Below are 70,236 nucleotides of genomic sequence, written 5' to 3'. Positions count from 1 at the left end.
CCTGGGCACTGACGGAGGGAGCGGGGCAAAGGGGCCACAGGAGCCTGCCCCTTTGCCCCCACCAACCGCGCCCCCCTCCGGAGCTCCCACTCAGGGGAAATGAGATGCCCATCCAGGCACAGGCAGACCTGGCCTAACATGACCAAATAGGCTGCCTTACAGGCTGGGCTGGAGGACCCTTCTCAGAAAACAGCCAAAGAGGCTGTGAGGGTGAAAAGAAGAGCAAGGGTTGGGCCGGGGCCATTACACTGAGACTGGGTGAGGAGAATTTGTGAGGAGGGTCTGGGGGAGAATCTAAATCAGCAACGCTCAAAGGTTCTCTCTTTTTTTTTTCCAAAGGCTCTCTTTAAATTCCTCCTGGGAATACACTCCTGTGGTAGGGGGGAGGAATATATATACTAATATATATTCCTTCTCTTCATCCACTTTCTGATCACAACTCAAGATCTAATGGGATTCATAGACCCACAGGCCCATCAGGAGGGAGCCACATGGCAAAGTCTGGTGGACCCTTTGGACCCTCCTCCCAGGAGGGGAGCAGCCAGGCCCTCAGATGCCCCTCCCAGCTTGTAGGGTGGAGGGGCTCCCTGGCTCCCTCCGTGGCCCTCCCTCCCTACATGGCCTGAAGGAGACCCTCAAAATAAGAGGACTGGACTTTTTCTCCCCTCAACCTCATAGCACCCTATTCAGCAGGGCTCTGGGGTGGGAGGTGGGGGAAAGACCCTTCACCTTCTTCAAGACGACAAAGTCATTCTCTGCCGCAGTGCGCTTGTTGATCTCCTCTTCATATCTATGAGAAAAGAGGCACTTTCTGGCCCATCTTCCCCAGGAGGTCACCATGGCCTCAGAGCACTTCCCGTAAGTACCGCAGACTCAGGGCTTCTTGTCCTGCCCTTTAGCTCAAGGCCTGTGCCCTTGCAGTGCACCGCCTCCCAGGCTCAGGTGAGACCTGGTTTTTCTACAGGCTTCACTGAGCACTATGTGCGCTCAGAGGGTAGGGCCTGGAACCGGCTCTATGTTCAGCAAGTATGGTGGCCCTGTGGGCTCTTGGTAAGCACTTCTTGAATTCACGAAAACCCAGAATAGCACGACAAATGTGCCGGGTCTTATTCTGTGAATGACACGTATTAACTCATTCAGGCCTCGCTACAGTGAATAAAGACTACCACTGTCTCCATTTTACAGATGAGAGGACTGAGGCACAGAGAAGCTAAGGAGTCAGTCCAAGCTCACAGAGCTGAAAGTGGTGGAATAGACCTTGCCCAAGGCACTCGGATCCCAGAGACCATACTCTTAACTTAAAAGTAACCTGCCTCTCCTTCAGAAGCCTATTGACAAGGGAAATACACCCCATATTTGGAGGGGAATTTGGAGATGATGTAGTCCAGGGAGGATGGAGGGTGTTGTCTGATTCTATGTGGTTTGTGAATGAACTTCAGAGTGTCTTGGAACATCCCCACCAAACTTACATGGATACACCCTTTCATTAAATTCTTAAGAGTTTCTGCCCCAAATAAACCATGAGCCATTATTTTAAAGACTGGGATCTTGAAAGTCAGAGAAGGTGGGGGTAAATCCCCCCCAGCGTGTAGCCAGCTGGAACAGAGCTGGCCCCTCCCACCCTCCAACCCACACTGCCCCACCCCCTGCCCCAGGAACTGAGCAGCACACACCTCTTCTTGAAGTCCTCCACCATCCCCTCCATGCTCCTCAGCTCCTCATGCAGCTTGTCCTTCTCAACATGCAGACCATCCAGAAAGGCCCTGAGGCTGCTGATGTAGTTCTCGAAAAAAGGCTCCAGGTTGCGGTTGTTAGTGTTAGTGCCAGATCCCTGCTCCTGCAGGAGGCTCCACTTGGTCTCCAGGACCTTGTTCTGCTGCTCTAGGAACCGCACCTGCCATCCAATAGGAAAAGGACATCAGGGAGCAGTCTGCAGCCAACTCCAGTCTTGGTTGACTTTCCTAGAAACAAAGTTCCCAGGAATCTCCCAGTCCCTCCCGTTGGGTTGCATTTTGCCTGCTACAATAGTTCAGTACTAACCCCACGTGGATAGCAGCATCAGTGACCTACAACGGAGGCAGAGGCCTGCTGTGCAGATAAGGAAACTGAGTCCCAGAGTAACCAAGGTGACACTACAAGCTAGTAACAAACCAAAACTGAGGTTTCTTGATACCCAGACTGGATGATCTTCCCACTGTATCATTCATTCATCCATTCATTCCTCAATCAGTTAGTACTCAATAAATAGCAGGAGATTTGAAAGCCTACAGCAGGTGTAGTCTCCAGGAAGAGGTTTACAGTACATCTGGGTGCCCTGTATTAAGGTGAGAAATAGAGAAAACCACAGAGAAATGGCTCTTGGGCTGCCCTAGTCCTAGGAACAAGGGCCCAGGTGCACCGAGATGGGCCCTTGCTGCCGAGCCTGGTTAAATGTAGGACTCAGTTGCATTTAAATTGAACCACTAGCTGAAGATGTCTCAAACTTTCATTTGCTGCAAAACGTTTCTGTACACAAGCTCAAAGCCAACTGTATAAACAATGGAATAAATATCAATCAATTGACCATTCAACAAACATCTGCAAAGCACCAGGCATGTGCCATGCCTTATGCCAGCCACTCAGGACCCCAGGACCTGAGAATCCCCCTTCAAAGGTGATAAGAGATCTTGCTGAGAAGGTCTTGGATAGTTCTCCACCTTTTGTGGAGAGCAGTATTTTCACATCACTTTCTACCTCTGTGAATAATTTATCTGGACACCCAGGTGTCTGCCAGGAACTAGTGGGTCACTAGGCTTTGAAGAACTTCCCCTCTGCAAAGTCTGATATTCCAGTGTTAAGATCAACTTCATCTTCAGCTTTGCCCAAGCCTCTTACGTATGATGAGAGGACCCCCAACGAGTCCCTACAAACCCTTTCTTTAAGACCTGATACTATCCCATGGTCACAAAGAGATCGAAACACCTTATACTCAGCAGTACTGCTGAAACACTCAGTTAGCAGCTGATCAAGCCTGGATACTCTCTAGTCACCACAACTGTTGTCATAGTGTCCCCACTATGACATGGAGTAGTCAGAGCACAGAAAGCCCAGTAAAACCTTGCTCAACCTCGCCTACACACAGACACGCATACACCAAGGTCAGTGGCCTAACGTTCACAGCTCTTCACGCCAAAATCTTCCCAAGAGAATCACCCAGGAGGAGGTACCCCTTACCCTTTCCCCCTCCCACCCCCAAAAAACACTCTGCATCCCTCTCCTTAGGCTGAGAGTAGATTAATTCATCACTCAGGTAAATATCCAGCCTTGGCAGAGGTGGTCTCTCTTTCAAAGAGGAGCAATTCACAGTCTTCCTGAGATGGAGGAGGAGTGCAGAAGGCATCAGTGAGGGACATCCATGATGGCAGCAGCCTCGGCAGTGCCAGAGGCACCGCGCAGAGCTGTGGTGACGGGGCTTGCAGGAACGGTAGTGGCTCCATCCAGTGAGGGACCCGAGATCTTTTCATTATCTACCACTCCCTTAGCAGGCCCGCCCCTGAGGGATGGAGGTAGAGGATGAACCTGCAAGTCCTTCCTTGGTGGCAAAAGGAAAAGAGGAAGAGGGGGCCAAGCTCATTAGGACAAACTTTCTCACTGTCCAGCTGTCCCGAGCTGGGCTCACCTTGTCAATGAAGGAGGCAAACTTGTTGTTGAGGGTCTTGATCTGCTCCCGCTCCTGAGCCTTTACTTGCCCAATCTGGGGGTCAATCTCCACATTGAGGGGCTGCAGGAGGCTCTGGTTGACAGTCACTTCCTGGATTCCCCCAGGGAAGCCACCTGGGCCAAAGCCACCAGGGCCACCAAAGCCACGGGGTCCTCCAAAACCACCAGGACCTCCAAAGCCACCAGCCCCTCCTCCAAAGCCACCAACTCCCCCTCCAAAGCCCCCGCCCATCCCTCTTCCACCACCTCCAAAACCACAGCCTCCTGAATATCCCCCACTGGTGCTCCTAAACCCTCCAGCCCGGATGCTGCCTCCAGCCAGGCTGATGGAGATCTTCTTGTTCCCCCCCAGGTTGTAGAGACTCTGGCTGCCGAAGCCTCCTCCCATCAGGGCACAGGCGGCAGACCCAGCGCCACCCCCGCCTGAGCGGGAGGCCAAGGAGGACTTGGAGGAGGTGACCCGGCTCTGGCCCGACACCACGGCTGAGCGCCCGCTGAAGCCCTGCCGGCGGCTCCCGCTGGAAGCCCTGCAGGACTGCTGGCTGTAGCCGGCCTGACGACTCATGGTGGACGGCAAGGTATTCCAAAAGGAGAGCGGACCGGGAGGTTGGCGGAAACGCGGAGACCTTCTGAAGCTCTGGGCCAGAGGTGGCGCTTATATAGGGCTGGGAGCTTGGCTGGCTGGCGGTGCCAACCAACTAATTGAGGTATTATCAGCTTTGGTTTGCCTGGCAGAAAGAGGTCAAGTCCGAAACTCAAAACACACCTTGGTAATCACTCCAAATTTCCAAATTGCTTTGTTTCCCGAGGGTTACTCATCTGAAGGAAGCTTAAGTTGGGAGAGGGGCCATCCTGCAGGGCTGGACACAGCCCTAATCCCCGAGAGACTTACCCTCCCATCCCAGGAGTGACAAGTCAGCATTTCCGTACCTCCCCTGTGTCCCCATGGCCACCCTGCCAGCCCATCAAGCCTCAGAAGTTTACAGGATGGGTTCAGAGCCTCAGTGAGGACCTAGGGGAAGAAGGGAGAAGAAGGGGGAGGGCTGGGAAGGAGAAGGAGCATGAGGAGATGGAAAATGGAAGAGTGAGAGAAGGTATAGCATCCCTCTGGGGCTCTTGCCATCCAGGCAGGAAAAGGTACACATCCGAATCACACAGCAGGATGTGTTCTTGACCGTGTGGGCCTTGGATGGAGAGCTGGTTGGGGAGCGGGGAAAATAGGGTGCAGGGTGCTCAGGCCAAGAAACAGAGGGATATACAGTGGACTGAAAGGAAGCACAGACCACAGCCAGGGCTTCCCCGGTGGCTCAGCGGTAAAGAATCTGCCTGCAGTGCAGGAAACGCAGGAGACAGGGGGTTGATCCCTGGGTCTGGAAGCTCCCCTAGAGGAGGCATGGCAATGCACTCTGGTATTCATACCTGGAGAATCCCATGGACAAAGGAGTCTGTTGGCTATGGTCCATAGGGTCGCAAAGAGTCGGACATGACTGAAGCGCCTAAGAACACATGCACACACAGACCATAGCCGAGGACTTTGAGGAAGGCAACAGACAGGGAGGGGGGCCTGTGGGGAAAGGAAAGCTGGAGGAAGACTAATCCAGGAAGGAAGAGTGTGCAGACTACCTGGTCCAGGTCAGAGAGACCACCAACCTTTCCTATTCCAAGCTCACATTAGAGAAATGAATCCAGGATTTCTCATTTCTCCTCTCGGCTCCCCTAAGATACACCATCTACACCACCTAGGAAGCTTGAGTGGCTCCCTGGATGGCTATAAACTACATCCACCCGCAGCTGAGCAGGGTCCATTTAACTTGACTCAGACCGTAGGAAAGTGAAGGCTCTTTCCATCATCAGTTTTCTAAAACATATTTTTATTTATCATCACGATGTATACAATAGAGCTGATTACTTCCAATCACATCATGATCTTGTAGATTTTTTCCCCAATATTCTTTGCATTACTCTTTATTCCATATTAGAAACAAAAGTTTCAGATATCTTTTGACTCAGTATTCCAAGTTCTTGGGACATAGCATCAGTACTTCCCACTATCCTGTTGGGTTCTTGCCTCTTATCTCTGACTCTTTTTCCAGGGCACATTGTTGACTAAAATCCATGAATTCTACAGAAAAATCATTTAATCTGCTAATTTCCCTTTTCTTGTCACCATCAAGATTCTAAAAAAAAGAAGAATGATTGCAATTTGTAAGGCTGTTGAGAGGATGGTTATGAGAAAAGCAAACTGTCATATCACTTATCATGTGTGGTATGAATGTTTAATCAGTTACAACATTTATCTCCCATTGCCCTTCAGCAGCAAAGACCAGTCTTAATTACTCCAAGGCTGAAAGCCGACCTCCAGGTACTCCGGAAAATGTCTTTACTTAAAGAGAAAGAGAAAGGAGACTTCTCTTTCCTCTTCTAATTTGGCCTCCTTTGTCCCCAGATACCTGCCCCTCCAGGAATCCCCCCTCATTTATCTGACCCAGCCCCTTTGTTTACCCCTCACCTCTGGCTGCTCAGCATATGTGCTCTCAACCAAGAGTGCGGGATAATTGCTCCCCTACAAGCTCACTGGGAATCGAGCCAGTTTAAACCAGTGACCCATGAAACCTTAGTTCCAGGAACTCTGCTCCTGTTTCTTCAAGCACACAAAGACCCTCAAGTCAAGTGGCCTCGGACAGGGTGGCAAGTGGAGGTTCTGTATGATCGAGGTCTGCTTGGATTACAGAAATCAGTGCCTCAGACTACCGGACTTTCTACATACATGCATGCATGGACACACACACACACAGGACCAAAACACAACATGTACTGTGCATTAACAGTAACCACACATACATGTGTACACACTCACAAAATCTCTCACATACACGCAGACACACGCTCTCAACACGGTTCCCTGCCCAGCAGTCTCTTCCCTATGAAGCCCTTGATGTCACAAATAGGCATTCCCTGCTTTGTCTTCTAAACCTCATTGCCTGCCTCATTCCCTCATGGCCCTGATTATTGCCCAAAGCATCTCACTAATCTGAGAAACCAAGATACAGCAACTGGGTCCAAACAAAGGCACAGGCTGGGAGTTAGGCAGCCCGGGTCCTACCCTGACTCAGCTGCCACCCACATCTTCTCTCTGCTGCTCAGCCTCCTCTTCCAAACAAGGATGGTGGCACACTTGATCAAGGGATCCGTGCAGACCCACTGAAGCCCAGGGTTCAGAGGAGGACAGGGGCAGGAGGAAGGGGCAGCAGGGGACAGTGCCCCAGTGTCGTGGCCACCGCCATCTCAGCCCGCTGACATCCATGAAGGATAGTCCACCTGGTGAGAGTGGGGAGAGTGGCCTGGTGACTGGGTTGGGAGACCGGGCCTTTACAACACAGCACATAAGCCGCTGTCATTGCCGACCCGTGAAGTCGATCCTGACTCCAAAATCCAAATAGTGTTTTGGATTCAAGTGTGGCTGATGCCCGCATCCAAAGAGACCCTGAGAATGAATGAGGAAATGTCCCGCACTGTCTTCCTGTCTCACCTGCGTGGTTTTCAGTGCTATCACAGAGAAATTCTTCAGAACGATTAGCTGATTTCCACCCCTTGGCAGCTGCCAATGCCAGGGCCCAGTTTGAATATGCTGAGAAGTCAGTTTGCATTTCAAACGTCGAGAACAAAGTCCAAAGAGCTTGAAGTGGAAGTCTGGGACTCTAATGAGGGCCCAGCCCAAATCTCTTACTCCTGACAAATCCCACTCTAATCCCCCACACCCACAGACTATAAAAGCCCAGCCGCTCTCCTCTGACACCTCTTAGGGAGAGAAATGGTGTGCTACTGGCAGGGAGGTGCCACCGCTGAAAGCAGTAGGTGGGGCTTTCTAGGAGGTGAGGGCACAGGGGTCCCAGGGGAGGCACGGGGCCCTGCACCACCTCCTCTCCGTGGTCATGGCTGTGCCTCCCAGGACGGCGCCCTGACCAAGGCTGCCTCTGCTCCGGGGAAGCTGGGTCCTCTCTGGGAGAACTAGGGAGGAGGAGGAGGGATTGCTCCTGCCCACAGGCAGCCCCGGCTTCTCTGGGGACCAGTGCACTCAGATGCAAGTGCTCAGGGCTAAGGACAGGCTTGGCAACACAGGGCACAGCAGCTGGGCCAAGGACAGCAGGTGGGAAAGAGCCAAAGAGGGAGAAGGAGATGGGGCTGCACCAAGATGGGGGACCCTGGGCTGGGAGGCCTGGCAGGAAGGGCAGGGTGGATGGTTCCTGGGTAGAGTTGGCCCTAAAGTCTGCACTCGGAGGGCACGCTGCTCCACAAGGAACTGTTCCTCGACACTGAGCTTTGAGCCAAGTCTCCCCAGGGAGGGGCCAGCCCTGTGGCATCTGGAGCTCAGGAAAAAAAGTCTAAAGCCCAGCAGATGTAGTCTTGAACTTAGCTCCATCCTGAAGGAGAGGGCCAAGAGGGACAGGATGGCTTCCTCACGGTGCCCAGACTCTCCCACCCAGGAATCTGTCAGAGCGATGCCATGGGGGGCCCCTCTGGCCAGAAGCAGGAGGCCTGAGCCCCAGGCTCCAGACCCCTCTGGGCCTCCAGTTAGCCAGTCATGAAATAGAGCTGATACACCTCTGCTCTCCTGATTGAGCAGAGAGGATGGGAGGTGAGTTAAGTACAGTAAAGGGCTTTATAAACTCAAGAGCAGGAGTCCTGTGTTGACTCAGGGCATTCTAATAGTAGAAAAGCAAGTCATGAGGGTGCTGGCCGGATGGCAGACTCCATAATTAACACTCTACAGACTTCTCCCCACTTGACCCTCATTGCAATCCTATAGGGAAGATTTGTAGCTCCATTTTACAGATGAGGAAAACTGGGGCCTGGAAATTAAGTAACTTGTCCAAGACCACAAGTGCAAAGCCAAGCCTCCGACTCAGTTCTGTCCCTTCTGTCTGGAGGCCATGCCTGTGGCCCCACAGGGTGTTCTGTGTCTGTTCCTGCCCAGAGCTCAGCGCATGGAGCAAGCCCTGACTCTGAACAGTTGATGGGATTTGATCACATTCTGGAAATGGCAGGTAAAAACAGAGCATGGAATGAGGAGAAGAGTCACAAAGACCACCACACACTGGTCCAGGGATGGTCCCCAGAAGGGCGCTTTGCGTTATTCCCCCCACAGAGGTGACAGTTTGTGCTGAGCTAGCCCCCTCCTTCTTGGTCAGGCCCATGGACCAGATTTTGCAAACTGGTGGACCCCACCCTGGAGCCATGGACCACTGAGACACTAAGCAGCTCAGAGCTGCTACCGTTGCCTCCCTCATCCTCTGCCTGAGCCCCTAGTGTGAGTCCGCCCCCCTCACCCATGCCCAGCCACCACTTCCTGAGCACCTCTCTGGCCGGGCACCGTCCTGACCTCCTCTCACCCACTCTCCCTCGGTCCTAGGGATCATGAAGAGTCCTCAGACTTAAAGCCCCCTCCCCCTTCCCTTTACACCCTGATGTATCATTTAGGAGCAGCCCAGCCCCACCACAAAGGCTCATATGACCAGCCTGGCCCCTCGGCCTCTTCTGTCCTAAACCACCTGGGACGCCTGTAGCCCCTACCACATCCATAAGTCACATGAGAGCATCTTCCCTCCCTTAAACCAGTGTGAAAGCCCTTGGAGGGCAGGCCTCGTACCTGGGGCAGTCCTCTGTCCCCCAGCACCCAGCCAGCTTCGTACAACTCAGGAAGTTCTTGGTTCCCTGTAAAAGCCAAGCCACAGCCTTATAGGCATGCATGCCAACACTTAACAGTACCTGACATTTGTGGAGTGTCTTCAACTTTTTAAAACCCTTTCACTTATCTGACTCGACAGACAAATGGGCAAAAGCACCACCTAGAGATACACACCCTCCTGTGACTCATAGACAAAGCACTTTCATACAACTTGTGACCCCAAATGGAAATGACAAAAGCATTAAGCATGAACTGAGTTTGAAGACCGATGCAGTCAGGAGGTAGATTCTGTCCCAACCTACCCACTGATTCTGCTTTCTGCTAAAAGGCATGAAGATTAGAACAGGAAGTGAAGGTCAGGCACAGTGTTCGGAGGACCCAGAAAGAGTGTCCAGACTCTGTCTCCTTAAGACTTCATTCTCTCCAAGGAATCCAACATGGACCACTATCCATTCAGTCATCCCTCCAAACATCCATTCATTCTCTCAGCAATCACTGTTAAATGCCTACATATGGCTGGTCCCAGGCTACCCAATAAGGAACACAATGATATGCAAGACAGGGTCCAAGATCTGGAAAAGCTTCCAGTTGTACTGAAGGAAGGGATCAGTCATGTAAACAACTCCTTATTAGTACTTTGGGGATCAGCATTTTTGACAGCAGATCAAAAAAGTGTTATGAGTAGACAATGAATAAAGGCTATGGAAGATGTCAGAGAGAAGGTCATTTTGAGTAGGGTGTTGAGGGATGAGGAGGAGTGGGCCTAGTGGGTGGACAATAGGAGAAATATACCCCCACGTAGAGAGGAAAACATTTCAAATGCTGTTGAGGGGAGAGAGTCAGTGAGAGATCCCACATGCTTGCAGAACAGGAGACATGGAGGAGGGGGACAGGTGATAACAAAGAGCTGGATGTGTAGGCTGAAACTGATGGTAATGATCTCTGTTCTGTGCTGCAAATTTGGGACTTCAATCTGTGAACAGTGGCTGTCAGTGCTGACTGCAAATCAGACCATTAGATAGCTTTTTTTCCTTCTTTTTTTTTTTTTTTTTTTTAATTGAAGGGTAATCGCGTTACAGTATTATGTTGGTTTCTGCCAAACATCACCATGAACCAGCCATAGGTATACCTATGTACCCTCCTTCTTGACCTCCCTCCCCACCCCACCCCTCTAGGTTGTTACAGAGCCCCAGTTTGAGTTCCCTGAGTCATACAGCAAATTCCTGTTGGCTATCTATTTTAGGTATAGTAATGTATGTTTCCATGTTACTCCGTCCAAACATCCCACCCTCTCCTTCCTCCCCCAACCACCGTGTCCGTAAGTCTGCTCTCGATGTCTGTGTCTCCATTGTTGCCATGCAACTGGGCAACCTGAAAGAAATGGACAGCTTTTTAAAATCCAGATCCTCAAACTCTAGTCCTGACTTCCAGAGTCAGAATCTTAGGGAACGTGGCCCAGAAACTTGTATTTTCGTAAAGCTCCAGTTTGCTTTGATTTTGACGGACTAATTTTTACAACAAAAGGAACTTTATCAAAGGAGGAAACTTCCATGTTTTCATGAAGGCCTGGGTAACAATAAGAGAATCACCTGTTCTGTCCTCAAACCAGACACAGAGTTTCATCCAGTCCAAGAGGCTGGACCAGTCACTCAGCCTTTAGATACAGCTGCAAATGCTGATGACTAAAGGCAGCCAGAGCTGTTAAAAGGAGGCAGGGAGCTTGAAAACACGTTGCTGAGAACAAGAAAATGCAAACCAGAGCCCCGGGCAAAATATACACGATACATACATCTGATGGATCTCAAAAACATCCTGATGCAATGAGGAAGTCAGACACAAAAAGAATATCTGCTATATGATTCCGTTTGTATGAAATTTTAAAAGAGACAAAACCAACCTATTGTGACAGAAAGCAAGCCCAGCCTGGGCCTGAGGGCTGGCGGGTGAAGGACTGCAAAGGGGCAGGAGAACATTTTGGAAGATGACCCAGATTTTGACTGTGGCGGTAGTTATCCTGGTATATACATTTATCAAAATTGATTGAAATGAATTGCTCAGATCAGATCAGATCATATCAGTCGCTCAGTCGTGTCCGACTCTTTGCGACCTCATGAATCGCAGCACGCCAGGCCTCCCTGTCCATCACCAACTCCCGGAGTTCACCCAGACTCAACGTCCCTCGAGTCAGTGATGCCATCCAGCCATCTCATCCTCTGTTGTCCCCTTCTCTTCTTGCCCCCAATCCCTCCCAGCATCAGAGTCTTTTCCAATGAGTCAACTCTTCACATGAGGTGGCCAAAGTACTGGAGTTTCAGCTTTAGCATCATTCCTTCCAAAGAAATCCCAGGGCTGATCTCCTTCAGAATGGACTGGTTGGATCTCCTTGCAGTCCAAGGGACTCTCAAGAGTCTTCTCCAACACCACAGTTCAAAAGCATCAATTCTTCGGTGCTCAGCCTTCTTCACAGTCCAACTATCACATCCATACATGACCACAGGATAAACCATAGCCTTGACTAGATGAACATTTGTTGGCAAAGTAATGTCTCTGCTTTTGAATATGCTATCTAGGTTGGTCATAACTTTCCTTCCAAGGAGTAAGCGTCTTTTAATTTCATGGCTGCAGTCACCATCTGCAGTGATTTTGGAGCCCTGAAAAATAAAGTTAGCCACTGTTTCCACTGTTTCCCCATCTATTTCCCATGAAGTGATGGGACCAGATGCCATGATCTTCATTTTCTGAATGTTGAGTTTTAAGCCAACTTTTTCACTCTCCTCTTTCACTTTCATCAAGAGGCTTTTTAGTTCCTCTTCACTTTCTGCCATAAGGATGGTGTCATCTGCATATCTGAGGTGACTGATATTTCTCCCGGCAATCTTGATTCCAGCTTGTGTTTCTTCCAGTCCAGCGTTTCTCATGATGTACTCTGCATATAAGTTAAATAAGCAGGGTGACAATATATAGCGTTGACATACTCCTTTTCCTATTTGGAACCAGTCTGTTGTTCCATGTCCAGTTCTAACTGTTGCTTCCTGACCTGCATACAAATTTCTCAAGAGGCAGATCAGGTTGTTCTGGTATTCCCATCTCTTTCAGAATTTTCCACAGTTTATTGTGATCCACACAGTCAAAAGCTTTGGCATAGTCAATAAAGCAGAAATAGATGTTTTTCTGGAACTCTCTTGCTTTTTCCATGATCCAGCGGATGTTGGCAATTTGATTTCTGGTTCCTCTGCCCTTTCTAAAACCAGCTTGAACATCAGGAAGTTCATGGTTCACATATTGCTGAAGCCTGGCTTGGAGAATTTTAAGCATTACTTTACTAGCGTGTGAGATGAGTGCAATTGTACGGTAGTTTGAGCATTCTTTGGCATTGCCTTTCTTTGGGATTAGAATGAAAACTGACCTTTTCCAGTCCTGTGGCCACTGCTGAGTTTTCCAAATTTGCTGGCATATTGAGTGCAGCACTTTCACAGCATCATCTCTACTGTATGTAAATTGTACCTCAAAGAAGTTGATTTTAAAAGGGAAATAGGAAGAGACAACAGGAAGGACAGAATACTCATGTTAAAGATAACATGAGCTCTGGGCTCTTCTTTGGAATAGGTATTCCAAGGCACTTCACTGTATTGATTTGTCCCTGTATATACCAGGCCATGGTTCCTTAAGGCAACAGCCATGTTATGCTTCTCCATAGCAGGGCAACTTCATGGTACATTGGTACTCAATGAAATTTAACTAAATGGATAAATAACTCACCCAGGAAGAATATGTAACATGAACAGTAGATCAAAGAAGGCACCCAAGAAAACATCAGTACTTAAATACTTTTCATTTTATTTTTAACTATAAAATATTTCAATCATACAGAAAACAATATAGCAAACACCTATGTGTTCACCATCAAGGTTAACCAGATGGACATCTCTCTTTTAAAGTGTTCTATAATCCTCAGTTTGATGACCATGTGGAGGAAAAAAGCGTACACAAAAGTCAACTGCAGATCTGAATGTGAATGAGATTTACAACAGTAAACCTTTTAGAAAACACCAGAGAATATCATCATGACCTTAGAGTAAAGAGAAGAGTATAGGACATGAAAAGCACCCCACAAAAGAAAAATATGATGAACTTATGAAATAAAGTACTATTTTATCAAAAAGCTCCACTAAAGAGTGAAAAGGTAACCTACAGAGTAGGAAACAGTATCCATACATGAGCAAAGGGCTAATATTCAGAACATATAAAGAACCCCTATAAATCAACAAGAGAGACAGACAGACAGCCTACTCAATAGAAAAATGGGCAGAAGACAGTTACAGAAGATGGTATCCAAATGGCAATAAATATATAAAAGAAGCCCAGCATCATTAACCACTATGGGACATACAAATTAAAATCACCAAGACATACAATAATGCCTCCTTCCAAACAGCTAAAATACAAAAGAAAAGTGAAAGTGAAAGTCGCTCAGCCGTGTCTGACTCTTTGCCACCCGTGGACTATACAGTCCATAGAATTCTCCAGGCCAGAATACTGGAGTGGGTAGCCTTTCCCTTCTTCAGGGCATCTTCCCAACCCAGGGAAAGACCCAGGCTTCCCACGTTGCAGGCGGATTCTTTACCAGCTGAGCCGCAAGGGAAGCCCAAAATACAAAAAAAAACTACCAAATGTTCGCAAAAATATGGAGCAACTGGAACTCTCCTATACTACTAGAATGGCTACCTAGGGAAATTATTTGGAGTATCTATCATAACTTAGCACATCAGTGCCCTATGAACTTGGCAATCTCACCAGTAGGTATTCACAAAGCCATCGAGAGCACACATGTATTCACCAAAAGACATGGACTGGAGTATTCATTGACGTGTTGTTTATAACAGCTGAAAATATGAATCCAATGCCCCATCACAACAGAGAACACAAATAAACTGGGGATAGCATACTGATGAGAATGAATGACTTGCAACTGCACGACTGGTTTGGGATGATTCTTCATATATTGTGTTAAGTAGAAGAGTCCAGCCACAAACCATATGCTTCTGCTTATATAAAGTACAAACACATTAAAACCTAACCTATGGGAATTTCCTGGTGATCTTGTGGTTAAGAATCTGCCTGCCAATGCAGCAGAGATGGGTTCAATCCCTGGTCTGGGAAGATTCCACATTACACAGGGCAACTAAGCCCATGAGCCACAACTGCTGAAGCCCATGACCTTAGAACGTGTGCTCTGCAACAAGAGAAGCCACTGCAGTGAGAAGCCTGTGCGCCAGAACTAGAGAGTAGTCCCTGCTCACCACAACCAGAGAAAGCCCACACACAGCAACAAAGATCCATCACAGCCAAAAATAAATAATACATTTTTAAAAAACTAACCTTTGCTGTTAGAAATGAGTTTTTTCCTGGGGTGGGGTGGGATGGGAAGTGGTTGGAAGGGAGCTGGGTATGCGGGCTTCTAGGGTCATGGGAATGGATGTTCTGTGCTGGTTACATGAGTGGGTTCAATGTGTGAAAAGTCATTAGGCTGAACACTTGAGGTCTGTCCTCTTTTCTGTATGTATGTTACAGTCCAATAAGAAGTTTTTTTTAATGTTGCAGAACTCCAGCATTTAATGAGTAGACTGAGGAAGAGAAAGCCACAGCAGAGATTGAGAAGGCAGGGCAAAAGAGGTCGCAAGAAAATAAGGGTAAAAAGGGTGAACAGAGTCAGAGCTTCAGAGGGTTTAGGGAAATGACTAAAAATAGGCCACCGTGTGGACTATGAGCTTGTCCCTGGAGACTTTAGTGGGGGCACAGTCAGTTTGGTGGGCAAAGGGAGATCCTGAAGGTAGAGGGCAAGGTGAATGAGATGTGCTTAGAAGACTCTTATCTTGCACGTCCCCAGGGTCTCCCTCCAACTCTGAAAGAAGGTCCTCCAAAGCCACTCTCGTGTCCCCCACTCCAGCTCCCTCCAAAGGCACCCAAACACCTCTGTGCCAAGCCCCCAGCCTGGACAGCACATCCAGCCACACTGAGTAAGACCTTCTAGCACCCTCTCCCACCAAGGCTATACTGGCTTCTGCTGCCAGAGGCACCCTTCTCATGACACAGGCTGTAAAGACTGACTGGGATGGTAGAGACGTCAGCTCTGGCCAGACGCTGCAATAGCAGAGAGACAACTGGAGCCCTTGGTGGCCTGGGATGGCCTGCTGGACCGCTGGCTTGTTGTTTTCAGAAAGTCTTGGAGGAAAGGGCCTTCTGACACAGGGAGGGGGTGGGCATTTTTACAAGTTCCAGTGAATTGGTTCATTAATTGGATAATTTCCTGTGCTTGATTTTTCTAGCCAAAATGGGTCAGTGCCTCAGATCTTGAACATATCTTAGCTGAAATCCTGGAGTCACAAATGCCACAATGAGTCCTACATACATGCTACAACTAAGACTCAACACAGCCAAAAATATAAATAGATAAATATTTTTAGGTAAATTACAAGGAATGAAAAGGAGGGATGGAAATCTGTACCTGTGAGCCAGTGATAATGCATAAACATTATTTAGGACTGATTCAAACAAGCTCTTTGAATGAAAACATTGATGAAGCATTATCGGAAATGTGAACTGAAGCTGAATAGGTGATCATATTACAAAAGAGTTAATGTTCATCCCACAAAGGGTCATAGTGTTATTCAGTCAGTTCAGTCACCCAGCCATGTCCGACTCTTTGCAACCCCATGGACTGCAGCATGCCAGGCTTCCCTGTCCATCACCAACTCCCAGAGCTTGCTCAGACTCAATGTCCATTGAGTCAGTGATGCCATTCAACCATCTCATAATATTACTATGGTTACATTATGTAAAGGGTCTTTATCTTTGAAAGAAACTTACAAAAAATTTTATGAATAAAATGATATGACATCAGGATTTGCTTCACCATAATCAGGAGGGGTAAGAGCAGTGGGTAGAACAAAGATAAAACAAGATAATGAGTTGACTGTTGACCTGGGTGAAGGGTCCAGAAGCGCTGATTATACTACTCTCATTTTCATAAGAGGAATTTTGAAATTTGTTTGAAATTTCCCATAAGAAAAAGATTTTTAAATAGCTACTTCACATAAGACTAAATATAACACTTTTCTTCTCTATAATACACAAGCAATCTTTGCTTTAAGTAGCAGTTTCCCTTCCAAGTACACCCAAATGAGGACATTATTGCGTATAACTCAAATTTGTAATTTGCCTGAACCTGGCCACTGTAATAAGAAGTTGGGTGGTAAGATCAAAATCCAAAAATAATTTGGCAGTTTGGGGCTCGAGCCAAATCTAACAAGAAAGATTTAACAGAGATTAATGTAAATCAAAACCTTAGATGTATTAAAACAAAACAAGCTGTATGGTTCAGCCTGGGGAGATTCACAATAGCTTTTATAAAGTGGCGCCAGCTCAGGATGACTCAGCAGCAGGAAAGGGCTGCTAGACTCACCTGCAAGGTTGGAGGATGCACAAAAATTAGTCCCCATGTTCACGCTTTTCGTGAGCTAGTTAATCCTTATCTAGTGGGTTGGGCTGTATTCCCTATATCCAGAGTGTGACATGCAGCCTGGGAGGGAGCATGCCAAAGCATAGGAGGAAATGGAAGTGTTCAGCTTGGAGAAGGAATATGATAAAGAGACAACCATCCCCAAACATGTGGAGATTCTCACGCACAGGGAGACTTGCTCCCCATGGTCACAGAGGAGAAACCTTGAACCAATGGGTAGAATTTACGAGGTAGGACAAAGCTTAGCATCTTCTGTGAGAGAGAGAAGGACCCCACCCAGGAGGGTGGATCACCAGTTAGAGAACTGGTTTTGGAGAGGACTCCAGTATCTAAATGGGGCTCCTCTTTATGGCCTCTGAAGTCATTTCTAGCCTTAAGAGTCTGATTCTTCAGAAATCAATGAACAGCAGTAACTCTAAAAATAATGATGGTAATATCATACATTTATTGAGTACTTACCTTGTTCTGGGAGCTGTGCCAACTCTAGCATGCATTCAATTATTTAGTCAGTTCATCAATCAACAAGTGCTATGAAGTGCACATTTTCTATCCAGTATTAAGCAACATATGAACAGTATATGACATAGTCCCTCTCTTTAAAGAGTTTGTAATCTAGTTGCTAATCAAAATTTCCATATCTGTAGTACAATAGCTGTATGAATATCGCTCATTCTATAAAGTGCTTTTCATGTATTCCTTGAAACATCCCTGAGAGACAGATTTTATTTTTATTACCACATTGTTGCTGTTGTTGTTCAGTCGCTCAGTCGTATCCAATTCTTCGCAGCCCCATGGACTGCAGCACACCAGGCTTCCCTGTCCACCACCATCTCCCAGAGCCTGTTCATGTCCATGGAGTTAGTGATGCCATCCAACCGTCTCATCCTCTGTCGTCCCCTTCTCCTCCTGCCTTCTGTCTTTCCCAGCATCAGAATCTTTTCTAATGAGTTATCACTTTACATCAGGTGGCCAAAGTATTGGAGCTTCAGCTTTAGCACCAGTCCTTCTAATGAATATTCAGGATTGATTTCCTTTAGGATTGACTGGTTTGATCTCCTTGCAGTCCAAGGGACTCTCAAGAGTCTTCTCCAGCATCACAGTTCAAAAGCATCGATTCTTCAGCACTCAGCCTTCTTTATGGTCCAACTCTCATATCCATACGTGACTACTGGAAAAACCATAGCTTTGACTATATGGACTTTTGTCAGCAACTTGGTGTCTCTGCTTTTTAATATGCACTCGACATAAAAACTAATAGCTAATATTTTTAATTGCTCTCTTCTTCTGGTGTGCCTGTTTCTAGTGTTGCTTAGTGTGATCCTAGCCTCAAACAAGAGAAGATTAGCTTTTTATTTTTAAAACCCTCTCATCCCAATAATAAAGGAATTCAATTAAAAATTATAATCTAAGTTTTAAAAAAGGATTCTAATCACCCCATGATAAATATTCCCTAGCAGATGAAACAAAAAATAAAATGTGCTAAATTATCTAACTTTTATTATCCATAAGAACTGTGAGAGAGAGTCTTTTGGGTGTTTTTGTTTTTGTCTTAAAATAAACATAACAAAATGGACAAAGTCTGGGACTATTTTAAAGTTGAGCTTTGGAACAGACTTTATTTGATTTTAAGCAGAAAATCTGTGAGCAGATCCGAGCTAAAGGAGGGGCTGGGAGAAGTCAAGTTTATAAGGGAGCAATGGTGAGCATCAGCCTCCCAAAACAGAAGAGTCCCCTAGGCAGCTGGACCAGATTTCAGCATCAAGGACAGAGCAGGGCTCTGAATAAAAGTAGGCCTCTGCAGAGCCTGGCAGGCTACAGTCCGTGGGGTCACAAAAGAGTCAGACATGACTTAGAGACTAAATAACAACTGTCATCAAAAGGATTCCCAAGTGGTGCAGTAGTAAAGAGTCTGCCTGCCAGTGCAGGAGACGCTAGAGATGTGTGTTTGCCTGGCAGGTATAGTCCATGGGATCGCAAACAGTTGGACACGACTCAACATGCATGCATGCACGCTGCCATCAAAAATCAGAGACACCCCACTGCCCAAACTTATTGTGAAGAAGTAAAACTCCATATGTGTTATTAATAAAGCACGGAAGTTATAAGTAGGGATTCTGGGGTCCAACAACACTTGTTCAAACCCTGGCTCTACCACCTGCTAACTGTGACCTTTACCACAGTGTGAACTTTACCTCTCTGTGTCGCCTTTTCCTCAGTGTAAAATGTGGATAAACACACCTACTTCATGGGACCATTATGAAGACTAAATGAGTTAGCCCCCAAATTCCCCTCCTATCCAGGCTGCCACATAACATTGAGCAGAGTTCCGTGTGCTATACAGTAGTTCCTTGTTGGCTATCAATTTGAGATATAGCAGTGTATATGTGTCCATTCCAAACTCCTGAATGGATACATGTATATATATGCACCCACATATACATATGTATATATATGCATATCTGAGTCCCTTCACTGTTCACCTGGAACTATCACAGCATTGTTTGTTAATTGGCTGTATCCTGATACAAAATTTTAAAGTTAAAAAAAAAGACAATGAGTTACACATGGAATTCTCAAAACAATGTCTGGGCAGGTAAAAATTACTAAATAAAATTTTACTTCATTTACTGTTTTTCCAGAAACTTGAAATCTCAGGATATGAGGGGAAAAGGAGGTCCAAGTGTTGTAGCCAAAGTCTTGCCAGGAGGAGGGATGGCTGCCATTGAACCACAGGGAATGAGGATATAGCAGCTGCTTTTGACCACATTCTCCCACCACTCTGGCCCAAAGACCCAAGAGGGAGGTAAGGAAAGGCTGCCCCGGAGGTGGCCAGGCTGGGCACTGAAGTTAACCAGTTGGCTATTACTGAGCCATTTGGAATTCTTGGCCATGACTGAACCCTGAAGCCAGTACGTAAGATGTGCCAGTCCGGGGGTGTGGCCTGCCGTGAGATGGATCCAGAAAGAGTGACGCACATCATGGCAGTTGGACATATTACAAAGTCTGACACAGTTGACTTAACCCCAAAGACTCCCTCAGCACCCCATTCTCTCTCTCACTCACTCCACACACAACTGCTAATATAACTTCCTGCAGGCCACATTTCCTGTGTGCTGCCCTCTAATTTAGCAAACATCATGGGTCCCTTTTATTGTATCAAGCTCATAGAGCTAAATGCATCATTATGTATTGCATTTTAATGGAGATGAGAAACCAGAGAGGTGAGGGGAGGCAGGGCAGAGTTCATGGGCAAGGGAACTAAAGGAACTAATCGGATGGGGGTGGCCTCAGGGACAAACTCCTAGCTTGACAATGTCTATCTGGGCTTTAGCTTCCTGGCAGATGAGATCATAGTGTCATCAATCTTGGGAGAAAAAAAAAAACTATTGCAGAGAGGTGTGGCTAAGGGTAGGGAGAGTTTCTGCATCATCTATCAAGTCCCAGTCTCAATATTTGATGCATGACTGCTGGTCACTGCTGGTGATGGTCTCCATAGTCCTGGGTTCCGGTCATCAGCTACAGGGCAACACTTGGAAATCCTTCTGAGAAAGTGTCATCCAGTCTCAGTCTCTGAGAAAGGACCGCCATTTTCCCTTTGCTTGTCCCATCTCCTCCTTATATAACCCCACCACCCTGCTCACCTTCTTCACAACCATGAAGTCATTCTTAGTCTCAGCACTTGTTAAACTCATCTGCATATCTACAAGGAAGGAGAAAGTTCATGCCCAAAGGACAGCTGAGTCAAAGTATGTGTGCATGTGCCCAGGGAAAGGTGTTTATCCCTGGAGACGGGCAATAATTATGGAAAGCTGAAACAAACTATTAGAAATACCTTAAGTCCTAGATTTTATTTGTACTTCCATCACAAAGGATTATTGTTGGCTGGCTAAGACCCTGCATCTTAATTATCAGTTTCTCAAGCAAAAAAGTGAATGAAATAAATTAAAGGACATTTAAATATGAACTGTGCTGGCCTTGACTGTGAGAAACCACATCTTTAATAAGGCAGAATGCTTGACTTGAAACAACCAAATGACTAGTGTTAATGGTGGGAGGGGTTATGGAGCTCTAGTGCACACATTTGCTAATTGCTCTCCCTAGCAGCCTGGAAACAGAGAAAACAGCTAGGCATTTATCTCTGTCAGCTAGCCAGAGATTATTTCAGTGACCTTGGGCATCAGAGTGGGGTTCTCAGAAACTCAGCCAGTGGGAGAAAGAATGTCCAGAATGTACAAGAAAGGTAGGAGGAAGGATAGAGAAACTGATTCAATTAGCACATCAATCTCTGCTGTCAATTGTATAGCAGCAAGCCAATGAAACCCACTCCCCTCTGAATCCCTACAGAACTTTCTAACGAATTCTTTGGTATATGTCCCTGGTCCTTCACCCCTTCAAGGATCTCAGAGTCTTCTCCACCCTTCCTGGAGGACCAATTCTTACTAGAAGATAAGCATCCTCCCCATCCATATCCCAGGCAAACCCAATGCCCCATCCCACATCAGATTCCTGGGAAGCAAACTCTGAGATGGATTTGTGGGCAGAAAACATATGGGGAGTGCCCTTAGGATTAATGTTGTGAGGGAGGGAATGAAGCAGGATTGGCGTAGGGAGCTATCTACTACAGACCCCTAATCCCTTCAAAGCTGATTCCTGCTTATCTTTCTCTTAGCCTCACCCCACTCCTCATCTACCACTGCAGGCATGATTTTGGAGGTGGCCCTTCCACCAACTTGGTCCCAGTTTCCTGCAATCCTGTTAGCCTCCTCTGACCTCCCTCTCCTGGAACTAGGTTCTATCTTCCTGACCTCACCCCAGCTATTCTCAGCATCCCCACAGATAACTAATTATGGCTGAATGATGAATGTTTCTGGGATTCTGGACTCCTGAGTGGTTCAAGGGCTGTTGGAGTCCTTGCCTCAGACAAGCAGATTAATAAGAAAAACAAAATATGTACCCAAAGAGAAAATGGATTAAACAAAAGAAGAAAAAATTCACAGAAAGTGAAAGTTAAAGAATAAGCAGATTTATAATGTTCAACTTCATTACTAATCAAAGAGATGAAAATAAAACCTGAAAAAAACAGTGGAAAATTCAAAAATATCACAAAGTGATCATAAGACTGGAGAAACAAGAAATCGTATATTACTTATAAAAGTATCAATTGGCACAATGTTTCTAGACAGAAGTCTGACAATATAAATCAAAATTTTAAAGTGGCCTAGCAATTCCACATCTAGGAAGGTATCTTAAAGAATGAACGGATGAGTGCTCAGAGATATGTGTTCATTGCAGCAATGTTTATTACACTGGAAAATAATAGAAATAACATATGCATCAAAGTGCTATGCTACAAGCATATAACGGAATATTGCTCAGTCATTAAGAATGATGTCAGCCTTGGTTACAGGAAGCAGGGCGTGGCTTCCGGAGGTCAGTAATGGGAGCCAAGTCCAGAGTGGTGGATGGGGCATAGAGTTCCGGGGTACGCTGCGCCAACCCAGACTCGGCTGGGCCCCAGACTGGTGAAAGGGCATGGAATGGATATAGCGGAAGTGACGGAAGTCTTGGAGGAAGAGAGTCTCGCAGTATCCACTTCTTCCACCGCTGAAGCTGAATTTGATGCTGTGGTTGGCTCTAGGGAGGACATGATCATGGATGCTGAATTCCAAGTACTGAAGAGAAATTGCATGGACAGATACTACCAGGAATTTAAAAACACGGAAGAGAATAAACTCACCTACCCGGCAATTTTTAACAAAAACCTTTCTTTCATAGAAAAGTATATTGAAAATCAGCTCCTGGAGCGGATACCCGGATACAACATGGCAATTTTCACCAGAACGTTAAAGCACCATAATGATGAAATGGTTCATGACGTATTCAACATGCTCACATGCACAGACTTTCCGGCATTTAAAGAGATGTTTCTAGAGTATAGAACAGAAAAAGAAGGCCGACGACTGGATTTATGCAGTGGTTTGGTGGTGACTTCCTTGTGCAAATCAGCTTCCCAGAACAACACGAAGCACCACCTCCTCCGTCCAGGCAGTGGAAGCCTTCTGATACCATGAGCCAAATCGTCTGGAAGAGGCTTCTGTTCGCAATGACAAGAGAGTACATCTTGGAGAGACTAGCTCTGTTCTGCAGCATTTTGTTAATTTTAGATATTAATGGGTCAAAAAGATAATTACCTGACTCTCCCAGGACTTCTGCTTTTTCTGAAACACTTTTCCATTCAATAATCCCTGCTAAAGGGAATAACTTCTCATTGTGCTTTTGAGAGTCTGGCTGCTCTGGAGCAAGGCTGTGTCAAGCATTCCACCTGGAAGGCCCCTACCCCAGCATATATATTCCTGTGTCAACAAAGTGGAATAATACCATGTCCCAACACCAAACACCACAGGCAGGCTTTGCCTGAACCTTTGAGGTACTCATAGCTCCTTCACTTGGGTAAACCTTTCATGCAGTGGCCCCCTGTGTGGGATCTTTTATGATTTGGGCAGTACTTACGTAGGGTGTTAGAATATCTGCACCTGTCTTTAGAGTTCTGAAACTCTATTTTCTGCCTGCCATCATGGGGAAATTAGAACTAGTTTTGGTTGTGGAAATAGACTGGAAAAGATTTCCTTTATCCAAAAGCTGCATGTGAGAATCAACTTCCTAGTCTTGGGTTTGCAGTTCTTCTATCACTGTCTTCTAGTTCTGATATAGACTCCGTGTTTTAAGAGAAACCTCTTTTTTTCTAGAATAGTTTTTGGAGAAAAATTGTAGATGAATATTCTAATTCATCTATTAGATTTGATCTTAGAATTTCTGTGATTAACCAGTTCAAATCTAAGTATTAAGTGCTTGTCATTTTTAGGTGTTAGTGCTATGATGGTGTTAGTGGTGTTACCAGTATGATGTTGTTCCCTGGTGTTACTACTTTCCCTGATGCCAATGACTAAAAGACATCCTTTTCTATAGTATATTAAGTGTATTTGTGCAAGTTCACTTAAAATCCTTCTGTATAAATCAGTTGGTTAGTTTCAGGTTGGGTTGGGAATGGTGGCGGTTGTGGTAGTAAGTCACTTCAGTCATGCCTAACTCTTTGCAACCCTGTGGACTGTAGCCCGCCAGGCTCCTCTGTCCATGGGGTTCTTCAGGCAGGAATACTGGAATGGGTTGCCCTGCCCTCCTCCAGGGGATCTTCCCAACCCAGGGATCGAACCTGCATCTCTTATGTCTCCTGCATTGGCAGGCAAATTCTTTACCACTATCACCACCTGGGAAGTCCTGCGTTGAGCATAGGTTTGGTAAAAATGTGATTCTTCAAGATCTGCACTCCCAAGCCTATTCTTCTTCCTATCAAAATCAAGTTCCACTGGTCTAACCCAGCCACAGAAAGAAGGGAGCTTTGATTTTTGATCTTCCATCTAGGTTTGGTTTAGGAAAATGTTTGGTAGAATATTACAGACCAGAAAACATGTATATCACACCTCTAGATAGAAAAAAAAAATAGTAGTTTAAACTCTATTTAAAAACTCTGTCTTCCTCCCAGGCCAGCTCCAGGCTTCCTCTCCCAGTCTTTCACTACCTCCCTCAAGAGCCCCCTCTGCCAACTCTTCTCGAAAGAGTTCACAAGAGGATCCTAGGTCCTCCCTGTAACTTTCAGCTCCATCCTGCCTTGCAGTGTGATCTATCCCATCTTCCTGGGAAGAAGGAAGTCTGTTCTTATTCATTTCAATTCATTCTTTCAACTGACCACCAAACTTTTACTCAGTGCCCCACACCCTGTGCAGGGCCCTGAGACAGCACACCACACCAAGATTTCCACACATGGAGCAGATGGATAAAGAGACTACAGAGACTCATGGAACTCTGTTCAGTGTTATGCAGCAGCCTGGATGGGATGGGAGTTTGGGGGGTGGGGTGGAATGGATACACATATATGTATGGCTGAGTCCCTTTGCCGCTCACCTGAAACTACCACAGTGTTTTGTTAACTGGCTATAACCCAATACAAAATTAAAAGTTTAAAAAGAGAGACTGCAGTGGCTACCCTCAACCCTGCTGCTCCAGTGTAGTGAAAAGCTGGTTTAATCCAGGACTCTTTTCAGTAAACTAAGCAACACATGGAGCAGAGCATCTGGGGTGTTTTCCTAAGATTAGTGAAGTTTCTTGAAATGTCTCTAAAGGGCCAGTAAGGGCAGTAATCCAGAATGGCCTGCCCTGCTCCCAAAATCCCCAGAGCTGTGCCAGGGATAAATGGGAAAGAGAGCTACCTCCTGCCTGTAGACCTTAAAAAGATGGGCATAGATTTACTGAACTCTCAAGTGTAGGAACTTTGAAATATCTCCTTCTCCAGAGCTGCTATACTTGGGGTGAACACAGGAGATCACATCAGGCTGTAGAACATGAATCTTGAGCAATCTCCTGGTAATCTTGGACCATCAGACAAATGTACCATTGCCTTATTAGTCCAGCTCTGATCTCACTTCTGGGTGGTAATGCATGACTTACAGTGACTTACAAACCAGAGTTTTATCACACTCAAAGACCTGCAGAAGGGATTGGTTTGGCAGGTGGGGAAAGGAATGAGACTCTAATTGCCATCTCCACGGACTCTCTCAGTCTCTCTGGTTTCCATCAGTGGCTCTCTTATTACCCTGATCCTTCCTGGGTTTGCAATTCAGCTTTCTGAGAATGACTGGGAAATGTTGGTGGAAGGGTAAACACTCACCTTTCCCACTCATAATTTTACATCTATCTGGTGTGAGCCTCACTAGTGTAGCACTCCTGCCTCTTACCTGAAAGAAAGTGAAAGTGTTAGTGTCTCAGTTATGTCTGACTCTTTGCAACCCCATGGATGAGGTTCTTTTGTTCATAGAATTCTCCAGGCAAGAATACTGGAGTGGGTTGCCATTCCCTTCACCAGGGGATCTTCCTGACCCCGAGATCAAACCTGGGTCTCCCACGTTGCAGGCTGATTCTTTACCATCTGAACCACCAGGGAAACCCTTGCCTCTTACCTGGAAGGAACCAAATCCCACTGGAATCTATTACATCAATGAACTGCAAAACACTCCTTTACCAAGACTGGGTCTCAGAGGCCCAGTGGGGACAAAAGGGTGGGTGGGAAGGCCTCCTTGGGAGTGGGCAGTCCCCACTGAAGCAACATACTCTTGACCAGTCCTATCACAAGAACACAACCAAATGGATAGAGGAGAAGCCAAGACTATGCAGTGTCCTTTACACCCACTACTAACCTAAGAAATCACCATCCATACCTGATTTCCATCTATTCTTGGACCTTGGTTTATTCTGTGACTCCTTGAAAGCCAAATACCAGAATATGAAATACAGTGCAATTTATTGGGAAAAGAAAGTACAACAACCATCAGCAGAGAATCCACAGCTCAGGGAATTAAGGTGCCAGAGGTGAGTCAGGATATGATGTCCAGATGTGGGGCGGGAACCCTGAGAACCAACGGTCCAGAGATCTTAACCATTTACCCTCTAGCAGCAGCCCCACTGTACTGCCCTCCTCAGGCAGGGGCTGAAACATTCCAGCCTCAGACCATCAACTCCCAAGAGAGATGGCCCAGGGAGGGAACAGGCCAGGCTGGGAAGACCCACACTTGTCTGGGCTGAGGTGTTGCTGTCCAAAGTCAGGGGCCTTTACAAAAGTGCATCTAGGGCGTCATCATCCCAGACTAGCAGCTGGACCTCCCAGGCCTAGGAGAGGTCTTGGGGATGGAGGAGCCAGGAAGTTCAACCACTTCTCCCAGGAGCTTGAGGAAAAGCAAGGTTGGGGCTGGCATTTGTCCATGCCAAGCAGAGAGGGGAGTACTGTCCCAAGCTGAGGGGAAACCAGTGGGCATGGAGATTGCCCCGCCCCCAACAATGGATCACTTGCAAAGCTGGTTTGAGCTGGTGGTCTGAGTGAAGCAGAGGGTGGTGCCGCCCCCACCGCCAGACCTGTAGCCAGTGCTTCCTGAGCTCTGGACGCAGCTCTGGTTCACAGAGCCGCTGCTCCCATTGCTGCAGGCCGGGGAGCCCCCACCGCTGCCTCTGCCCCCACCACTGCCGCCGCTGACTCCTCTGTAGCTGCCACCGCCGCCTCTGTAGCCACTGCCACTGCCACCAGTGACCCCTCCAAATCCCCCACGGCCTCCACCAGGGCTGGTGCCTGTGCTGGTGACGTTGCTGACCACCGCTAAGGAAAACAAGCACTGGACTCAGGCTCAGGCCCTGGGCCTGTACCACCCTGCTTGGCTGTGTGACTCAGAGAAAGTTACTCAACTTCTCTGAGGCCTCAGTGGGTAAACAGCAGGAGTGAGCCCTGGCCCTCTGGTTCCCTTCCCCAGGAATAAGAGCCAGAAGTATCCATAGGAATTTCTGGTTCTCCAGCCTAAGGAATTCCCTGGGACCACAGGGGCTTCAGCTCTGGCCTGCCAGGTGGTCAAGTTCCGCTAGGAGCAGAGTAGTGTGGCCATTGCCTGAGACCCTGGACACTTGGGTGGCCTGGCCGCCTCGCATGGGTCAGGCTCTCCCACCCAAATGTCAGTCAGGATGTTTCTAGTTGCCCTTTCTGCATCCCAGGGAGAAAGTTTTGAAAGGCTACTTACAAATGCACACAGCACTCTGACACTCTCCAGACATTTCTAAAAAGCAAGAGGAGATGAGGATTATTTCTGCAATGAGTCCTTAGATGAAGAGCTCAGGGTTCATAACCCTGGGAGCCATGTCCTCCCTTTTGCCCTTGTAGGGGCCAGCTCCCAAAAGAAGAAAGGCTATTCTGAGTCTGTTTCCAGACACAGATCTCCCCAGGAAAAGGGGCTGCTGCAGGGAAGTAAGGCTTCCAGCAGCTCCACCAATCACCATCTCTCCATCTTCCCATCATCTTTCACTAATTTCCCAAATTATCTTCCAGACACACTACTCATCACTCAACACCCCCTTGATTAGCCCATCCTCATCTCTCCTCTGCTGCTGAGACCATCTTCCCACCTTAGCTATGCCCTTCCCCTCCTTCACCCAGGCCTGGCTTTCTTATTCCTACAGCTCTTCTTCCGGGAAGCCTTCCCCAGTGAGCCCTCCTGGGGTGGTGGTGGCAGTAATGGTTATTCAAGAAGGATAATATGTGAGAGGGGCTGACACTCAACACATGATGGAAATGTCCTGCCCACTCTCCCCATATTCCCGTGCCTCATTCTTGTTCACGGAACAGGCAGGACCACATGTTTGAGCAAACACGGAACGTGTCCACACGCCTTGCCACTGTGGCCCCCACTGGTGTCGCTGTCTCCTTGCTCATCCCACACTTCCCAATGCATGCAGCACCATCTGCACTCTCACTCCTTTTCTTAGAGACGTAAGAAATCCTTAAGTTTTCTTCTCACGTGTGAGTTCTGCTTCCTCCATCAGATTGGGAGCTGCCTGAAGACAGAGGCTCTGAACACAGGATTCATGGAGCAGCTAGTCATTAGAAGGATCTTTCAATTCTTGACACCCCTTTGGCATTTGACATCCACTCACTGAGCCCTTATCTGCTACTTGATATTGTGTTATTTTTCCAGAGTATGTATGTATCAGCCACCTTCCCATATAGACTCAGCCTCAGGGATGCAGGTGTTCTAGGACTGTCTATACTGAGCTGTCCGGCATGGTAACCACTCCCCACCTGAAGCTATTTTATTTAAATTAAATTAAATATAAAACTCAGCTGCACGCGCCAGGTTTCATGTGCTCAAGTGGCCAAGGGCTACTATATTAAATAGCACAGATATAGGCCATTGTCATCATCTGAGAAAGGTCCAGTGGACAGCACTATAACTTTTATATAAGCCCAAAGGACTTTCCCTTCCACCTGCATATAGTGAGGCTCAACAGAGGTGTTTAGTCGCTCAGTCGTGTCTGACTCTTTGCGACCCCATGGACTGCAGCACACCAGGCTTCCCTGTCCTTTGCTATCTCCTGGAGTTTACTCAAACTCATGTCCATTGAGTCAGTGATTCTATCCAACTATCTCATCCCCTGTCGCCCAACAGAGATATGTAATGCAATATTGATGTCTAAGGTAAATCAAAGTGTGAGATAAGTTTGATTGTCTGTATATACATATATATATATAGAGAGAGAGAGAGAGTGGGGCCTGAATCCTCAACTCTGTCATTCAGGAGATTCCTTACCTATTGTCCTCTCCCTATAACCTTGTTCCCTTTCTCCACTATCAAAGGTCACTCTGAACTCACTTCTGGAGGATAATGACCCCACAGCCCCTCACCTGCACTCCTCACTCTCCAGCAGCTTGTGGTTGGTAGCGATCTCCACATCCAAGGCCAGTTTGATATTCATCAACTCCTGGTAGTCACACACCAGCCGGGCTAGGTCATCCTTGGCCTGCTGAAGGGCGTCCTGCTGTTCTTGGATCTTGGCATTGGCATCCTTGAGGGCCAGCTCCCCACGCTGCTCAGCATCAGCAATAGCGTTCTGCAGGTTGGCATTCTAGGAAAGAGGGAGTTAAGAGACTGTTTAGCCTAGTGACCAGAAAGCAAACAGCTGATCTTTCCAACATCTCTTACCCATCCAAGAAATTCCTCCCTTTCCCTTCCTCCCCGTCTTAGAAGTTCAGTGGCGCATACTCAGAAAACAGAAGTCAGTTTCACAGTTGGTTCAGTCTTCTTCGGCCCTTTTAAATTAACTCATGTCTCATCAAGAAAAGGAACACCGATTTGCTGGTTAAGGTGGAGGTAGTCTCGTGAGTGGTTCTTTTTTTTTAAGATTGTTATAATCACTTCATTCTAGTGATACAAATTAGTCTTCAAGGTTACATGAAGTGCGTGATAAATAGCTCATTGAGGGCAGATCCTACTGAGAGCTGAGTGTTTAAGACCACCCTTACAGTTGGAAGATTTGCTGCTGGGCAAACCAGAATGGACAACCATCTCTCCTTAGGGAGCCTTCTGAGAAGCCCAACCTCAGGGAGGAGAATCGAGGAGAACAGAGTGTCCCAGAGACCAGGCTGTCCCACAGGCAACCACAAAAGAACTGAGAAGGCCTGTGGCAGAAGCCCAGCTGTTGCTTCTCCTCCTCCCCAGGGCCCAGAAGACCTCCAGGACTTTCCACTCAGCCCAGACCCACCTGCTTCTTGACATTCTCAATCTCAGCGTGCAGCCTCGGGATCATCCGGTTGAGCTCCATGATCTCGTTCTTGGTGTTCTTCAGGTCATCCCCATGCCTTCCAGCCTTGTTCTCCAGCTCTCCAAGCTGACAGAAGAGAAACCCATCATCACAACTTTGCAAACTGTTGGAGCGCTTTTGATGGAGGTCAGCGGACCTCCAGCTAGAGTGTGGGAACAGAGAGCTCCCACCTTGGTCTGGTACAGGGCCTCGGCCTCGGCCTTGCTCTTCTGGGCGATGTCCTCATACTGGGCCTTGACCTCATTGATGACGCTGTCCAGGTCCAGGCAGCGGTTGTTGTCCATGGACAGGACCACGACATGTCATTAAGGTGATTCTGCATCTGGGTCAGTTCCTGTGGGAAACATGGAGCTCACTTTCACCTCTCCTGGCCTCAAGAGATGCTGAGAATAAAGAAGTCCACGAGTCTTCTACCCCCACAACAAGGGGGCCAGGAGTGGGAGAGTTAGAAATACCAGCTTCCATTTCAGGCCCAGCTACAGCCAAAAGGATATCAGACAATAAAACAAAAGAAAAAAGGAACAACACCTATATAATAAGATTGTCAGCCTGAAAGTATCAGTCAGTGAACCCTACTGGGTGGGTTTCCAGGGGACTGCAGTAAGGAGGGGTCCTCTGGGAGAGCTCACTGTGGTACTGGATTAGGAACCAGAGGGTTAGAGGCAACTACAGAGGGTAAGTAGGGGACAGAGAGGGACCCTGGTCCTGTGAGCCAGGTCCAGGCCACCATGAGGAGTTAAGCTGGCATTTCCTGGGTGCAGTAGAGCTGAGGTCTGAGCCCTCCTGCTGGTTTCGTGAGTGTCCTGCCATGTGCGTGCATGCGCCCAGTTGCTCAGTTGCATCCGACTCTTTGTGACTGCATGGACTGTAGCCCTCCAGGCTCCTCTGTCCATGGGATTCTCCAGGCAAGAATACCAGAGTGGGTTGCCATGCCCTTCTCCAGGGCATCTTCCCTACCCAGGTATCAAACCCGCATCTCCTGCATTGCAGGCAGATTCTTTAACACTGAGCCACCTAGGAAGCCCCATCCTGCCACGTGACTGTCCCCTGATGTCACACTTGGGAAGCATGCTTGGAAAGATGCGAGAAGGCTCTGGGGCTTGGATGACCAAGGAATCACCGTCTCATAGAGGGTCCTCAGAGAGTTGAGTTCATCTGTCAGGCGTCCACCTTGGCTTGAAGCTCCACCTTGTTCATGAAGGCTGCATCCATGTCCTGAAAAAAAGGAAGGGAGGAGGGCAGTCAGAAACCCAGAAGAAGGTGACCGTCTGCTCCCCTCCACCCACAGCGCTGTTCTGAGTCTTCATTGTTCTTCTTTGCCCCGCCCCCATTCCTCTTTCTAATTATGACTTCTCTTTTTTGAAAAAAAGGAAAAGTGTTTTTCTTCCTTTTAATTGCCTTGGCCAATCAAATCCCAATGCTTTGACAAAACATACACCCCATCAGCCAGGTACGGAGTAAGGGTAGCAAAATCACATTTATCCAATATGTGACTTTGGTTAGGTAGGACCAAAAACTCAGCCTCTTGAAGAGAAAGGAAGGCATTCTTCTCACAACTTCATCCTTATGATGACTGGCTGACACAAGCTATCAGTATTTGCTGATTGTTTTTATTAATAACATCCAGGGTACACTTGTAGGCTGAAAACCTTGATTCAATGCTATAGATAAAGCCTGCATTATTATTTCACATCACCAATCAGCTCATCGGTCACATTATAAGATGTCGTCTCCACCAGCAACATACTCAGAGCAGCTTCCTTCATCAAACTCCTCATTCCCCAAAAATGCAAGAAAAGATGTAAACAGCCCACAGAGCATAGGGTCACAGGGCCCCAGAGAAGTTGGCTCTGCTCTCCCTCCTGGGGGGTCCACACCCAGAAAGGGAGCCAAGGTCCCCATTGTCCCAGATTCCTCACCTTCTTGAGCCCCACAAACTCATTCTCTGCAGCAGTAGGCTTGTTGATCTCATCTTCATACCTGGGACAGAAAGAGCCACATGTTTGGACATTCATATTTCAGAAGTTGGAAAAAACAAAAAAAGAGGCTCCTAAGAACTCAGGCAGAATCTCCTCACCAAGGGACGGGACCAGCTTCAAGGGTGTGCAACCCGTGCAGTTATACAGAGCCCTGGGTTCAGAAGGTCCTTATGTTTGGTTTAAAGCTCTGTTGACCCAGTCTTTAAATTCTTAATAATTTTTTGACAAGGGCCCTGAGTTTTCATTTCACACTGAACCCCCAAACTGATGTAGCCAGTCCTGCCTAGAGGCCTTTTGGAGCTCAGGCCACTGCCTCGACCACCTCCTTCTAGGTCTGAGTGACATGCCAAGGAGTGCCAGGCAGGGGAGGGGAAGGCTTCGAGGAGCCCAGCTCTAGAGACATCACGAAGCACGTGGGCAGATAAGCCCAGAGAGGTATTTGCTCAGGCTGGCTGTTTCAACCTCTGTTTTCTCTGTTTCTCTTTTCATTAATCTGAGCAGGTGCCCACAAGCTTGTGCATATGGAGTGGAATGGGGCCTCCCCAGAACAGGCTTTCCCCTTCTTGCAGGTCCTGACCCCTAGGGATGTCTGGACCCCCCTTCCCATCTTGAGAGGTCCTGTTTACCTCTTGCAGACCTCAGAGGATGTCAGCCATAATTGCAGACACGCAAGAGAGAGCTGACTGAAGCTGCAGAAAGAGAAGCTGACTGGGCTGGACACATTGGAAGAGCACTTTACAGCAGTCTGCCTGGAACCTGGGACCTGCCCCACCCACCAGTTCAGAATCTAGGACCAGAGCAGGGGAATTTGCATTTTTGATGGGTTTCCAGGGTGCTGCCTTGGTACAGTAAAGTGTGGAGGGCCCTCCAGTCTGAAGGACTTTGAACTCTGGGAGGACTCTCTCATCTATCTGGGCTGGTGTAGAAGGGCCCTGCCTGGAGAGTGACAAATCTGGCATCATCAGCCACTTGGAAGTCTCAGTCCTCAACCCTCTCACATACTCAATAAATCCATCCACAAGTCCTGACTGAAGGTACAGTCAGGAACAGTTAAACATCCTCAGTTGGGACCACAACTCCCTGCTAATCCCAAGAGGGGAAACTCCCCAGCTGGGGCCCTCACTTCTTTCTGAAGTCTTCCACCAGGTCCTGCATGTTCCTTAGCTCTCCTTCCAGATTCCCCTTCTCTGCCAGGGCCAAATCCAGCTGCCTGCGCAGGCAGTTGATGTAGCTTTCAAATAAAGGCTCCAGGCCTCCGGAGCCCAAGCTGGAGCCCAAGCCCGCAGTCCACTGCTGGAGCAGGTCCCATTTGGTTTCCAGGACCTTGTTCTGCTGTTCCAGAAACTGCACCTGTAGCAGGGGAGGTACAGAAAGAGTCAGCTTCTTGAGTTGGGCAGGTGGGGCCATCCAACCCAAAGGGTTCCATATGTGGAAACTCAACCCGGTCATCCAATCTTCAAGAGCCTGTTTTTTCAGGAATTTTAGAAGGATGAGGGTTTAGAAAAGGAGGAAGAGATACATTGAGTGCTTCCTGAATGCTGTTTTCACATAGTCTAACTCATTTAACCCTCCCATACAACTACCTATAAAGGGTGTTGTCCCCATTTTGTAGATAAGGAAACTGAGGCTCCATGTGCTTAAATAAGTTGCCCAAAGTAAGGTGACTACTAAGTGACAAAACTGAGACAAACCCAGCCTTCATCAAGTCTATTGGAATCCTTCAGCATACGCCTAAAGGAGACCTGCACAGACAAAGGTGTTTCTCATCATCTTTTAAAGGAAAGCTTTTTTACCTCCCTTCAAGCAGGGAAAATAGTCAACAAGGTTTAACTTTTGCTAAATTTTTCTTATTCTCCTTAATTGTTTCCCCTTTCAGTTACTCAGCTTCCAGCTAACTTCAGTTTAACTTCAAATCCCAGGTTCTTTCCTTCACATCAAGCATAGCTTTCCCTGCCCAAGTATGGACAGCTTGGTGTAATGTGGGCTGAAGCATAGCATCATCTAGAAGGTAAGTCAATTGCCACTACTCATCACCGAGAGGCAGTCCTGAGATTCCTCCTAATACAGGTTTGGTTGTCAGCTAGTTTGGATTACCAAGCAATTGCTCCTCAAGAGTCACTGAAAGTTAGCTATAATAATTTCGTGGTTAATGCCCCTTTCTTAAAAAGAGCTAAGAGCATTCCTGGACTCTCACTTCACTTGCCTGGGCCCTATCCCAAGAAGAAAATCAGGAGATGAAACCCTTCTCCCATTTCACAACTGGGAAAACAGGGCCTGCAGAGCAAGAGAGGCATACTGACTGTCCTGTGGGGGCCAAGGTAGAACCAGCACAAGAAGCTGGAGCCCCTGCCTCTAAGCCTGGCAGGTCCCATGGGCATCTTCCTATATCATCCCCCTGGGCAGCCCAACCCCTCCAGGACACCTCTGGGCTTTGCCCTCACTTTGTCCATGAATGAGGCGAACTTGTTGTTGAGGATCTTGATCTGCTCCCTCTCCTGGGCCTTTACTTGCCCAATCTGGGGATCGATCTCCACATTGAGGGGCTGCAGGAGGCTCTGGTTGATGGTCACTTCCTGGATTCCCCCAGGGCAGACACTAGAGCCATAGCTACCAGGCTCACCAAAGTTACTAGTCCCTCCAAAGCCACCAACCCCTCCATAACCACTGCCCATTCCTCTGACTCCACAAATGCTACCCCCATAACCACCTCCATAATTACCTCCGTAGCCACTGATGCAGCTGCTGTGCCCTCCCCCAAAGCCACCAGCCCAGGAGCCAGCCACGCTGATGGAGATGCTCTTATTGCCACCCAGGTTGTAGAGACTGCGACTGCCAAAGCCGCCTGCTCTGCTCCGGGACCCACAGACCCCTGTGCCAGCTCCTCCAGAGCGGGCCACACAGCTCATCCTGCTGCTGCTGCAGGGGACCACGGCAGAGCAGACAGAGAAGCCCTGGCTCCCTCCACTGATGGATTTCTTGCAGACTTGTCTGTTCATGGTGAGAGAGCTCAAAGGCAAGCTAGCAATCACTTAGCAGGAGCTGCAAGAGGGATGAGGACAGAGGATGGGGACAACAGAGGAGACTGGTCTTTATATACCAAGGAGTTTGGCTTGGAAGAAGGAGAGGCAAGCAATTAGCTGAGAGTCATCTTGGGTTTGGTTTGCCTCCCAGGCAATAAGTTACTTGCACTTTGCAAACACACCTCAAAAATAATCCCCCGGACCAAAGTGACTTTGCTTTCTTGGCTTAATCATCCAAACGCCTCAGTTGACAAAGGACTGGAGCTCTCCTCCCTCCATGGGTTTCCTCAAGGCTCTCAGGGAACTCAAACAGCACCTGATCCAGCAGGATGAATGGGGGTTTGATACCAGAGGGTCAGGAGCTACTGAGCTCTGTGACACCAGGCTAAGGACCAGACAACATTTTCCAGGTGACCTGAGTCCCTCCCTGCATGCAGACTGCCACCACTCCATGGCATGTCTGTGATACTTCAAAGAAATATCCAGAGGAGGGCTTAGGTTGGAGAGGATGGAGGGCTGAGAGGTACACTGACCCCACAAGGATCCACTCTGGCACCACCTCTGCCAAATCATCCCTTAAGCCAGCTTGTCTCTTGAGCTGAGAGGTCCTGCTGTCATGGGAAACACATGTGAAGATAAAATATCTGACCTGTTGGAGCAATGAAGGTCAGATATGCAGCAAGTGTGAAGCTTGCAAAGAAGAGGGGATGCATGTGGAGAGGAGTCTCAGACCAAGCCCCTCTACCACCATCCTAGACCAGCAGCAGGTGATTTCTGGATCTAGAAGCAAGGGAGGGCAGAATGTGGGACCAGTTGGCTGATGGAGTCAGCTCAAAGACCCCATTCATCATCTTAGAATGAGAGTGCATGCTGTATCAGATCTAGTGGCCTTTGACCCCCTCTCCCCTCCACCACCTGGTCTGAGTTAGATGCCCCTCCCTCTTTTTCCACCACACCCTGTGCTTTTCCCACCAGGGCCCTGATTCAGAGTATCCTTATCTGTTTATTGGAAAAGGAGTACATCAAGGCTGTATATTGTCACCCTGCTTATTTAACTTATATGCAGAGTACATCATGAGAAACGCTGGACTGGAAGAAACACAAGCTGGAATCAAGATTGCCAGGAGAAATATCAATAACCTCAGGTATGCAGATGACACCACCCTTATGGCAGAAAGTGGAGAGGAACTAAAAAGCCTCTTGATGAAGGTGAAAGAGGAGAGTGAAAAAGTTGGCTTAAAACTCAACATTCAGAAAACGAAGATCATGGCATCTGGTCCCATCACTTCATGGCAAATAGATGGGGAAACAGTGGAAACAGTGTCAGACTTTATTTTGGGGGCCTCTAAAATCACTGCAGATGGTGACTGCAGCCATGAAATTAAAAGACACTTACTCCTTGGAAGAAAAGTTATGATCAACCTAGATAGCATATTCAAAAGCAAAGACATTACTTTGCCAACAAAGGTCCATCTAGTCAAGGCTATGGTTTTTCCAGTGGTCATGTATGGATGTGAGAGTTGGACTGTGAAGAAAGCTGAGCGCCAAAGAATTGATGCTTTTGAACCGTGGTGTTGGAGAAGACTCTTGAGAGTCCCTTGGACTGCAAGGAGATCCAACCAGTCCATTCTGAGGGAGATCAGCCCTGGGATTTCTTTGGAAGGAATGATGCTGAAGCTGAAACTCCAGTACTTTGGCCACCTCATGTGAAGAGTTGACTCATTGGAAAAGACTCTGATTCTAGGAGGGATTGGGGGCAGGAGGAGAAGGGGACGACAGAGGATGAGATGGCTGGATGGCATCACTGACTTGATGGACATGAGTCTGAGTGAATTCCGGGAGTTGGTGATGGACAGCGAGGCCTGGCGTGCTGCGATTCATGGGGTCGCAACTGAGCAACTGAACTGAACTATCTGTTTATTTGTCAGAACCCCTCTGGGTCCTGAGCTTGTCAAGGGAAAGAGTTGAATCCTACTCATTCTGAATCTCCAGCCTGTGCATAGGGTAAGCACACTGAGAATGTGTGTTAACCGATGACTAGTATCTAAGTGTATAAATAGTCTAGACCCAGTCTTATGGAATGTAAATCTTCAGAGGAAGGGTTTGGGTGTCTGTATTCTTAACAAGCCCTTTAGGTAATCCTTATGATCAGGGAAGTTTGGGAAGCCCTGATCTAGAAGATGGGTGTTCCTTCTGGGCTCAGGGAGTGAGGGGAATGGAGGACCCTTGCCAGTAGAGTGAGTACACTGATGCATTACTGCTCTGACTTTTGACAGCTCAATCGTCTCCCATCCTTGGACCAACCCATCTCCACACCCAGCCACACCACTCATGGCAAGAACAAATTCTCATGTTGTTACCTATATATGGGACTTCACAAGCTATGGCAGAAACAGGAGCAAGTGATTCTCACACCCCGAGAAATAGGTGGTGAGTCTATCTCCAGAATGCTGGTCAAGTCGGCAACATGCACTCTCTTTCTGGGATGGTCTCCAGACAAGGCAGTCTGGTGCAGAGGACTGGTCTGGAAAACCCTCAAGAACCTCAAGTTTAGCAATTTTAAGTGCCCTGCAGCTAATTCTCAATTCTCTGCTCTGCTTCTTGTCTAAAGTTAGTCCACTTGGTTAGAAGCTCAGTAGCTCTTTGACCTTGAACAAGTTACTTAATTTTTATGTGTCTTGGTTTCCTCAACTATAAGATGGGGATGATAATAGCAGGTACTCGAGCATTAAACAAGTTAAATGAATATGAAATGCTTACTATGGTGCTTAACACATGGTAAGCACTCTATGTTCACTGATGGCTAATATTCTACTTGGGAACATGGGGAAGGGAGTAACTTATGTTTGGCCTTGACTGTCCTCAAGAAAACCTTCAGCCCTGAGAAAAAAGCTGAGTGTGAGTGGAGAGTAAGATAAACAAGTTGGGACAGTAGAGAGTAAGACCTCTGCTAGAATTGGTTTGGATTGGGTGACCTTGAGCAGTGACTCAACACACAAGTTTGTGTTCTAATCTGTCAAATCCCTTCCAACCTAATTGGTTTGTGATGAGCCTCACAGGAAATGTAAGTTGAAAGTCCTTGATAGTTACAAAATGCCACACAAAACAAGGTAACTGGGGTCTAACAGAAAGCCTGTCATCGTGGACTTCAGAAGACCTGGGTTCAAATAACCTCTTGTCTCCCTCTTACCATGTGACGACCTCAGTCAAGCTACTTGACCTCTTTGTCGTTGCTGTTTAGTTGCGAAGTCTAGAATTCTTTAGCCTCTCTTATATGTAAAATGAGCCCCACTCACAGGATTGTTTTGAGATTTAAATTGTGTCCAGCAACAAACTGGGTTTTTAAGTCAACGTTACCCATCGATAGCCAATTCATGAAGGGGATCTGTGTCAGGTTCTTCTTTGAGACATTTACTCCATCCATCAGTTGAATGCCAGTCCTCTTGGTGAAGTCTGTGTTCATAATCTTTGAAACTCCTTGAAAAGCAGAAGACAAAATGCCCTCCCTGGGAACAAAGCTGAGCCAGGCTCACCTGAAGCCCCGAGTGAGAGCTCAAAGCAAACAAGGACAAACATCAATGTCTGTGACTCCCTTCCCCTCCCTTGGCTCCAGTGCTGAGACAGCGGGTGGCAGCCTCCTATGTATGGCTGATTTCTGCCATCCTGGTAGATACTGAAGAAGAGGAATGGAGAGAGGTGATGGGCAGGTCACTGAAGCACAGTTTTGGGTTGGATTCCCCCAATCCACATACCCTGAGCCTGCCAACCACCGCCTTCTTTAGCCGGTTGGGATTGTTTTCTCAGCAGTTGACTAAAGCTGCTGAAAATATCCAGAGTTAGCATCCTGGGCTATATTTCCCACTGATCTTCTAGGGCAGTTCCAATGAACTACCTGCTGCCAACAGTGTGAGTTCTAATCCCTCACTTGCTGGAACCTTCTGTGTAAGGTTGCCAAGTGGCAGAACACTCTGAATCCTTATTTCCTCACCTAGAAAATAAGACAGTTTTCATGAAGCTGAGTGGTTCCCTCTAACCAAATTGTTCTCTGGTACTCAACTGCAGTGAGAATGCTTGAGTTTCCTAAAACGTAATTGTAAGAGGAAGAATGAATCATGAGGCAGTAGTCATTACCTCTAGGTCAAAGTGAGCAGACATCCTTCTCCATATAGGAGATAAGGATGAAGGGGTGATTCTTACATGCCCTTTTCTACATATGGATTCTCAGATCCAATTTTCAAGATAATCATTAATTTGTTCTTCAAAAAAAAGCAGTCATTCTGGATCTGCTGCCCCTGGACTAAAAATTATTATTTTCTCCTTTTTATCATGTTAAAATAAAAACTTGGCACTGCTGAAATAACTTTACTTAACAAATGTAAATTTTTTTACATTAACAAATGTAAATGTAAAAATGTAAATTTTTATTTAACAGTAAAAATATATTACTCTATAGCTCCCGTTAACTGCTTAAGCTTGATAAATAAATGAATGCCTAAGTACAGCTAAATCCTTTTGTTACTAAACCTTATTAGCAATCACAATTTTTTCTAAATTCTGGTTCCCTCTCCAGACTGGATTAAAATACTCTTCAACTCATCCCTAAATCCTTATCTAGTACTAGATTCTCTCCCAGGGCTTATCTAGGGCAGAAATCTATCGCCAGGTTAGCCTTGATTAAGACGTTTTGTGGTTAAATAAATTTGGGAAATGAAAATTGTTTAGCTTTCTCTTGGGTTTTTATTAAAGCTTATTTGCCTATTAAAAGCCTCTTTCTTGTACAAAGAATCATTTACTTTTACTAAATCGGAGCTCCCCAAACAAACCTAGCAACAAAATCTTTCTATGTTAACCCCTATTAACTTGTTGAATATACTTTTGTTGTTGTTGTTGTTGTTCAGTCACTAAGTCGTGTCCAGCTCTTTGCAACCCCATGGACTGCAGCATCCCAGGCTCTTCTGTCCTCCACTATCTCCCAGAGTATGCTCAAAAGAAACACTAAAACAAAATGAATAAGAATGCAAAGAACTAAACAGACATTTCTCCAAAGAAGACATACAGATGGTTAACAAACACATGAAAAGATGCTCTACATCACTCATTATCAGAGAAATGCAAATCAAAACTGCAATAAGGTACCATCTCATGCCGGTCAGAATGGCTGCTATCAAAAAGCCTACAAACAATAAATGCTGGAGAGGGTGCAGAGAAAAGGGAACCCTCTTACACTGTTGGTGGGAATGCAAACTAGTACAGCCACTATGGAGAACAGTGTGGAGATTCCTTAAAAAACTGGAAATAGAACTGCCATGCTGCTGCTGCTGCTGCTGCCAAGTCGCTTTATTTGTGTCCAACTCTGTGCGACCCCAGAGACGGCAGCCCACCAGGCTCCCCCGTCCCTGGGATTCTCCAGGCAAGAACACAGGAGTGGGTTGCCATTTCCAATGCATGAAAGTGAAAAGTGAAAGTGAAGTCGCTCAGTAGTGTCCAACTCTTAGCGACCCCATGGACTGCAGCCTACCAGGCTCCTCCATCCATGGGATTTGCCAGGCAAGAATACTGGAGTGGGTTGCCATTGCCTTCTCCGAGAACTGCCACACGACCCAGCAACCCCACTGCTGGGCATACACACCGAGGAAACCAGAATTGAAAGAGACACTTGTACCCCAATGTTCATCACAGCACTGTTTACAATGGCCAGGACATGGAAGCAACCTAGATGTCCATTGGCAGATGAATGGACGAGAGAGCTGTGGTATATACACACAATGGAATATTACTCAGCTATTAAAAAGAATGCATTTGAATCAGTTCTAATGAGGTGGATGAAACTGGAGCCTGTTATACACAATGAAGTAAGTAAGAAAGAAAAACATGAATACAGTATATTAACACATGTATATGGAATTTAGAAAGATGGTAAAGATGACCCTATATGCGAGACAGCAAAAGAGACACAGATGTAAAGAACAGACTTTTGGGCTCTGTGGGAGAAGGTGAGAGTGGGATGATTTGAGAGAATAGCATTGCAACATGTATATTACCATATGTGAAATAGATCGCCAGTCCAGGTTCAGTGCATGAGACAGGGTGCTCAGGGCCAGTCTACTGGGATGACCCTGAGGGATGGGATGGGGAGGGAGGTGGGAGGGAGGTTCAGGATGGGGAACTCATGTACACCCATGGCTGATTCATGTCAATGTATGGCAAAAACCACAATATTGTAAAATAATTAGCCTCCAATTAAATAAATTAATTAAAAAAATTTTTTTTAATGCATAGAGAGGACAGTCAAGGGACAGTGACTTAAAGTAAAGGAGACTCGCCTCATCCCTGGAGAGAAAGCATGTGCTCCCAGTGACAGAGAAGGCTGTGGGCAGACTAAGGCCTGTGGGATGAAGAAGCAGGGAGAAGCACTTTTTAACGCTGGGAAATAGAGAAGGTCTGGGAGAACCAATGCTCCTGTCAACCTCTATTTCTCACCAGCCACAGATTTTGCTGGGTCTTTCTGAAAGCCATGGACCCTCCCTAGGGAAGCACCCTGGGCAAGGGGCCTCATCCCCTTGGATATTCCCTGTGCTGGATTTTCTGAAACTCAAACAATGACAACTGTTCCCTCTCTTTCCTTGCAGTTTGGAGGAGTGAAAAACATGGAGGCCTTGAAGTTAGACCTGTGTTCAAATTCCAGCCTCGCCACTTGCCACTTACATGGACTCCAGGGAGTCTGGCCTCAGTTTTCTGTTCTGTAAATTGGGGTGAGCACAGCCTCTTTGTGAGGTTGTAGTGAGGACCATAGAAAGTGTGATGGAAAGCCCTTACACAGGGCAGGTCTCCATACAGCAGCCTTTGTGATGATGACAACAATAATGTCCATATACGGAGCCCTCCTGGGAGTTGTCAGTGTGGAGGCTGAAGAGGAGGAAGGAGTTCTAAGGGGTAGCCTAGTTTAGGGTCCTTGTGGCACTGAAGGCTGATGATTTTGGAATAAAATTGCAAAGAATCTTTGTGATTCACCTACAAGTCATTTTTCCATGCCTGGCCAAGCCAGTTTCCCACTACAGGGGCTCATCAGTAAAGCAGTTCATCAATCAGCAAATGTTAATTGAGGTACTGCATACTTCTCAGAGTTGGAAGGACTGTGATTTAGTAAAAATAATTTCCTCTTTCAAATCTTTACTCCTTTCACCTGTCTGTGAAAGTATATAAAAATGGCTAACATTGACTGCCAGCCATATGCCAGCCACGGAGTTAGATTATTTACAATTATCATTTCTAGCTGTCCTAAAAACTCTGCAGGATTGAAATTTTCATTCATATTTTACAAATAAGGGCATAAGCTTAATGAAACTAATTAACTTGTCCCAAGACAATCAGCTGAGTGAGATGGGATTTTACTCAGACTATGCAACTTCAAAGCCTGTCATAAATCAATGGATCATTTTTATCTGTGTGGGCTTCAACAAATCAAATGACACCATCCCAGAGTGGAAAGTCCACTCTGACATTTAAAGAGCCCATCACAGAGGATGATGGATAGATGTGCCTCAAAGCAGCCACTTGTAATAGCCACTTTAAAATAGCTTTAAATCTTACAAATTCCTCTTTGGCATCAAGGAGTGACACCCATCATTATCAAGGTATTTCTCCCAGTCAGTCTCTCTGACTCCTCTACTGGAGACTGGAACTCTCCAGAGCTGAAGGTGGGCCCGCCCACAGCAGACACCTGAGAAAACCTCTTCTGCTCACATCAGAACTTCAGGTTTGGTTTCTGCTCCTCAAGACTCCATGAAGCTGTTAGCAGCACATGTGAGAGCTGGTGGAAGAGAGGGCCTCCAGGAGACTGAGAAGTCAGCTAGCCCCATCCAGCAGCATAGCACAGGGGTTATGGGTGTAGCCTTTGGATTCGGGGCCTGGATCTGCCATTTCCATCACTAACATGGGCATGTTACCCTGCCACTCTGAGCCCTGCTTCCCTCATCTGGAAAGTGAGGATATTTGCTGCCTGCCCCCTCCAGCAGTGATGAGGATTACGTGAGATGACTTGCACAAGGTGTCCAGTGTATGACTCGCACCAGTAAGCACCAAATGAAAGTGAGTAGTTTAAATTGCGTTGTTTTTGTTAAGAATGTCAGGACAGCCGTTGCATTTTAGAGTCCAGCCCTCTCCTTTTAAAGTGCCCCATTAGCTCACTGAAATTCTCAGCGCCTAGGATGTGCTGGGCAAAGAGGGGCCCAGAGATGAAGGTGGCACATCCCGCCCTCCAAGGAAATTCCATTCTAGCGGAGAACACTGAAATGAGTTAGTTTAATAGAACAGGACAAGTGATAAACAGAGATTAACAGAGTCCGACAGGAACCCAAACAGACATTTAGTGCCATGTGTGCAATCCAGGAAAGCTTTCAGGAGGCAGTGCTGGTGTGATCTGTGGTGAGAAGTAAGGGTTGGTCCAGTAATTGAAGGCGGGGTGAGCATTCCTGGCAAGGGGAACAGATTACCAGAGGCACAGAGGCCTGACACAGCCAGGCTTGTTGCAGAACAGCAAGCATCGCACAGGCCATCGGCTTAGGTCTTGAAAGTACCTACATAAGGCTATGCTGTCTGCCTGGCTGGTTTCCCATGTCCTTGCCCAGGGTAAAAGGGCATTTCCCATATAAAACCAACAAACTTCTAAAAATGTGTATATTCATATATAACAGATTGAATTTGCTGTGCCCCAGAAACGAATACAACATTGTAAATCAACTATACCCCAATAACAATTTTAAAATAAAAATATATACTTTCTTCAAATTCAGAATGGACTGTGTCAGCTCAGCTGCCTACACTATGACTCCAGCCAAGGTTCCTTTCCCAAGGAGAGGGGACAGTGAAGTGGCCTTCTGCATGGCTGCAGTTTTCTCAATGGCAGCTCTGTTGACATCTCAGGTTGGATGATTCTTTGCCATGGGGCCTGTCCTGTGCATTGTAGGATACTTAGTAATATCCTGGCCTCTACCCTCTAGATACCAGAAGCAACTCTCCTCCAGATTCTTTACTACTAGCTTCCCAGGTGGCACTAGTGATTAAAAACCCCACCTGCCAACGCAGGTTAGATATAAGAGATGCGGATTCAATTCCTGGGTCATGAAGATTCCCTGGAGGAGGAAATGGCAACCCACTCCAATATTCTTGCCTGGAGAATCCCGTGGACAGAGGAGCCTGGCAGGCTGCAGTCGATGGAGTCACACAGAGTTGGACACAACTGAACCGACTTAGCACACACACACTTCTCCAGCTATGACAGCCAAAAATGTTACTAGACATTGTCATATGTTTTGGGGGGTGAGGGAGAATGGGAATTGCCTCCACTGAGAATCTCTGTTTTATTGCATCCAGAACCATTCTTTCAAGCCCCTGTCTTCTCTCAGGGTTGATGAAGCTGTCACCATTTGGTGATGTCACCATGGATTCCAAGGTATGAACTGCTCCCACTATACCTTTGTCAGTGGTTTCCTAGGAGAACCAGCTAGCCTTCCAACTTGGTCTGGGCTGGAAAGGCTGCGGTGATGAGCTTGATCTTAACCACAGCAGAGATGTGCATCTGTGGGGCTGGCAGGCCAGAAGGGCTTGGGAGTGTTAGTGAAGGAGAGTCTGGAGACCCCGCCTCCCATGGGCCTCAGTTTTTGGTAAGGACGCAAAGAAGAATCTGAGTTTTTACCCGTTACAAGAGAGTTTATTGAAGACAAGGAAAGACAGAATACCTCAAGAGGGAGATGGGCTGGGCCAAGGGAGACAATGGCCCTGGAGGGCTGGGGTGCAGAGTGTTTAAGGCAAGGTTATGTGCATAATCCAGGAAGTTGCTGATTGACAGTCTTGAATGACAGCTGCAGGTTACACAACAAGAGGCTCTACTGTGCATGCACTTCTCCATAATTCAGCCTGTTATAATTAGATGTATGTATTCATAGAATATTTATGATTACTTAATGAGCCAAATGGCTGCCAAAGATTATCTAAGTACATGACAGTGTGAGGTGTGAGTTTATGTGCCAGAGGAGAGAAAGTCCCTCCAGTCAGCCAGTGGGGGATTTTTCCTGTCCCCTGACTATTTTGGGTGGTGACGGGGTCATTTGGGGGTGGGGTTGGTAAGTAGCTTGGTGGTATTAGGTGGCCCATTGGATGTGCAGCCAGAGGGGTCGCCTCTCATAGCTCTTGACTAAATTCCTGCCTAACAGGAGGGGTGTAGATAAAATACAAATAAAACATGTAAAGTGTTTTCAGAACTCAAGTGTGTCTTTTTCAGTCATCCTGAGACTTACAAAGGGTCCACATTTTTGGTCTTGGTGGCAGAATGTACCTGGATTAAGGTGATGAGAAGGCAGAGGGAAGGGGCAACCCACATCCCAAAAGATGAGATCTCTGATGATTGGCTAACAAAACCCCACCCAACTCTAAGGCAAAACAGGGGAGAGTCATATAGAGATTGACCTACCAAGTACCCAAAATTTTATATTCAGACTTGATCATCAGCAGTCAAGTCTGGATTATCCCCAGACAGATTCTTATGGGAAGCAATCCCCTGATTTCCTTCAAAGAGCCTTCTATAGCTGTTTCACCATCGCTGTTGATACTTTCTCTGGCACGTAGCCCACATCCCAGGAGGAGATAGAAGGGAATAACCTGAAATCTAAAAACATGTCTTGGTCTCCTTAACATCAAGGGGTAAGTCAATAAGCTCTGAGAAAAGGAAGGTACTATCTTGACCATTCTTTCCAACTGAGGCATGAGGGGACAAGGCAGAGAGGAATGGATGGTGATGGGAATGTGGTGGAGGGTACAGCCAGGGTCCTCTGTGTCCTCACAGGAAGTGGTACCACTCCACGCCCAAGGAAGAGGGAGATGGAGCAAAACAGAGGAGTAAGGGAGGTGGGAGGGAGGTTCAAGAGAGAGGGAACATATGTATACCTATGGCTGGTTCATGTTAATGTTTGGCAGAAACCAACAAAATTCTTTAAAGCAATTATCCTTCAATTAAAAAAAATTTTTTTAATAATGAAAAAATAAATACTTGATCATCGATCCATGAGTGTGTGTGTGTATGTTAGTCATTTAGTCGTGTCCAGCTTTTTGCAACCCTATGGATTCTAGCCTGCTAGGTTCTTCCAGGCAAGAATATTGGAGTGGGTTGCCATTTCTTTCTCCAGGGGATCTTCTAGACCCAGGGATCAAACCCAGATCTCCTGCATCGCAGGCAGATTCTTTACCATCTCAGCTACAGAGAAGTCCCTTTAAATAATGAAAAAAAAAAAACCCATAAATACTTGATCATTGACCCATGACCCCAAATCCCAGTTTAGGCTCCAGCACACAAGTCAGCATCATTCAGCAATCTCTGTGGGTTCCTCTGTGGGCAAGAAACCATGCCTTAGAAGACAGGAAATGGAACGAACGACACAGCACCAAATGGCTGCAAGCTCGAAGAATGGAGAGTCAAGTACAAGCAGGCCCAAGGCCAGGGATTGAAGAGCACTTGAAAAGTCAACATCGATCTTCACAAACAAATGATGTGCATGCTGAGGCGAAAGAAAGGAGATAATAATCAGGCAAAGTTCCCTAGAGGTGCTGTCAGTCTGGATTAGAAATGGTCAGGGCTGGGCTGAGATCCAGGCAAGTATGGGATTAACTCCTCTGTCTCAGGTCCCGGCACCAAGCTCACCTGTCTGGCCATTCCTCTGGGACAGTGAATGACACAACAGGGAGATAGCCCTTTCCACGGTGCCATCCCCTCTGAGCTAGGCAACGGTTGGTTATTCTCTCCTTTAAGAAGCTGCATGGAGTGGCGGAGGGAGGGGGCTTCCTTGGTCGACCAGTAAAGAATCCACCTTGCAGTGCAGGGGACACCGGTTCGATTCCTGGTCCAGGAAGATTCTACATGCCAAGGGGCAACTGGGCCCAGGCACCACAACTACTGAGCCCATTGCAGCAACTACTGAAGTCCACACGCTGCATGCTCATGCGCCACAACAAGAGAAGCCACCCCAGTGAGAAGCCCACACACCGCAATGAGAGCGCAGCCCCTGCTCTACGCAACTAGAGAAAGCCTGCACATAGCAACAAAGACCCAGCACAGCCAAAAGATAAATACAATAAATGGATTTCTTTTTTAAAAAGGAAGCTGCAGGGGGCCTTCCCTGGTGGTCTAATGGTTGAGAATCCACCTTTCAATGCAGGGGATGTGGGTTCCATTCCTGGTAGGGGAATTGAGACTCCCACATACCTCAGGGTAACTAAGCCTGTATGCCACGACTAGAAAGAAGTCTGAGTGCCAAAACTAAGACCCAGTGCAGCCAAAAATAAATAAACTTTTTTTTTTTTTTTTAAGAAAAGAAGAAGCTACATGGATTTCCCCCCATGGTCTCCTGTAAACCACCCACCCAGGATGATATAATTTAGAGTCCAGAGAGAAGTGGCAAAGGCAAGAAGCCCCCATCTGAATATGAGACTTGAAACCAGTGGACGGTGTCCCCAGGAAGCCTGGGCCCAGTCTGGGCTTCCCTTAGAGCCCATTTAGAAACCCCTTGACCTCTTAGATGGAGGCATTTTGGAAAACCTGGACCAGGCTCTATAGCCTGGCTCTCTCCTCCTCTTCCTGATTCCGAACGCCAGGCTTTCTTGGAGCTCACCTGGGTCCTCTTCCCTCCTCTCTCTCCTCAGTTCCCTTGGCTTAGGAACCACTCTAACCAGCCTGATGCAGTGCTGTACAAATGGGAGTCTCCAGCCCTGACAGGCTTCCCTTTAAATCCACAAGTGCAGTCAGGAGACCTCCACTCAGCTGTCCCATAAGCAACTCAAACTTATCTAGAGCAGAGCTCCTGAAGTCCCTCCTCAGACCCATCCCACCTCCACACACACCCCTCTACCTCAATGCATGTCATCACCCCAGCCACCCAGTTGCTCCAGCTGGGCATCACGATGAATCTTCCCTGTCCTTCACCGCCTCACCCACTTCATTAAGAAGTCCTCTCATTCTCCAGTGCAGCCCCCAAGCTTCTTCTCTTCATATTCTTATCACAGCTTAAAGCTATTTGTTTACTTTGTGGTTGTTTGGGGGCTCCCTTACAAAAATGAGAAATGATATTTAACTCACCAATGTAAGTCCAACATTTAGCCTAGGGCCAGAAAGTAAACACTTAATGAATATGAGCTGAAGGAAGGAAGGCAAGCATCCATTAATGATGACTTCATCCAGCGTGAAGTACTTGTCCCATAGCTGGCCTGGCGTCAAGTCTGGGCTGGGCAGGGCAGGCGTTGAATCTCCCCACCTATCTTTCCTGCTCCTTTTCCACAGAAGATACCAACAAGAAAAAGTTCCATCCTGCCCCAGAATGGAGCAGCAACGACCGAATACCACCTCCTTCAGAGAGCCTCCTGGGAGATCAAAGAATTGCCACTGACTGCATTGCTCTGCCAAGCCTGGATGTGGAATTTCTATATAAATCTCTTTGCACCCCAGTAGCCAGTTTTATTTGTTTCTTGAACTGTCATTTCCATTCTCTGAAATAAATTCAGCTTTGGCCTAAGATGGAAATACTGCTTTCCTGGCCTGGCCTAGCTAAATGTCCCACTCCATCATCTGTGTCTTCCCTGGGTACCCAGGCAGCCAGCCTTGCCTGGAGGGCAGCAGCCACAGCCTCAGAGATAAGTGTGGGGAAGCGGAGGAGTTCCAGATTCAGGATCCTCCTGTGCGCTCGCTCCCAGCTCAGCCCCTCGGATGCTCCTGGACTCTAAGCAGGCCACTCCTCCTGCCTGAATCCCTTCCAATCATGACCTTCTGAACAGTCGTCCCAAGGCCAACAACCACATTATCAGGGCTTCCTAGTGTAGGGCAGCCACCAGGAACTTCCACGGCTGCTACACACACCCTGGGGACCCAGACTGCATGCCTGCGTGCTCAGGAACAGGGCCTTTTCTGAGGGATGTTAATAATTGTTTACCAGGAAGGGAATGTGGAAAATTCTGGGTTACAGATAACTAACGGGTGACTCTTTCCTACAAGACTTCTCAGAACCTCTAATATGTGCTCCAAAGACGAAAGATTCAATGAACATGGAACCCTTTGTGTGTGTGTTGGAGGGGGAGTGGGCAGCGGGTTGTGAGTCAGACTTTGAAACAGGTGGCCCTTGGGAAGTAGCCCTGGGGTTCTTTCAGCTCACACCTTCCCAGGCGCACCTTGATAGGGGGAAAGCTTTCAGGGGGTCAGCTGGAATGGGGACCAGCACCAAGGAAAGAAATCTGCTATCCCCAGGCACCTCAAGGCCCTTTTCAGTTCAGTTCAGTTCAGTTCATGGTTCCTCCAAACTAGAGAAGGAATGTCTGCACAGTTAGGACACCACCAAGAACTCCCCACCAGCCTCCTGGAGTGTGGCCCCATCCTCCCCCTCCCGGCTCCCCACTCCCACCTCTCCCAGTAGCTCAGTTGTCCCAGTGCTCAGAGAATAAAGGAACAACCAGATCTCGCCCATTCAGATCCATACGATGGACAACAGAGAGTAACTGTCTGGGTTTCAGAGGAGTAGTACTCAGTAGTACCCATCCTGTAGAAGGGCCGGCCCATACGGGACAGGATGGAAGAAGTCAGTTCAGCGGGGAGAAAGAGGTCCAGAGAGACTCAGAGGCCAGACTTAAACACAATGCATTTTACTGGCGACAGAACGGATGGGCAGAGGGACCTGTGTGTTATATACATCAGAACTGTGGTGACCACTGCACCCCGGGAGGAGGCCCCAAGGGCAGCGAAGATGGTGGCTGAGGCCACACCTAGACAATCACAGGCTCCAGCGGGAGCCAGAGAGAGAGTCTGAAATTGTCCTGGCTGCTCTTGCTCGGGGATCTGGATGCTTGAAGGACAAGAGGCCCCGGTCTTTTAGACCCAAAAAGCGACTGCTGGCGGGGACTGGAGAGGGGAGAGGCAGGTGGGTGGGAGGGCGCTGAGGAGGCTGCAGAGGTGAGAACTGAGGAGCGGATGGGAACGACCGGCGGCGCTGGGGCGGCTGCGGTGCCCTGCGCGGTGTTTTATCTGGAGGTGCGCTGGGAGGACTGGGAGAACCTGACGCTGCCGCCCCGGCTGCTGCCTGAGCTGAGGCCTCCACCGCTGACCCCAGAGCGACCCCCGGAGCCAGAGCCGAATCCGCTGCTGCCGCCGCCGAATCCACTGCTGCCACTGAATCCGCTACCGCCTCCGAAGCCGCTGCCGCTACCGCCGCCAAAGCCGCTGCTGCCACTAATTCCGCTACCGCCGCCGAAGCCGCTGCCGCCGCCGAAGCCGCTACGGGCGCCTCCTCCCACGCCGACGCCACCGCCGTATCCGCCTCCGAAACCACCCGCGGAGGCGGAGGTGGTGCTGCTGCTGCTGACCACGGCTGCAGGGGAGACCACAGACAGCGATCAGCTCCCAGCCACCACCTCTCTATATCATAACGATCCCCTGGGCCCAGGGTGATTGAGAGGCGATCAAGGCGGCTTTGAACCTGAAGATTACTGTTTTGCGTTCTGATGTGGTGAGGTGTTCACCCCCTCAGTGTTAAGTCAGTTTGAATTTTCCAATGGTTCCTTCTACATACTATCAACTCTTGAAGAACCCCCCATGGAGATTATCCAGAATTTCTCCTCCTATTAATAAGCTCCCTATTAGATATCCCCCCACACTCCATATAGTACTGTTAATAGTGCTCTGAGCCCAGAACCATTACCAAAGCATATCTGCTGCCCCTTCTGCCCCCCAGAAAACGTGTCCAACCACCATGGAAATATTGTTTAAATTAGGGACTATCGCCTTGAATTAGTACAGATATTTCAGAACCAATTCTCACTGTCACGGTTTCTTTGGCTACTTACAGATGCTAACAGCACTCGGGCACTCTCCAGACATCCTGTATGAGAAAGCAAGAGAAGGCTAGCTCAGTCGCAAAGTAAATTTCCAACATGTCCATGAATGAAAGTGACAGCAACCAGAACAGAATTCAGCAGCCTGGCACATCAGTACTCTATCTACTGTTCATGGGCCAACACAGAACCCCTATGCGCACTGGTTACCTATGCACTTGGCCGTCTATGGAGGGCGTGAACTGGCAAAGGCAAGTGGTTGCCTGTAAGCCCTGTGCCATGTGGGGGCCTCTCTCTATAACAGGCCTGCTCCCCATTCCCTTGGTCACTTATCTGGCCCTCAGCATGTGACTTGGGGCAGGAGAAGCAGGGAGATGGCAGTAAGAGGCCCACCTGCACTCCTCGCCCTCCAGTAGCTTGCGGTAGGTGGCGATCTCCACATCCAGGGCCAGCTTGACATTCATCAGCTCCTGGTAGTCGCGCAGCAGCCGGGCCAGGTCATCCTTGGCCTGCTGAAGGGCAGCCTGTAGCTCTTGGAGCTTGGCGTTAGCATCCTTGAGGGCCAGCTCCCCACGCTGCTCAGCTTCAGCAATGGCTGATTGCAGTTTAGCAATCTGGAGCAGGGGGAGGGAGGAGGAACGATGAGCCCAGTAGGAGGGTTCTCTGAGTGTTAGACTAGATTATCCCAGAGCAAGTCAGTCAACCTCACCCCTTCCTTAGCACCTCTGTCTGTCTTCATGCACGGAAGACAGATGGATGGCTGTGGCTTACCAGCCATCTAAACTGGCTTTGTCTTTGAACTCCTTGAAGGCTAGTGCTGCCTGAGATGACCCCAGAAGTCCCCTCCCCCAGCCTAGGAGTTCTGCGATCCTCGCCCCGACCCCTCACCCATCAGCCTAGACAGCAGCCTCCGTGGCTGTCCCACCTGCTTCTTGACATTCTCGATTTCAGCCCGCAGCCTCTGGATCACCCGGTTGAGCTCCGAGATCTCACTCTTGGTGCTCTTCAGGTCATCCCCGTGCCTGCCAGCCGTGGTCTGCAGTTCACCCAGCTGGAGAATAGAAGGGACAGTCAGGTGTTGATGCAGCTTTGCCTGCGTGTTTCTCCATCCCTAATGTTACCCAGCCAAACTCGAGGTACTTAGTAAGCACTGTGTCTAAATGACATTGAATTATGTTTCTACAGGGACATCTCTGAGGCAGCAAGGAAGAGAACATCTGGTTTGTTGTTCTCCCACCCCTCGATCCCTGAGCAAGGGACATGTGGTCTGGCAAGGGACAGTGGAACCACTTCCCCCTAGGGGGCAGCACTTTCTGTAACTGAACAACCTTGACAGGATGTCTCCAAAGAGGAGAATCGAGAGGGGCCACCCAATGGCCACCACCCAGCCATCCATCCCATGGACCACAGCCTCCCTGGGACCTTCAGTGAATCCTCTGAGAGGTGCCTGGATCTCACCTTGGTCTGATACAGGGCCTCGGCCTCGGCCTTGCTCCTCTGGGCGATCTCCTCGTACTGGGCCTTGACCTCGGCGATGATACTATCCAGGTCCAGGCTGCGGTTGTTGTCCATGGACAGGACCACGGATGTGTCACTGACATGGCTCTGCATCTGGGACAGCTCCTGCCAACGCAGAGGGGCCTGTTCACTGTTGGGGCCTCTACAGCCAGCACACAGAAGCCCAAGAGGCTCCTGATCAACGGACCCATCTGCTGAGTCAGCTTGGAAGGTGGATCGGCTCTGCCCTGCCTGCCAGCCTCTCAGAGACCCCATGCTTACAGTTCCTCCTGGGGAGCCCCAACAAGAGGCCTTATTTCAAGGCTCAGTCTTCCTGGGCCTTACCTATCAAATCTGAAAATATCTCACCCTCTCTCTTGCCCCCTCTTAGTAGGAAACATCCTCACCATATCATAGAGGGTCGTCAAGAAATTGATCTCATCTGTTAAGGCATCCACCTTGGCCTGAAGCTCCACCTTGTTCATGTAGGCAGCGTCCACGTCCTGAGAAAGACAGATAAACACTTAAAGGCCTCATTACTCCAAAGAATGCACAGCAAGCTGCAGCCACAGCAAGACCAGTACTTGTCCAAGGCTGGTCTCCACATAAAGGATTCACATCAAGGGGGTGGCGGAAGTTCACTCCTACTCAAAAGCTGAAAAATGAGTGAACTGACTCCTTGAGGCATCTCTCCAGACTAAGATGCACTTGGCTTTTATTTTTGGTTCAACTGCCTGAACTTGGCAGCTCTGTGGCAGTGGAGTAAGGATTCCCCACAGCCCAGATGGAAACCAGTGCCTACAAGCCCTAGAAACCTCACACTACAGCCCTTACCTTCTTCAGGGTCACAAATTCATTCTCAGCAGCTGTGCGCTTGTTGATCTCATCCTCATATCTGTAAGAGTTAAAAGGAAATCACTGTTTGCAGTATGAGGTAGTCATAAACGTCACTGTTCTCTGAAACTCTGAAAGTACCTCTCTTGTGTCCTCTGTCCCCCTCCCGCCCCTCTTAAATAAACACACCCTCTCACTGTCCCCCTGTTAGTTAGAAGGACCAACCATTCCCATTCATTCAGGCAGACTGGGTTTAACACGGAAAGTAAGTCCTGGGAAACCCCTCCATCCCCAGTAGACTGGATGCTTGGTCACCACCCTGTGAGTTGTCCCAGCATCCTTCAGATCCTACAGCCAGGATCTTCCCCAGCCTGGCTCATGATAAGGTGCTTCTTCAGCTCTAGCCTTCTAATTTTCTTAGTAAAGGACTATCCTTTAGGAAAGAAAGTGAGGAGGAACCCAGTGAACCAAACTGTCTGCTATGAAGATATAGGAAAGTGGGATAAGTGACAGCCCTCTCAGTAGGCAAGGGGAATGCAGTGAAAGCTGGGATTCCGAGACAGGGTCCCCCCAGCATCTTCCCACACGCGCCTGCCACTCACTTCTTCTTAAAGTCTTCCACCAGGTCCTGCATGTTCCTCAGCTCTGAGTCCAGGCGGCCTCTCTCCCCCAGAATGCTATCCAGGTAGCTCCGCAGGGAATTGATGTAGTTCTCAAAAAGGGGCTCGAGGTTATTGGTGCCTGTGATGGGATGTGTGCCCTGCTGCTGGAGCAGGCTCCACTTGGTCTCCAGGACCTTGTTCTGTTGCTCCAGGAACCGTACCTGAAGTGCATTTGAGAGAAGCAAACTCAGGCAGCGCTTGGAGCAGAGGGGCCTTGCCTTGGGCAGAACTGGGTGTCTGCATCTCCCCATCTCCCCACACAAAGGCCTAGAAAGCTCCCGCTGTGGCTGGAGTGGGTATGGTCAGACTATCACAGCAGTCAGGCCATTGATGATGCAAGACGGCTTCCTTACAGAAGCAGGAGAAATGGGAGGGGAAACTGGAAGTAACCCCTGCCTGGAAGCGAGAGACGTGACCCTTCAGTATTCCTGGGGACTTCATGATTCTAGCCCAATTTCAGAAACACAGAGCATACTGCAAGAAGGTGCTTAAACCTCAACAGCATTGTTTACATCTAAGACACCATTGATGCCCCACTGATATTCACTTCAAAGGATGTGAATGGCAGGAACTGACACAGTTGAAATGCTACTGTCATCGTTGTGACAGGAGAGAGACAGCCAGTGTGAGCTACCCTGCTCTGGAGGTCCCTGAGCACCCTCTTCTTCCCGATGAGGTTGATTGGGGTGCAGACTGAGTTTCTAGGGTCTCAGCAGCCCCTTGGGACTCAGGTTCCCCCTTGAGCCTCTTAAATTCCTTCACTAAGGTGCCTGCCTCCTTTGCCTGGCACATCACCATAGAGAAAAGAGGCCTCCTGGAAAGCCCCAGAGGGCAGCTCATGTTTGAATAGCCCCCAGTTCTGGGTCAGACCCTTGCCTGTCAGAGGCCATGACCCCCACCCTGCCCTGCCAGCGCTACCTGCCAAGGCTGGATAAGGGGTGGGAGCCTTGAGCAAAGAGGCAGACAAACAAGACTTGGGGATGTGGGGATCCAAATAGGGGACCATCATCTTTCTCAATCACATGACCACATGGGCAGGTTCATCAGCCCTGAACATCCTCATAAGAGCCAAGAATGCTGCCTAACCCTTCCCCTCAAGCCTGGACCACTCTAGATTGATCCTAAACACTGTATGTAAATATCAAACTCAAAGTCTCCAACCTAGGAATGGGGGCTGCATCAGGGCTTCCTCACCTTGTCGATGAAAGAGGCAAACTTGTTGTTGAGGGTCTTGATCTGCTCCCGCTCTTGAGTCTTTACTTGCCCAATCTGGGGGTCAATCTCCACATTGAGGGGCTGCAGGAGGCTCTGGTTGACAGTCACTTCCTGGATTCCCCCAGGGAAGCCACCTGGACCAAAGCCACCAGGGCCAAAGCCACCGGGTCCACCAAAACCACCAAGTCCACCAAAGCCACCAGGACCTCCAAAGCCACCAGCTCCTCCAAAGCCACCAGCCCCACCAAAGCCACCAGCTCCTCCAAAGCCACCTCCCATTCCTCTGCCACCACCAAAGCCACCTCCATAACCACCTCCGTAGCCACTCCCAAAGCCACTGACACAGCTGCTGCGCCCTCCTCCAAAGCCACCAGCCCGGGAGCCGGCCACGCTGATGGAGATGCTCTTATTGCCACCCAGGTTGTAGAGGCTGCGACTGCCAAAGCCACCTGCTCCGCTCCGGAACCCAAAGGCCCCTCCGCCGCCTCCCCCAGAGCGTGCCACACAGCTCATCCTGCTACTGCCAGAGACCACGGCAGAGCGGCCTGAGAAGCCCTGGCTCCCGCCGCCAGATGTCTTGCGGACTTGTCTGTTCATGGTGAGCAAAGTCGGTGAAGGGAAAGTGCAAGAGTTAAGCAGGGCCACTCAGAGCCAGAGGAAGAGAGAAGCAAACTGAACACCTGTGCAGGATAAATCCCTTTATATACATCTAGGAGGCTGCTGGGCTCAAACGAAGGAGAGATAATTAATCTCAAGTAGTCATGGGTTGGGTTTGCCTTCCAGGCAATGTTAGTTTTGGGCTACTAAACACACCTTAAAAATAATCTGAAATGGTGAAAGTGCTAAGGTGGCAGGCTTACCTGGCAGGGGGAGGTGCCTGACTTGGCCCCGTGCTTGGGCATGGCCACCTCCTAGCTTTGTCTGGCAGGACCCAGGAGGCACACTAATCTGTCTACTGGCCAGCTGTCCTGGGTCTGCCACAGCTGGGCTCAGCTCTGGAAAGGATGGAGTGGAAGGTGGGTTGGAGAGGTTCTGGTTGTCTGGGTGGTGGAGACGGTGAAGCCTACCCAAGGGCTCAGGGAAATATCTCAACAGGAGGGGTGATACAGTCTATTCCTCAGACTGCACATGGCCACGGAGCACCCACTGTGTGCCCAGCTCTGTGCTGGATTTGAGGATGAAATGATGATCTCTCCTCTTCCCTTCCTGGAAACAAAGCCCAGAACCATCACAAAGCTGCCTCTTGGGTTCCCCCTGTCTCCTAAGCTGTGGTCCAGGAGGCTGTAGCATTTGGATTCACAACTCTTCTTGAAAAAGGGGAGGGAATTAACACTCTGTGCTTTGATAAGCCGTCAGCAAAATTCAACAAGCCAGTTCATTTTGAAAACTTCCCAGGAAAGCCATACACTATTCCCTATCTTCAGAACATCTCTAAAGCTTCCTTTCTTGTTCCCCCCATTTTTGGCATCTCCCTGGTTTCAGTCCAAGTCCCAGACGGCTGGAAATTCAAACATCAATTATACCACAAATGTGACACCTATTGACAGATGACCTAACTCATCTCAGGCACTGGATGAGCCACTGGAGACAGACACAGGAACCGTTCTCTGTGTCGGAAGGGGACAAGTGCTCCTGGGGGGGTCTGTGGCCTCAGTGTCAAGACACCGACCCCCCACCCCCACCCCCAGCCTCAGGAGTCCAGGCCCAGCAGGGCCGCTAGCACTGTCATACGTGTCTGACTCCGAAAATCTGAGAATCTGCCAGTCTAAAGTTTTTCAGAGGCTTGGGGACTGGGCTTGGCTTGTTCAAGAGGAAAGCCTTTCTGCGTAGGTTTGGAGCCTGCCAAGTCAGCCATGGATTGCTCCAGCACAAGACTTTTTCCTTCTGTCTGCTGCACAGATGGCCCTGCTCCGGGTGTGGCCTGTGTGGCCTGGCAGGAGCCTCCTCAGAATGGGGGAAAGGAGAGAAGGACAGTGGATTCTTCAGCGCTCACTGGGCTGGGCTGGGGATGGCCCACGTGCGAGGAAGTGATACTCTCTTCAGTGGCCTGATTCTCCCATCTGTCCTCTCCCTACGTCGTTACCTCCAGGCTCTGCAACATCGTGGTCCCTCCCGCGGAATGAAGCCATAAACTTCAGGAGCTTACAGTCTTGTCAAAATACTGGACCCTCTGATTCTTAGCACAGCACTGTGCCAATAATAGATGCTCCTAAAGGTTGGTTGGTTGAATGAATGATCAGTCACTCAGTGGAACAATTGATGAATGAATTAAGCCTGTTTGCTGGATTAAAGCCAAATAAAACTAGTCAAAGTTTAATTGAAATCCCATTACATAACGTCCTGGAGAAGGAACCGGCAACCCATTCCAGCACTCTTGCCTGGAAAATTCCAAGGACAGAGGAGCCTGGTGGGCTACAGTCCATGGGATCACAAAGAGTCAGACATGACTGTGTGACTTTCACTATCTTTCTTTACATAAGGCAGTCCAAGCTAACAGAGATGATCTCAACATAAAGAATCCAGACCTCTTGAATTTGGTGTTCAGATTTAAGAAAATACATGTGCAAATGAGAGGCATCTCCTCTCCTCTCCAGTAAAAAAAATTAAAAAGGCTATAGAATCACAGTATCAAGAATCAGTTTAAGAATCCATCACAGAATCACGTTGAAGTTGACTGGGCCTTTGAGTCACATAATCTGCCTCCCACCCAGTACTGGGATTCCCTCTGCAACAGGTCTGACTTACACCCCTCATCTTCCACAACTGCTACCCAAAGGATTATTGGCAGGAGAAATTAGCTCAGGGCCCAGAGGGTGGCTGTACACACACCCTCCTCAGCTTTGCTCCCTCAGAGAAACCAGAGTTTAAAAAATGAACCAAACTCAGAGCTGGACTAGCCTCTCCCCATGACTAACCATGACCAAGGCTATTTAAATTCTCTGTGTATCAGCATTATTAACCGATAAAGATGATCAGTAGTCTCTACCCTTCTGGTTCTCATAGGATAATAGATGGATGAGTTTTATGAAACGCATAGCAAAAATTAGGTCATATTTTTTTCTCTCTTAGTGTTTAAGTGTATGTACTTTATAGCCAAATAGACCCAGCTTTGATTTCATTTTTTTAAGTATAGTTGATTTGTAATGTTGTGTTAATTTCTGCTGTATCGCAAAGTGATTCACCTATACATATATATATATATATACATTCTTTTTTAAATTCTTTTTTTACATTATGATTTATCACAAGATATTGAATATATTTCCCTGTGATGTACAGTAGGACTTTGCTGTTTATCCATTCTACATTTAATAGTTTCCATCTGCTAACCCCGACTTCCCAATCCATCTCTCCCCTGCCCCCTCCCCTGTGGCAATCACAAGTCTGTTCTCTGTTTTGAATCTCAGCTTTGTCTCTGTGTGTCTGTGAGGAAATTCATTAACCTCTCTGTGCCTTGGTTTCCTTATCTGTAAAGTTAGGTTGCTAAAAATACCTCTCTCATAGTCATCGTCACATCCAGAAAGTACCTAGCACAGTGTAAGTGCTCAGTGTCCACTGATATTCTTAGCTATTTTTGTTTACAAATCACGTGGAGAATTTCAGCTTTCATACCTGTCAAAAGAATCAACCCAATGAAGTAATGATTCCATTTGCTAATTAACAATTGAGATTCCCCAGGGAGTGTGAGAACAGCATGGGGCCAGATAGCTAGACCCACATCAACTCCATGATGAGATGCAAGGAAGCAGGCCTCAGCGTCTGGCCCAACAAAGAGAAATCCATGAACCAATAAGAGACGTGACATGGACTCTCCAGATCACTATGCGGTAAAAAGAATGGTTTCCAAAGAACTCGCAGTGCAGAAAAGCCAAACATTATAAGACTGTGCAAAACTAAGTCCCAAGTTAGAGATGCTTTGAGAGCATGGAGAATCAGAAACGCAATGAAAAAGGGGAATTGCATGGTAAGGCTTCAGGAAGAGACATGAGCTGGAACTTTCAAAAAGGGCAGAATTTGCTAGACAGAAGGAAAGACATTCCAACCCAGTTGGTCATGAGCCAAGGCTCAGCACGAAAGCAAGCATGGTTAGGTTCAGGACCTGGTGACCTGGGTAGACTTTTGTCATCTGTGGCTACACAACATCTTTGAATGTCTTCCCTTCATTTTGGTCATTTCCCACAGTGAGATCCCTACCTTCTTAGGGTAAAATCCAGGAAACACATTCCCAGACTCCTTTGCAGCTAGAAGCCAGGCCTGTGGCCTGGAACCTTTCAATGAGAGACACCCTCGTGACACCTAGGTTCTGATGGAGACATCTGAGTCCTGATGGATGGAGGTGGGGGCTTCCCCAGTGGCTCTGAGGTAAAGAATCTGTCTGCAGTGCAGGAGATGCAAGAGGCACAGGTTCAATACGTGGGTTGGGAAGATCCCCTGGAGGAGGGCATGGCAACCCAATCTTGTATACTTACCTGGAGAATCCCATGGACAGAGGGGTTTGGCAGGCTACACTCTATGGAGTCACAAAGAGTTGGACATAACTGAAGTGACTGAGCACACATCCACACACGGACAGAGGTGAAGTTTTGTTACTGCCCCTGAGCATCATTGGTACAGCAGCAATGGTCATAATGTTTGCTCCAGAGCTGCCTCTAGGGGTGGCTGGACATGGTTCCAGGCCGTAGAACCCCCAGAGAGGCCATGAGCAACAATGTGCTTTAATAAATTATTTTCTATTTACATCCCAGGCAGAATGGATGCTCATATATGCAAGTATGAGTGCTGATCAATACAGGGATGAGACAGACCTGGCTAGAGCAAAAAGGGATTGTAGAAGACATAGGGGATGTGGTTGAGACAGGATGGAGGGCCTGCCTTTTGTGCCAAAGAGAATGGGGCTGCTGCATGACCAGGTGTGGGGCCTGAAGTGAAGCAAGGTACCTTTCTGCCCCACACTGAGGCAGATACAGCCCACTGATCCTAAGTCACATTTTTCATTCCTTCAAGGGAATTGCCTTGGAGAGGGATCTTTGAGAAGGAAAGTCACAACCACCATTGTCATCAGATCTAGAAACTCTCCAACAGATGGTGGAAGAAATGGGAAAAAAGTTTAATCTATTTTCTTTTTTTAATTGAAGTATAGTCGATTTACAAGGTTGTGTTAATTTCTGCTTTACAGCAAAGCGCATTTAATATATTATTCTGCACCCGGGATTGCAGAGAAGACGTTGTCCACTAGGGGACGGGGAGCAAAATAGGGATCGGGAGTCCATTAGCAGGACAAGGGTGGCGATTCTGATTGGAGAGTCACCAGGGATGCAAATGATAGAAGAGGAGGAAGCAATCCATGAGTTGAAATTCTTGATGGTTGGGCCCAGCCCTCCAGGCTTGAGGGACCCAGTAAACATTTTGAGAAATCAGAGTTGGCTTACACTCATTTTAGCACCCGGATTATGAAGCTTAAGTAAGTAGCCTAAATACCTTCTCCCTAGAGAAAAGAGTGAGTCACTGTGTTGCAATGTATAAAATCAAAGTCTCATAGGGCTCTGTAGCCAAGAGGCCAGCCAATCCGTGCCTCTACCTCAGGACAGTCCCGCATACACAAACACACATATACACACGCACACAAGCAGCCTATCCTATTCCGAATGCCCATGGAAGGCAATTCGTCAAATCTTCTTGCTTGCCTAGGCCAGCCAGGCACCACCCTGACCCGAGGAATATCTTCTTAGATATAGCTTTAATGCCTTCTGATCCAGTGGGAACTGGACTGCTCTTCATGGGATCAGTGAATTTGGAACCCAGCCCTCTCTGGAACTGAAGGCCCCTTTTAACATCAGAAATGATCCTGACCTTCAAAACTTATATTTTCAGTATCTTTTGAGAATGTATTTTTTTACTATGAATTCAGCAATACTTTTAAATAAAACTGCATCTTATAATCACATGCATTTGAAAATGGTAACACATATATATGAAGACATACTGTTTATTCCCAGGGGGCACTGGTGGTAATGAACCCGCCTGCCAATGCAGGAGACATAAGAGATTCAGGTTCAGTGTTTGGGTCGGGAAGATCCCCTGGAGGAGAAAATGCCAACCCACTCTGGTATTCTTGCCTAGAAAATCCCATGGACAGAGGAGCCTGGGAGGCTACAGTCTATGGGGTCCCGAAGAGTCACAACTGAAGCAACTTAGCACATACTGTTTATTCAGTCTACAAATGTTTGTGTACATGTGGATGCTCAGAACCCTGACAGTAACCCAGCAGCCACCCTAACTGAAGCCTGTCAGCCTCTGTCTCAAACTCCTGCCAACCAGACTCTTCCTCTGCTGGACAGCTCTGTCCCTTAGACAGGCTCATGGTCCCCAGCTGAAATGCCCTGCTGGACTGTGACCCTCCACACTGCTGTCACAGCCAGGCTTCCTTGCCTCTGCGTCCATCAGCATCTGGTCCTAGCAGGCCTTCAGTGTGGCCTGAAGTGGAATGGATTTGCTCTCATCTGGCCTTTCAGAGTAACACAGACTAGCTTCCTTGGTTTCTGTATTTTCTTCCAACATTAGAAAATACTGTTGAATTTCCAGATACTGTCCTCTCAGTTACATATCCCCAATTGCTTCTCCCGATCTTCAGGACACATGATTTCCCTTCACTCCATTTTGCTCTTAAAATCATGGCGTTTAAATAAGATAAAATAATCAGAGGAAGGTAACAACCTATAATGGAAAAGAATCTGAATCATTTTTCTTTACACTTGAAAGTAACACAACATTGTAAGCTAACTACACTTCAATTTTTAAAAATCAGGGCTGGTATAACGTGCACTGAAACTCTTAGGGGGACACTTGTGGCTGTGATGTGGGCACCGCTTCTTCCAGTGCAGGGGAAGAGTCTCTGCCCTTCTTTAGCAGTCGGCTCCTATCAATCCTGAGCCGGTGGAGGGGTTAGACGTGGGCTTTACCATGAAAGTCAGGCCATCCTGGGTTTGAAGCCTGGCTCTGCCTCTTACTCACTTACTGTGGGATCTGAGGCAAGATCACATAGTAAACCTTCTAGAACCTAAGTTTCCTCATCTGTCAAATGGAAATAACAGATTAATCTGCCATAGCTGTTGTGAGAATTGAATTAAACAAGGTATGGCAAACATGAATGCAGCCTAGACATTGTCAGTACTCGGGGGACCCTGGCTGTTACTTTGTATTTGTCATTTTATGCCACTTTGGGGTGTACTTCTGTCCTAATACAATAATACAGTCTCTTCTGTTGCTCTGGACAAATCACAGGTCGATTCAGCAAATTGACTGCTCCTGTGATGACCCAGGCACTTCATTTTCTCCATGTTTTCGACTTCATGTTCTTCTTTCTCAGATGCAGAGCATCAGCCCCAATCAGCCTGCCCTGGGGCTATGAATCTTTATTGAACACTTGCGACTTTCCAGTCACTGTGTTCAGGCACCGTGAATGCAGTGATGAAGTTCCTGCTCTGCTAGAGCTCACATGCCAGCAACAAACAGACAGTAAAGAAGTAAATACAGGGACTTCCCTGGTGGCCCAGAGGTTAAGAGCCCACCTGGCCATGCAGGGGACACGGGTTCAATCCCTGGTAGGGGAACTAAGATCCCACATGCCACAGAGCAACTAAGCCAACTAAACTACTGAGACTGCGTGCCACAACTAGAGAAAAACCCCACATGATTCAGCAAAGATCTCACAGGCCACAGCTAAGACCCAACACAGCTGAGGCAGTTTCTGGAAATTCAACAGTATTTTCTAATGTTGGAAGAAGTACAACTAAAAGAAGTACTTACTAAAAGAAGTAAGTACACATTATACCAGGCTGTGAAAAGTGCTATAAAATAAAGGCACCAGAAAAAAAGTGGGTAGACATGAGAAGCAGAGGAGGCAACAGCACCCCACTCCAGTACTCCTGCCTGGAAAATCCCATGGACGGAGGAGCCTGGTGGGCTGCAGTCCATGGGGTCGCTAAGAGTCGGACACGACTGGGCGACTTTCCTTTCACTTTTCACTTTCATGCATTGGAGAAGGAAATGGCAACCCACTCCAGTGTTCTTGCCTGGAGAATCCCAGGGACGGGGGAGCCTGGTGGGCTGCCATCTCTGGGGTCGCACAGAGTCGGACACAACTGAAGCGACTTAGCATCAGCAGCAGACATGAGAAGGGTGCTATTTCATTGAGAGTGGTCTGAGCAGACAGCTGAGTGCGGTGAGGTGGCAAGGACATGCAGACACCTGAGTGAAGTGTGCGCTGGGCAGAGGAAAGCACATGTGCAAAGGCCCTGAGGCAGGCAGGGGAGGAGTGTGTTGCGGAGCAGCGGGGGACCAGCAGAGCTGAAGCAGAGTGAGGGAGGAGGACAGGCATCAGAGATGAGTTCTGGGGCTGGGGTGCAGGGCGGGGAGTGGAATCCCATCACACATGTGACTTTGACACGATAAGACTTGCTTTTACTCTGAGAGGCGAAGCCGTTGAAGGGTTTCAGCAAAGGTCAGCTACAAGGTGACGGATTCTAGGGGTCAAGGGGGAACTGATGAGACCTACTCCACTTTCCTTACCTTTCAAGACAGAAACCCGCCTTCTGCTTTTAAGTCGCTCACTTCTACCTCCTGGTGGAAGAGGAAACTGAAGGGCCAGCAGCGACAGAACATTCCCGAGACAATCAACAGGGCAGTAAAACTGGATGCAAAGCAAATATACTCCAATAAAAATTAATTAAAAAAAAAAACTGAACACGAGTTTCGCCCTGAAGAGCCTTTTATTTATGAAAGATTCCTCTGTGTGATAGGAGCTCTCCACCATACTTGTGCTGAATCTTGTTAGTCTGGTGTGTATCCTCAAGCCAGAAGTTGTAAATAGCAGAAATCACATCTTGTCCTTGCTGGGAAATTCAAAACAAAAATGGGAAGTTAGTAAATAAATTGATTGAAACAAAAGGAAAAAAGAGGAGGAGGAAAAAACGTTAAGCAATCGTTTAACCTGGGGTAGAGAAAGTCAAGGGGAAATTTAAATTGATTTTTGAGTACAATGATTCTTTTAAAAGCGTGGCTCTTGTGCTCTTCACTGCAGAATTTCAGGGAGTCCAGCTGGACATAGAGCAGAGGCTGTGATCATGATAAGAAATAAGGTGACCATGAGATATCGTGTAAGTTATCAAAGGAGACTTAGGAACAGTGATTTACAGTCTCTGGCATAAAGCAGATGCTCAAAAAATACTGAAGAAATGACTATCACTATGGGGAGATAGAAGACAAGGGAATGACAGCAAAGAACATTTCCTCCTGGTGAACAAGACTGGGAAAGGAGGTAGAGAATCACAAGACTCAGCCTGACAGCCACTTGGAAAGGCAGTGAGATGCAGAAGTGGCCATTCCCAGACAGGAGTCCAAAGCATGTCCTGGGCCTACAGGCCACTCCCTGAAGGCAGGTTCCCCAGAGTTCCCTCTGTCTCTTTCAGACCTGCTGTCTCAGACAAGCCTCTTTCTGAGCTTGCCTAGTCTTGGAACACAAAGCTAAAGCCCCACACAAATCAGATGATGGGCCAAGCCACTCTCCATGCCTGGCCTGGGCCTTGCTCTCCAGCCTCCCTTCCACCACGTCCTGTTCCTAATCTGGTATGATGCCAAGCTACTGTGGGTTCTTATACACGCTACATGGCACCTCGATTCCCTGCCTCTACTCCAGTATTCTTACCGCCTAGAGCACCCTACCTCCCTGAGCCCCTTGCCCCAACTCCAGGTCCACAACTCTTTCACCTGATTGACTCCTTCTCAGGCTTCAAGATTTATCTCAGGGATCACCTCCTCCAGGAAGCCTCCTTTGATTCTCTTGGCAAAAGTGAATGCTTCTGGGACTTCCCTGGGGATCCAGTGGTCGAGACTCTGCACTCCCAATGCAAAGGGCCTGGGTTCAATCCCTAGTTGGGGAACTAGATCACACATGCCGCAACTGGGAGTCCATGTGCCACAGCTAAGAGTTGTCATGCCAAAATTAAGACCTGGAACAGCCAAATAATAAAATATTTCTTTTTAAAAACTGAATGCTTCTCCCCTGTGCTTTCAGAGCCTCATTGTTTACTTTTACCACTGCTCTTGCTTCCCTGTAGCTCAAATGGTAAAGAATCTGCCTGCAATCCAGGAGACCCAGGTTCGAATCCTGGGTCGGGAAGATCCCCTGGAGAAGGGAATGGCAACCCACTCCAATATTCCTGCCTGGAGAATTCCATGGACAGAGGAGCCTGACGGGCTACAGTCTATAGGGTCGCAAAGAGTCAGACACGACTGAGCAATTAACACATACATCATTGCTCTTGCCACTCTCTTGAAAGTATGGGAAGTCTGAACTTGGCGTGTCTGCCTCCCCAACAACCCCCATACTCATGAACCCACAGTCACATGAAGCTATGTCCTCCCCAAGGGAGACAGCCCCGCAGTGAAGCCTGTCCAGCCGAAGTCCTCAGACTGTGGATTTTCCGACAGAAAGCTTCCGGTCTGATGAGAGGAAGTCTGCAGGCCTCGGAACAGCATGCAGAGAAGGGAGTGTGATCAGAAGGAGGCCCCAGGAGGCCTAAGGGAGACCCAGCAGGGTGAGCCAAGAGGGTGGAACGGCTCCCAGGAGACTTCCTAGAAGAAAGGGTGCCTCTCAGAAAAGGTTAGAGTCCCACCCTCTGTCAGTTCACATACCTGCCCCCTTCCACCACCTCACCAACATGGGAGAAAGAGTCTACTGTTGAGTCCCGATCTTCAACACAGCAAAAGATGGAGCAGGTGCTAAAGTGGCACCTTTTTCTCTCGGCCCACCCTTCCCTTTGCCCTAGCACCGAATCCTGAAGGGGCCACAAAGGGGGTCACAGCTCCCTCAGCCACCTCCCTAAGGGGCTCTTTTATGTTAAACAGGAGCCTTCTTAAATAAATTTTAAAAACACATCTGCGTAGCTGCTTGCCTACAAATACAAACCTGTCTATGCAAAGATACACACGTACATGTCTCCTCTACGATCTAACTTTGCAAGTTGTTTAATTCAACTGAGAAGGGCCTGGGAGGCCCCGCAGTGACACTCCTGTGCTCCCGCCCGCATTAATCTGCCAGGCTTCTGGGTTTCAGCTTCTGGTGTGGCTCACTGTGACCTGCAGCTTCCTGGGGGGTGAACTTGAGAAGCCCCTCCCCTGCTTTTAATCCTTGACTCCTCCTTCCACCCCAGAAGCTCAGGGAAAAGGCCTATTCAGCATCCAACCCAGGGGAGGGGTGCAGTGAGGGGAAGAAGTCCAAGACTTCCTGCTCTGCCCACGGAGTGAGCCCCGGGACAATGCGGAGATTAACTTGTGAAGGAGCAGCCAGCAAGCCCAGGGAGCGGCTGCTTCTGGTAGGAGGCCCCCGCCAGGGAGCACAAGCCCCTGAGGTGCACCCTTCACTGCTCTGCCCTGCTGCCCTAAGCCTGCCTGTGAGCAGAGACCAGCCTGGGCAAACCGTGTGCCCTTCGTCTGCACACAGTAAGGTGGGAGGCACCATGTGGAACGATTGGAGTCTGCAGACACTCCCTGGCAATGGAGGGTGGGAGGCACCAACTGACAGCGGAGGGGGGAGGGGAGTGCAACCTGCAAACACAGCAAGAGGGATACAGGTCAGACCGCACACTGGAACTTTGCTGAAGAAGGGAAGATGGTGATGCTCCAGGTATCATCGGTCCAGAACAGAGGGTCCCCAAAGGCTGTACACCCCGACCCCCACCTCCGATTGTCCAACCAGAACCTCCAGGGCTGGCCCCAGTCAGGCATCCTCTACTGCCTCCACTCTCCCACCACACAGGGACGGCCATTCAGATAACCCTGACAGAGTCACCTGAGGACAGGGGCAAGTGAGCTCGGCATGAGAGCTCTATTAGAGCAACGTGTTTTCACTGCTCCATCCAACAACCGTGACCTTGTTGATTGTGCCAACAAGTTCCTGAAAGCCTTGCTGACCTGGAGGGAGAGCCGGTGCCTGGAGTTCCATGAAGACAAGGAGGCCTTGCTAGACACTAAGCATGAACTCTCCATAAGCGCCATAACCTCTTGTTCTGTATTCAGTGGAGACCCCTGACTGCCTGTCCCCATACCTGCCCTACGCCCCACGCCTCCACACTTGCACCCCTTCCCTCCAGATGCCTGAGTCTCAGCACTGAAATGGTACTGCCCTGCTTGCCTGCAATGAGCGGTCTCTGTACAACTGTTGGCTGTTTTGAGTCTGTGCTCCTATTCTGAAGGCAGCCTTCAGGCTTCACACACCGCACTTCTCTCCCAATAATCTGGGCAGATGACCTTAATAGGGACTGACAGATCCCTTGGGCCCCAGCCTCTTTCCCTTTTACCAGAATTCTGGGGACTTCTCCCAAGGAACAACACAACTGCTCAGAGATGAATGACAAAGGTGTTTTATTGAAGATTCACCCGAAGATGGATAAAGGGAAGGAGAAGAGTGGACAGGGTACTCAGGGGTTCTTGTCCCGACCTTGCAGGGTCGGTTGCTGCCCGGTGATGGAGGAGTTTGGTCCTGATGTAGAGTGAGATGCAGGATCTGGTAGGAGGCAGCGTTGGGCTGGGAGGGGACACATGACCCTGATAATCCTGGAGATGAGGCACCTGGTTGGATTCTCCTCTGTCGATGGGAGGTAAAGAGTCAGCCGACACCTCTCCCATTCCAGCTGGATCACAAGCCCAAATGGGAAGAAGCTACCAAACTCTAAGAGGGCAGAGTCCATGTCCTGGCACTGAGGTGACACCGGTAAGATGAGCCCCAGGAAAGGAGAGTGGAGGTAGAGGTGAAGGAAGCAGAGACACCAGGGCTGGGCAGGCTGGCCGCAGAGGGCTGCAGGGCCCCCGTCTCCTTTATCGGAAGGATTTCTTGGACACGGTGGTGGTAGAGATGATCTTGCCACTGGAACTGCCGCCGATGCCACCACCAAATCCAAAGCCACTTCCAGAGCCAGAACCCAGGCCAAATCCGGAGCTGCCTCCTAACCCTCCACCGAGGCCAACTGCGCAGGAGCCAGAGCCCAGGCCAAATCCAGAGCTGCCTCCTAATGCTCCACCGAGGCCTCCTGCGCTGGCAGCTCCACCAACCACAGCTGCGGGAAAAAGGCAAGAACAAGGTAACTCCATCAGCACTGTTACTGGGAATCTCACCCCAAACCAGGGTGAACAAACAGCCACAGTAGGGAGCAGACAGTACTTACAGATGCTCACAGCACTCTGGCATTCTCCAGACATTCTGTAGGGGAGAGAAAGAGCAGTGAACCTCAGCAAGCCTGGAGCCACGCTTCATTCAACAAGCCGGTGGCAAGCACCCTCCCCCTTGTTAAGCTGAATTGAGGCCTGAATGTGAACCTGCATGTAACATCCCGGTTTATAACACACCAGCACTGAAGCAAGCGGTGCAGCAGAGGCGCCCTGGACTGGTCATGGCTCTGGACCCTCTCCGTTTCCCCTGTTCCCACCCTGCCTTCCCCACTCACCGGCACTCCTCGCCCTCCAGCAGCTTGCGGTAGGTGGCAATCTCGATGTCCAGGGCCAGCTTGACGCTCATGAGCTCCTGGTACTCTCGCAGCACCCGGGCCAGCTCCTCCTTGGCCTTCTGCAGGGCGGCCTCTAGCTCCGTGCGCTTGCTGTAGGCATCCTTTAGGGCCACCTCCCCACGCTGCTCTGCGTCGGCCACGGATCCCTGCAGAGTCTGGCACTGAAGACAATGGCAAGGGACAGGCAGTCAATCATTAGGGCCTGTTGTCAAGACCTCGAAATCTGTCCCCTCTCCTGTAGCCACTTTACTTGGCTTAGGATGTTAGGATTCTGTCTGTCCTCCCCACCTTCCCTGACTCATGCATTTTATTCACTCCTGCTAGAGTCCACCAATTCAACAAAATAAAACAAACAATGAAAAAGAGCCAAGAAACCTTATTTACTGAGGTGTCATATTATGTTAACTAGGTTACTGCTGAAAAGATTTGGGTATGACTTGTCCGTTTTCAGTAACTAAGTCGTGTCCAACTCTTTGCCACCCCATGGACTATAGCCCACCAGCTCCTCTGTCCATGGGATTTCCCAGGCAAGAATACTGGAGTGGATTGCCATTTCCTTGTGCAAAGAGCTACAAATCCCCTGCAGACCAGCTCAAAGTCTTCCAGCCTCATGCCTTGTCTGCTTGTCTACTCTGAGACATATCTTGGGCCCCTGGCCCTGTAGTGAGGCTCTCAGGTAGAGGTGACACCTACCTGCTTCTTGACGTTCTCGATCTCAGCCCGCAGCCTCTGGATCAACCTGTTAAGCTCTGAAATCTCATTCTTGGTGTTCCTCAGGCTGTCTCCATGTTGGTCCACTGAGGTCTGAAGCTGCTGGACCTGAGACCCAGGGAAGCAAGGGTCAGGGTTGTTTGGGTGAGGTCTATCCTCCAATGAACTCAGCAAGAATAGCCACAGATGGCAGGGGTAATACAAAATGTCACATAATCTCCAGGCAGACCAGGATCAGTGATGCCCAGAAGAATCAGTTTACCTCTGACTTCTCTTGGGCTCGAGCTGATGATGGCTTGCTCACAGACATCAAAAGCAGAGCCCCAGAAGCCACCAACTCCAGAAAGACCCCCAGCACTCACCTTGATCTGGTACAGGGCCTCAGCCTCAGCCTTGCTCCTCTGGGCGATCTCCTCATACTGGGCCCGGACCTCAGCAATGATGCTGTCCAGGTCCAGATTGCGGTTGTTGTCCATGGAGAGAACCACGGATGTGTCGCTGACCTGGGTCTGCATCTGGGACAGCTCCTGCAGGGAAAATGTCTCATATCAGGCCTACTGGAGGGTCTTCCCTAATCTCTGACACCAGAGACCCACCATCATCATGGAAATGGCCATGCCACAGGCTCAGATGGGAGCTGACTTGGCATTCCCAAAGTATACAGAAGAGGAGGAGGGGTAAATTTCTATGTAGAAATCAAGTGGCTGGTGACATCTCAGGACAGAAGAGCAATGCCTGTAGTCTTCCCTGCTCCCTGAGGACCACAAGTCACTCCAGGTCAGGAGGCTCAAGTATATTGGCATGGAAGGGAA

At 48.2% G+C, this 70,236-nt stretch overlaps 5 protein-coding genes across 5 annotated transcripts in view; 1 reads left to right on the top strand and 4 right to left on the bottom strand.

Annotated features, from left to right (window-relative positions):
* LOC133247330 (keratin, type II cytoskeletal 3-like) overlaps nucleotides 1–4,343 on the bottom strand; it is an 8,936-nt gene extending 4,593 nt beyond the window's left edge. The window contains exons 1-3 of the mRNA XM_061415980.1: nucleotides 3,659–4,343; nucleotides 1,674–1,894; nucleotides 730–790 (exon numbers count right to left, since the gene is read on the bottom strand). Coding sequence (XP_061271964.1) covers nucleotides 730–790; nucleotides 1,674–1,894; nucleotides 3,659–4,264 — 888 coding nt within the window. The 5' untranslated portion in view covers nucleotides 4,265–4,343. The remainder of the gene's footprint in view (nucleotides 1–729; nucleotides 791–1,673; nucleotides 1,895–3,658) is intronic.
* Nucleotides 4,344–22,200: 17,857 nt separating this feature from the next.
* LOC133248807 (ADP-ribosylation factor-like protein 2-binding protein) lies at nucleotides 22,201–22,988 on the top strand. The gene has a single exon (XM_061419109.1). It carries the CDS (start codon nucleotides 22,367–22,369, stop codon nucleotides 22,973–22,975), a length of 609 nt encoding a protein of 202 aa, XP_061275093.1. The 5' UTR covers nucleotides 22,201–22,366; the 3' UTR covers nucleotides 22,976–22,988.
* Nucleotides 22,989–26,162: 3,174 nt separating this feature from the next.
* Nucleotides 26,163–35,799, bottom strand: LOC133247329 (keratin, type II cytoskeletal 2 oral-like). The gene is given in 11 exon segments (XM_061415979.1): nucleotides 26,163–27,102; nucleotides 27,515–27,549; nucleotides 29,173–29,393; nucleotides 30,030–30,155; nucleotides 30,260–30,387; nucleotides 30,390–30,423; nucleotides 31,210–31,253; nucleotides 31,256–31,304; nucleotides 32,009–32,069; nucleotides 33,192–33,418; nucleotides 34,510–35,799. Coding segments are annotated over 11 exon segments (1,788 nt in total). The 5' UTR covers nucleotides 35,065–35,799; the 3' UTR covers nucleotides 26,163–26,794.
* Nucleotides 35,800–49,745: 13,946 nt separating this feature from the next.
* Nucleotides 49,746–55,836, bottom strand: KRT3 (keratin 3). Its single transcript, XM_061415978.1, has 9 exons — nucleotides 55,134–55,836; nucleotides 53,880–54,100; nucleotides 53,278–53,338; nucleotides 52,851–52,946; nucleotides 52,405–52,569; nucleotides 51,872–51,997; nucleotides 51,340–51,560; nucleotides 50,959–50,993; nucleotides 49,746–50,483 (listed from the first exon to the last, which is right to left on the bottom strand). The coding sequence occupies exons 1-9, from the start codon at nucleotides 55,749–55,751 to the stop codon at nucleotides 50,137–50,139; spliced, it is 1,890 nt and encodes a 629-aa protein (XP_061271962.1). The 5' UTR covers nucleotides 55,752–55,836; the 3' UTR covers nucleotides 49,746–50,136.
* An 11,721-nt stretch (nucleotides 55,837–67,557) lies between these two features.
* KRT4 (keratin 4) overlaps nucleotides 67,558–70,236 on the bottom strand; it is a 6,944-nt gene continuing 4,265 nt past the window's right edge. The window contains exons 5-9 of the mRNA XM_061415976.1: nucleotides 69,787–69,951; nucleotides 69,407–69,532; nucleotides 68,654–68,874; nucleotides 68,375–68,409; nucleotides 67,558–68,266 (exon numbers count right to left, since the gene is read on the bottom strand). Of these exons, the coding sequence (XP_061271960.1) occupies nucleotides 68,028–68,266; nucleotides 68,375–68,409; nucleotides 68,654–68,874; nucleotides 69,407–69,532; nucleotides 69,787–69,951 (786 nt within the window). The 3' untranslated portion in view covers nucleotides 67,558–68,027. The remainder of the gene's footprint in view (nucleotides 68,267–68,374; nucleotides 68,410–68,653; nucleotides 68,875–69,406; nucleotides 69,533–69,786; nucleotides 69,952–70,236) is intronic.

Source organism: Bos javanicus, chromosome 5 (assembly GCF_032452875.1).
Source record: "Bos javanicus breed banteng chromosome 5, ARS-OSU_banteng_1.0, whole genome shotgun sequence".
NCBI lineage: Eukaryota > Metazoa > Chordata > Mammalia > Artiodactyla > Bovidae > Bos > Bos javanicus.
Note: the sequence above shows the minus strand (reverse complement) of the source record. Positions and strands in the feature narration are given on the sequence as shown.

Coding starts and splice junctions, on each gene's coding strand:
- KRT3 (XM_061415978.1), bottom strand. CDS start 55,751: ATGAACAGACAAGTCCGCAAGACATCTGGCGGCGGGAGCCAGGGCTTC. Junction 53,339..53,879: donor GTGGAAGACTTTAAGAAGAA/GTGAGTGGCAGG, acceptor TAACTCTTACAG/ATATGAGGATGAGATCAACA. Junction 52,947..53,277: donor AATTTGTGACCCTGAAGAAG/GTAAGGGCTGTA, acceptor TGTCTTTCTCAG/GACGTGGACGCTGCCTACAT.
- LOC133248807 (XM_061419109.1), top strand. CDS start 22,367: ATGGGGCATAGAGTTCCGGGGTACGCTGCGCCAACCCAGACTCGGCTG.